General features: G+C 41.3%; 1 protein-coding gene across 1 annotated transcript; it reads right to left on the minus strand.

Annotated features, from left to right (window-relative positions):
* Nucleotides 1–8,283: 8,283 nt before the first annotated feature.
* On the minus strand, nucleotides 8,284–44,813 carry TRHR (thyrotropin releasing hormone receptor). The gene is made up of 2 exons (XM_045980619.1): nucleotides 44,025–44,813; nucleotides 8,284–8,673 (listed from the first exon to the last, which is right to left on the minus strand). Exons 1-2 carry the CDS (start codon nucleotides 44,811–44,813, stop codon nucleotides 8,284–8,286), a joined length of 1,179 nt encoding a protein of 392 aa, XP_045836575.1.
* Nucleotides 44,814–54,066: the final 9,253 nt, after the last annotated feature.

Here is a 54,066-nt window from a genome sequence, read left to right on the forward strand (position 1 = left end):
GCTTTCGTGACAAACCTCGCAGCAGAGCTCGTCTTTTTGTGGAGCGGGTAGGGTGGCCACATTGAGCCCTGAATGGATTTTCAGGCCAGAAGAAATAGTATTCAATCATGATGCTGAACATATTTTAAGGTTAATGTGAAAAGGTAGATGATGTCTGAGATTTAGGAGGTCTAGGACTTTTCAGTGTCTATATGCAATATACACTCTTAACAGTTCTTATTTGTGGTGTAAGTTCTTTCTTTTCATTACATTCTTTAGTAAACACATTCGTTTACATCCACTAATAGATATTTCTGGAGGATTCATTGTATGCAGGGCACCAAGTTAGTCACTGTGCTTTGCTAACCACAGTGAGTACAAAACGTGTCCTCTTTGATTTTTACAGCATTTTCAGGAGCTCTGGGGAAGAAGAATATGCTACTTGGTGTAATCCCACTAAACTGTTTACCTGGGGGAAATGAGAAAAATTTACATAGTCTGGAAGTGCTATACATCATAATAAAAGAACAAATACTCTGAAATATAGATAGCGTTAGTGGTGGCAAGATTTTTTTATTCTTAACTGAAGAATCCTCTCTTGTTCACTGAATGTTACAGTGCTTCAAGTATATTTTTTATTTTATTTCCCGCATGTTTTTTAAGTGTGAAAGAATGAGGTCATTCAAGCTAAGCTTGAGATTTATTTAAGCAAGCATTTCCTTTTCCATGCCGAAATGAACTTTATCAAACGGAGTCTGTTTACTAGAGTGGTGACCCCAGGGACTAATTAACCCCACTTTCACACAGAGCCAGGCCTTATAGTCTGTATATTTTTGCCTGTCTATTCCAGGTATGTTGGAGATTACTTGGAATTACAAAGGTAGCAGGGCAATCTGCTTTACAGGAACACACAAGTATTTGAGTTTCTTTGCTATTGTTCAAAAAGGGACAGTTAGAGACATTCGAAAGAATTACTTCAGTCCTGCCCAAACTTCAGCATATTTAACCCTCGTGGCTTTTGTCTTATCTAATGTCAACATTAAGGGAATTAATTAATATCAACGACATCATGAATTTGACTGGATAGTTATATTTTTCCATCCAGTACACATTAAATTTATTATTAAAAAGGGAAATGTCCATCTGTGTATTAGTTATAATCATTTCAGCCAACCAATAAACCAACGCACAGTGGATCATGTTAGGTGTCACTGGATTAAAAAGAAGTCTTCTAGGTAAGTGGTTTAGGGTTAAATTACACCAAAAATTAAATAATTGAAAAGAAAAGGAAAACTGAAGAGCCAGATCTTTCAGTTTGATTCTTTATTGCTCACAGTACACGTATTGCAACAGACACATCGTTTCCCACAGCAGCGCCCGTAATACTGCACTTTCTTGTAGAAGAGTCTTTGTCCCACAAGGACACAACAGTTAATTCCCAAGTGATGAAGCAAGTCAGCATACGACTCTCTAAACCTGACAGAAGGAAGCCAATGCATTCAGAAGCACATCAGAAGCAACATGCAAGTCTATGATGTTGTCAGAAGTAATCTAAAGCTGAGCACTAACATGCTTTTCAATTTTCTATTTAATCTTGAAGCTTAACTTCAAGGGGCCTAGGTCCCTGAGCTAGCTCTGATTTCTATGGTTCGCATAATTTGCTAAGTCCAGAGTTGGTAAGGACCCCTGAACAATATACACGGGTATAAATACTTTTAAATATATGGTGACAATATAATATAGAAACAAAGATATATATATTTATATATATGTATACAAATATATTTTTTCACTTGGAAAATCAAAACTATAAGAACACTTTTAGAATTATAACATCTATAAGACCAATCATGTGGTATCTTTTCTATAGATAATAAATGAAATTCATGAAGTTTAGAAAACAAACATGCTGACCCAGAAATTTTTTTTCCCTTCATATTTACACTCAGAGTGTATGGGTGGAATATTTTCTCACCAACTATAAGTTGACTTCATTCCCTTTCCCCTTACTTGGGGGCTTTATTGGTGGTGGCAAATATTAAAGGACTAGCCGCCTTCCTTAATTAATCCTCATGAAATGGACATGCTTTGGATATCTACCTTTAATGTCCAGAGACCTTCTCTAAGATCTGTTGTGTCTCTCTGTCCCCACTCATCTTATTTCTCTCGCATATGTTCTTTTTCCTTTAAATATATAAACCAAATGTACCGTTGAAAGAAGTTCTACTTTTCTTCAAAGTCCTCCTTAATTACTCCAGTCCCACTAATGCCCCTTTTCCTCTGAAGCACTCAGCTATTTGTAGTCTGAAATCATACAGCTTGGCTCCCAATTATGTACTCTAATTATGTATTTTGTATTTCTCACATGTTTCTCAGTTAATATGTTGTCACTGAATTATAATCTCCTGAGGGCAGAAACAATGTGTCAGTCTTCTTTATTTTTTGTTATTAAATTAGGAGAATTATTAATTTAGGACGTGGAAGTGTTACTGAAATTTCAAGCACTGTGTTTATACAAGGGATAGTTCTGACCATGATCCAGTATACTTACTGCAGTGCTTTTCACTGAGCTGAAAACTATTAAAAAAAAAATACCCAAATAGAACTATTATCTTATTATGAGGATAGATCTACAGGCAAATTGGGCATCACCAGAAAACTTTAAAATCTATTCCTTAATCTGGGATTGATTTTTTTCATTAATTTAACAGATACTTAGGGAAGTTGTTCAAGTTTAAATAATTTGTGGACTACAAAGATGAAATAAGTTTACCCACAAGAGGTTCTCTTGTGGCTGCTTATCAAGAATTGGGCAATTGGGGCGCCTGGGTGGCTCAGTCATTGGGCGTCTGCCTTCGGCTCGGATCATGATCCTGGGGTGCTGGAATCGAGCCCCGCATGGGGCTACCTACTCATTGGAAAGCCTGCTTCTCCCGCTCCCATTCCCTCTGCTTGTGTTCCCTCTCTGACTATCTCTCTCTGTCAAATAAATAAATAAAATCTTAAAAAAAAAAAAAGAATTGGGCCATAAACAAGAGCCTTAAAGGCTCTACAGCAGGGACTAGGACTCAGTAGTTTTCAAGGTGCGGTCAGGGGACTACAGGCATCGAAATCATCCAAACAGGGAGAATCTCTTGGGGGCAGGGCCACATTAAGTGCCTTTTCAGTTAAGTTTCCAGGTCATTCTTATGTGTACCAAGAGGGGAGTGGTTTATTATTGCTGGCTTAGAAGGGAACACTCGGCCTCTTTACAGGAACATTTGATGACATTCCAGGAATCCAAAAACTGTTCTTACTGACTGCTGAATTCGGACATCTGGTTAGGTGGATTCTTATTCTGATTCCATGTTGTATCTGTTTTCCTTTTTTGGAGAGTCTCCATCTTTATCAGCATCAGTCCACAACACTCCAGCTTTCTCTTTGTTACAAGTCAAAGAATAGTCTCGTGCACAAAAGTTAAGTCCATTACTCCGAGAGGAACCAAATAATCACTTAAGAGTGTTGCTCTGGGGCTCAAATAAGTTGCAGGAGCTCCAGCCAACTCTGCTGCTTATCCCATTCTTCTAATTTTCAAAGTGCTTTCATTTCCATTATTCTACTGGAAAGCCTGCTGTAGGGACTTGACCCAGTGATCGTTATGTGAATTTGTTTTTTATTGGCCACAAAACTGTCTTTTGTTTTCTTGCTGAATCCAGATTTGACAGTTCCAACAATGTGTTATCCCAGCTGTACCATTTCACTGAGCCCCTTTATTTTTCTAGACCGGATTTCTACAGCATCAATCAATCACCCCAGGTTGGCTTTTTCCACGCATGTGTTTGGTGTAGAAGAATGTAAACAGGCCTCACAACATTGTATACAAACATTCATGGCAACTCTTTTCAAGAGAGATTATTTGAATATCAAAATTAGAACCACCAAGATTTAGTTAATGCCAGCATAGCTCATTTGGTGCTAACCGTCTCAGCAACAAAACTATTCTCTAGGGTGCAACTTTGTAAATGAGACTTTCTGCTGAGTGATTTGAGATTATACTTACATACAATAAAAATATCATAGGACCTTATCTGACCTTTTTTCCTCAGTGTAATCAATGAAGTTAATGATTAAATCAATTGTTATTCCTAATTATAGTTCATAAAATAGAATCATAATACATAAGTTATCTTAACGATTGTTCCTTTAAAACATTTCTGACACCTCTAATTTGTATTCTAAATATTGCCAACAGTTATATCTTGAAATGGTATCACATTGGTTTTTGGTTTTCCTCATTGGACCTACTGAGATCCTAAAGAATGGGAAGAGCCTTTTGTTCCCTTAAATACATTTCTGCAGTAGTTTTTCACATATGAAGTTTTCTTCCCTTGGCTTCTCACTGAGGTTCTGAGATGCAAAACCTCTGCCTGGTTCTGTGAGGACAAAGCCACATCGAGTGGCTCAACTCTACAGCCGAGCCCCACCATGAAAATGGGGACTTAAGTTAAATAGAAATATCAGAAGCATCCATTTTTTCACACTTGAAACATGATTTTATGAAAACGTGAAAGTGTTCAGAACAACAAATATTTTCTTACATATAAATACATTTGAAAGAATATTTACATTTTCTCTTAGGATAGTTCATGTCCAGGTTTAGTCTTGAATGAAGTCAGATGAAATGGCCTGCTTTAAGGAAAGCCATGTTTTAGGAGGGATAAGAGTTTGATTAAGGAGGAGGTGTGGTGGAGGAGAGGGGAGGAGGAGAGAAAAATGTATTTGTTATTACACAGCTCTGTAAGACTTCTTTATGAGTATTTTTCTAAACACTTACAGTCCCTCAGCCAAATCTTGGTATTGATGGCTACTTACTGTAGACAACTGAAGATAAACAGAAAACAAATTGCCAGAGATTTTCATCCTTTCCTTCTTCTAAGAGAAATGAGTGATTCCAAACACTTGAAAAAAATTTTCTTTGGACCTGGGACCGACCGGTTGTTTCTGGAGGCTCTTTCACATTTAGTTTCCTTACTCCATGGATGAATATTCCAACCCTTTGTGAGTTGTTGATTGACTTTCCAGAAAAGGAAAACAGATACAACATGGTATCAAAAATAATGTTGACTATAGTATTTATAGAACTCACAGAATCAGGGGTAGACTGATGGAAGAAGTTTTAAGGGTAATTTACATTTGCTTGTTTTATTTGTGATCCATGACCTTTACCTAATTACCTCAGGTGCAAGGTCTAGCCAAAGATACTCAGCAATTAATGAAATTGGAAGTAATAAAGTAACCCAAGGGATTTTCTTAAGGGAGGCCTTTAATAATATTGCTCTACTCCATCGGCAATTTTTTTCAAGTTCTTTATTTTTCATCTGATGGTGTATTAAGTTTTGATGATTTAAGGAAATACTTTGTAATTTAGTACACTGTGGAAAAGAATACTTTAGAAAATCATATCTCTTGTGTGTAAATCCAACTATCTATTGGACATTGTATGGGAACATTTAATTTCAAAATGGCATTTGCTTTAGAGTTGAAACATTATGAACTATGTTCTCTTGAATTTCCCATGTGGTCTAAAACTAACAAGTTATTAGCAAATAACTCTTTCAACGTGGAAATGTAAAAACTGAGCCCCTAAATTAAATTTCCAACAGTGAGAAGAGTACATTGTGTTCATGCAGCATAACATGTAAAATTAATTGCAATTTTTTTCAACATCTAATATTACCACTCAGCAAAATGTTTATGTTCCTTTAGTTATGTAGCCCATGAGGTCACAAGCCGTCTTCAGGATGCTGGCTTAAAAAAAAGAGAAAAAAAAAAAAAGAAAGACATATTTTCTCTCTTCAGTATCTACACAATTTAGAGACACTGCATTGATCCCTGATCTCTGATCCCCGATTTTATCATCAGAGAAATCACAGCTGTAGTGAGGCCGTGATGAAGATAATGGGGTTTAAGTACCTACCCGCAAGCCTGAGACATAGCTTGATATATAATATCAGCTCCTCTCCCTAACAACAAAGCTAATATATGCTAATTGCCTCTGTTAAACAGTTGATGCTTTTGTGTGTGTTTGTATGCGGCTGCACACATGCCTGTGGGATTTGGGGTGCGGTCCCTCTAGTGCTCCTATCCATGTGATTCCAAGATTAATATTTAATCCAGGATGAAAAATCAGTTAGAAGAGATTTCTTGGTGTCATGCAGATAGACTCTTAGTGTCTTTCCCCTAAACATTTACTTGCATTTGTTGACTGATGCAGTGACAGAATAAGAATGTCTTCCTGGAGGAGACGAGGCCAGTTTCTCAAACGCATATTCTGGTCTGATGTTCTGGATGGCAGAGCCTTCAACATAGCAGCATTTCAAAACTGACGTTTCCAAGATAGAAATGATGTAGTCTTCATAAAGAAGATGGGGAGGGGTAATTATCATTAGTGATTAGGTTCCCCCCAAAATCCATGAAACAGAAATATAGACTGGAGAAGGCAAATGCCAGCACCCAATACTTTCTGACCCCATCATTAAAAACGATGGATTAAATTAGACCTGGACCTATGTCTTGCAGAGATTCGCATTCACAACCCTCTCATAATCACTGCAATAGAAGAGCAGGTAGAAGTCATACATAATAAAGATAATAATGATGAGATGAAATCAGCTTTAGCTCTATTGAAAGTAGAGCCAACAGAATTCTTCATTGCTTTGACTTAGAATCTGTAAACAAACCACCACTAGTATTAAAAACAAAACAACCAAATCAAAACAAAAACAAACCCTAAACCTACAAATGACAAGCAGGCAGGAAGGAAAGGCAATTGCAGACAAGTGAAAAATCCATAGACAGCAATGCTCCACGGGGAGTCTTCATCTGGAAGTTTAATAGTCAAACTCTTGCTGACTTAGAATAGCAACGAAGCTTCTGAGAATGTTTCAGAATTTCTCTCTCTCTCTCTCTCTCTCTTTTTAATGTGTTATGTTAGTCACCATACAGTACGTCATTCGTTTTTGATGTAGTGTTCCATGATTCACTGTTTGCGTATATACCCAGTGCTCCATGAAATCCGTGTCCTCCGTAATACTAACCACCAGGCTCAGTCATCCCCCCACCCACCTTCTCCTCTGAAACCCTCAGTTTGTTTCTTGGAGTCCGTAGTCTCCCATGTTTCAGACTTGTAGAGCTAGATTTGCTAGGTGGATTCACTTGACATGGCTCAGTAGTTTTTACACAAGAATGCTCGTAAAGGATTTTCTTCCTTAAAAATCTTACAGAAGAAGTAAAGCCTTATTCTAAATACGGGATCTTGTCTTGACTCTACTTTTCAATAATGACTTACATTGTTGGTGTGTATCTTCATAGTTATTGAATCTGTTATTTCTCCTGTCTCAGCCATCAGATAGGAGGCTTGAAGAGTTAAGAGATGGAGTCATCTAAAAAATCATATCTACATGTCTTCTCAAGTTGTAATTCTGGGTATTTTGAGGTTTATCTTACATTAGAGTTGAATGATGACGTCCACTTTGTCGTAAAAATTGTCTCAGGGGATGAAAGGAGCAGCTGAGGGAATGTGGTCGCTGATATTGTAACAGTGTGACACGGTGACAGATGGCAGCCTCTACTTGCGGTGAGCACAGCAGACTGTGTAGAGCTGTCAATCACTATGTTGTAACACTGTGTGCCAACCACCCTTGAATTTAAAAAATCATCTCTGAATTTTATAAGGATTATGACATTTGTTTTGTTTTTCACTTAGTGAATATATTTGGAATCTCATGTTTACTCAATACATAAAATCTTTTTCTATTTTTTTTCCCTGTAGTTTCAGAGAGTCATGAACTAGCACTTATTCTGGGTTAAAATGAAATGCTAAATGCAAACATTTAAACATTTCCACGTGGCCAAATTACCAAATGTACGAATAATTTGAGGGAGTTTGAGAAATCACACTTATTATGCATGATGTTTAATCAATGTCTAGATTATATCTACGCTTCACAGTCCCAGAAAATAGAGCGAATTTCTCAGATGAAACGGAAAGAGCCACACTTCTGTTTCTATCATTTGGTTCTTTCACAGTCTGCTCCTTTTGGGGGAGGGGGGACACATTTTTGTGATACTACAAAGAAAATATGAAGCGTACTTATGGGTTAAAGTATCTTGGACCAGGATTTATTAGAGCATTGGCAAAGATTTTATCTGCGCTGTCTTCAGGTATAAGCACTGGCTGTTTCCTCTTGGGCAGATGACGGCACAGATTCTCATTTACTCTGTGGTCCATTTTCTTCTCATTCATGAATCAGCTTTGGCTAAAGGTTATTTCCGAAGCCAAGCAGGTTCATCAAAAGATACTTTGGTGGCCGATAAATAAGTGTCCGTGACAGTGATATCATCCAGCTCTGTGCTGAAATGATCTGACTCCTTGATGACACTGTAATTCAGGGCCACGCTGTAGTTAGCGGGTTTCTCCACCGGCTTCTGCTTGCAGTTGCAGAGGTTTCTGAAGGCGGCACGGAATTTCTGGGACATGAGATTGTAAATCACTGGGTTGATGGCACTGTTGAGATAAATGCAAATTCTGCAAAAGAGCAAGAACCAATTTTCTTGGAAAGGGCTAGAGAGAAATGAGTTGACAACCACAAGAGTCCTGTAGGGCATCCATAAAAGGGCAAACAGAATTACAACCACCGCCAGCATCTTGGTGACCTATGGAGAAATCAAGAGAAATGCAGTGCAAACACAAACGAAAACAAAACAAAGAAACCAATGAAAGTAAAACAGCTTCCCCCCCCCACCCCTGCTCGCTGAACCCCCAATCATTAGCTCCCAATTGTAGTCTGACACAAGGATTTCAATGCAGGCAGTTAATTTGTGAGATCATCCCAGGAAGCAGTATTAGGGTAAGAGAAAGAGTGTGATAGAAGAAAAGCTAAAATAGGGCTTATTACTGCAGTGGTTCCCCCTGTAGGCAACTGTGGATCAAGTCACTCATTTCAGGATTATCTGTCCTGGGAAAGAGAGGCGGGGCATTGATCCCCTGGCAGCCAATCTCCCCTTTGTTGAGGAGTGTCCTTAGGGGCCTTAATGGTCCATACTTCCATGATTCTCCTGCATGGAATTACATGGGGGTTTTAGAGAGAAACTTGAGGCAGAGAAGATAGACAGGAGACAATGGATACCAGAAGCAGGATGTTTTCTGCAAACAGGAATGAACCATCCACTGTAGCAATGGCTGAAATCAGAGGCCAGCTACGAGATTGTGATATGGGCCACCAAAGATGTCTGTGACAAGTGTTAGGAGACCTAGGGTCTGATCCCGTCTCTACTTACCTTATATGTGGCCCTGAGAAATGATCTTAAGCTTATAGTTTATCTGTAAAATGGAGCCAATATTGCTCCCTTCAATCACATGAGGTAACGTAATAGTTTGAAAAGGATAAAATGTCTTTTAAAAAAGCCGATGGTTATTGGATGTCTACTATGCTCCAGACACTACTACACTAGCTGTTTTACATAGTTATCATATTTAAAAGGCCAAAAATCCTCCAAAATAGTATTGCATCTTCCATTTTTCAAATTAGAAAATGAAGCGTAGGTGTTGGTAAGTCCTTTGGCAGACGCGGTAGAGTCTTAGAGCCAGGACTGGAAGCCAAGTCAGCCTAGATCCCAAGTTTTGCCCTTCCCATCATCCAGCTTTCCTTCAGGGTAAAGGGAGATGCAAGACAGAAAACCAACTTGGAAATTTTACATAGAGCTGACCCTGCTCCTAAGAACAAGTAATGCATGGGAACCAGGACAATAGGTAGGATGAAATTAATATCCAAGATTGCCCAGGCACAAGATTATCAAAGAGCACAATTTAGCAGATTCTGGAGATTGTCCTGGACTCAGAGTTACATCATTTGGTTTTGTCTATGTTAAGTGGTTTTAAGACCTTAATACTTCCATTTCTATATCTGAAAAATGCCTGATTATATTTTCATTCATTTACTTCATATTCATATTTCATTCATTTACTTCACAGAGATATTGAGAAAATAAAATTTAAAAATAATGAACATGATGGGGCGCCTGTGTGGCTCAGTGGGTTAAAGCCTCTGCCTTCGGCTCAGGTCATGATCCCAGGGTCCTGGGATTGAGCCCCGCATCAGGCTCTCTGCTCAGCAGGGATCCTGCTTCCTCCTCTCTCTCTGCCTACTTGTGATCTCTGTCTGTCAAATAAATAAATAAAATCTTAAAAAAAATAATGAACATGATAAGGGCTTTGAAACTCTAAAGCACTACGGAAATATTACCCTTTGATTAGTGACTATATAAAGAGACCATAATATTTTAATTCTGTGAAGGACATATTAAAATTATAGCTGTGGTTATCTTTGGTTAGAGCAGATAATAATTGATTGCTTTTCTTCAAAAACAACACTCTACATATCTTGAAATAAGTTTTCAGGGGCAGCTGGCTGGCTCAGTCAATGGAGCATGCGATTCGATCTTGGGTCATAAGTTCAAGTTCCATGTCGAGTGTAGAGATTACTTAAAAATAAAAGTAAAAAAAATCTTTAAAAATAAATTAAAAAACAAAATAAATTTTCAGTTACTTTAGTCTCTCACAGATTTTGAGAAATTTCAGCTTCCTTGGCCCAAACGTTCTAGATGTTCTGAACTTGAAAACTACCCAAAATGAAAGGAACAGATTCTTTCCCCTCATCCCTTTTGAACTTTCTGGCTGTTTTTTTTTTTTTTTTTTAAGATTTTATTTATTTATTTGACAGAGAGAGAGATCACAAGTAGGCAGAGAGAGAGAGGGAGAGAAGAAAGCAGGTTCCCTGCTGAGCAGAAAGCCCGATGCGGGGCCCGATCCCAGGAATCTGGGATCATGACCTGAGCTGAACACAGAAGCGTTAACCCACTGAGCCACCCAGGCGCCCCAACCTTCTGGCTGTTTTACCAAAGCTGGTGCTAACAGCCTCTATCTAGTTCTGGCCGTGAGGGGGATCCCGTTTTGAGAGAGGGCTATTTAAAGGTCTTCAGTGTAGAAATAAAGATTCTCTCTCTAGACACATACTCCGTCATCAGTATCTAGTATAAATTCATCGCCCAACCTTGTTCCTAATCCTGGTGATAGAATCAATCTTGGTTTTCTGTGTTGTAAAACCTCCCTTTTCTCCCTGGCACTTTTCGTCACCTGATCCTGGGGCTCTGTCTTACTCTTAGCCATATCTCTTCTGCCTCAGCTAGGAATTCCCCTTGTAGCCTACATTGTGGGAGTAATGCTACTCTCTTACTGTTATTCTTCCCGGATCTATAGTAACTACCTTTTTCCTTGGCTCTCCAAATATTAGCTGTAAGACTTTGCATCCAAGGGCACAAATAGCCTTTGTCTTTTTTTTTTTTAACCATTACTATCTCCTTTTGAATAACTCTTACTACTTCCTTGCAGTGCCATCTATGATCTATCTGCCTACTCTCAAGTTACTGCTTCCCTTTGTTCTAGGGCCATTTGATCACTTTCCTGAAGCTCCCCCTGCCCTCCAAGAATGTGCCCAAGTCCCCTGTTCTGCCTCACTCACTGTTCCCGGAGCTTCTCTTTGGACTCAGGGCATGGAGGGTAGTTATACTTCATATTATGCTCACTGGGGGTAAGAAGTTGTTCTGTGGGAGAAGGTGTAATTTTCACATAGGTTCATAAAATACAAGGTAAAGTATTATTCCAGAGATTCTGACTTCTTTCAGATATAAGAAGGATTTACTCAGTCCAGAGGTTGACTGAAGCCTAATTTTCTTCTGAGCAGACTTTTTTTTTTAATATTTTATTTATTTATTTGACAGAGAGAGAGATCACAAGTAGGCAGAGAGGCAGGCAGAGAGAGAGGAGGAAGCAGGCTCCCTGTGAAGCAGGAGCCCAATGCGGGGCTCGATCCCAGGACCCTGAGATCATGACCTGAGCCGAAGGCAGAGGCTTAAACCACTGAGCCACCCAGGCGCCCCCTGAGCAGACTTTTAAGATTATGAGTAAATATTTTAACCGCTGCTAGGAAATCAAAGACTTAATTTAGTGATAAATATTCTGAGCTTTGGAAGGAGCTACAGTAATATCATCTTTATCGTCATCATCACTTACGTCCCTGTCTTTGTCTCGTGTCTAGTACTCCAGGTTCTCTGACATCCAGTCACTGCTTCAGACCTGCCAACATCCTCCCACTCTTCACCAAGGACTAAGCATCCTATTGTTGAATCTCTGCTTGCTACACGATGACATTGCTACTATCACATCTGAGTTCTTTATGATGACTCGTAAGATATGTAAATATTATCTTATTTAACGCTTATAATAACTCCATGTGTAAGCTAATATTAGCTCCATTTTGCATATAGGGAAATGGGGATTTAGAGAATATATGTGATTTGTCTAAAGATACATGAGTAGTAAGTGACAGAGCTGTAATTCATCCCAAGTCACTTAAGCCAAAGCCCACGCTCTTTCCTTTATACTTTGCTCTTTCTCCCTATGAAAGTCTTTTGCCTTTCCAATGATGAGATTTCTATTGTGTTATCCTGTTGTGGTCACTTAAACATTTAACTTCTTCTAAGCATAAACTCAACATACATATTGCTGCTAAATTTCCAAACTTAAAGTTGGAATTTCATCTGTCTTTGTGCTTTTCTCTACAATTGTCAGGTGCAGCACTGAATCCACATTTAATATCTACTGACCTCTTTTCACTTAATGTCAGTGAGGAAGCACTGTCTTTAAGAAAAGCCACATGTTTCAAGGTTAATATCTCTGCCATGGGCTTCCATAGTCCCCCAGGCAAACTTTGCCATCACTACTAAAACTTTTTATTATGATGATCTATATTTGTCCATCTCTCTAATACATGGTAAGCTTCTTCAGGGGATGGTAAGTTTATTAATTTCTTTGTCCTCCAGGGATGTAGTACAGTGTGTAATATAAGATACCCCCCGGTAAATGTTGAATAAATTCAGGCATGGAAAGAATTACTTCAAAATACGTAGCCATGATCCTTTTCTAGTTTTTAATACTGCAAAATTTTGTTAGGAGATTTTTGCAAACATTTTACTCTTTAATATTAAGAAATGTCTTTTAAGTGGAGATTGGTTAATTAACAAAATGAGTCTCCAATACATTTCAGCTTTTTGTTGAAATAAATATATTTTTAAAAAATTAACAAAGCGTGGAGTAAAACAAATATAATGATGTTTCTAAAATTAATCAAGTGGAAATACATCTCCAGTGGGATAATAGAGAATATATTTAATCCCACTTGTAATTATTTTTAGTTACCTCCCAATATCTTAGGTTGAGTTTAATCACTTTCTAAACTATTCACAAGTTTTTAGTGTATCCATAGCTTGGATTTTAACAGCTGTTATTTGGTACAGAAGCAAACATATAGAAAAAAAATGTTCTGGAGATCATCTTTCATACACCGTTGCTAAAGTTTTATTTCTTTTTCTTTTTTTAAAGAGTTATTTATTTACTTGACAGACAGAGATCACAAGCAGGCAGAGAGGCAGGCAGAGAGAGAGGAGGAAGCAGGCCTCCTGCTGAGCAGAGAGCCCAGGACCCTGGGATCATGACCTGAGCCGAAGGCAGAGGCTTTAACCCACTGAGCCACCCAGGCACCCCTAAAGTTTTATTTCTGTTGCTATTCCTTATCCCAAGTAAAGTGACAAAGAGGCAAATCTGATAATATCTCTGGGCCATTGTTTTTAAGCCTTGACAATTTTGCTAAGGCAATGCATGAGATATGAGATGAGATGAAGATTACTTCTTTACAAGCCTCTGTACCAGGACGTAAAGTTCCTTGAGAAAGAGTATGACACAATCTTTGGGGGAAAGTGATTTTACAATATGTTTTGATTGGGAAGGAATTTATCCATTCACTTAGGTCATTCATTTGCATCCCTCCTATGTACCAGTCAATGTCCTGGCCCTTGAGAATTCAACAATGATCCAGAGAGACATTGCCAGTGGCATCATGTACCTTATAATCTGATAGGTAATCATAACACATTATGCTGACTCAGAAGACAGAGAAAAGTTTTGGTTCTATGAGAGCCTCTGATCTGGAGTGAGGGCTTTCTGGTCTCAGTGACATCTAAGCCCAAATCTGGAGGTAAAGACAGACAGGAAGAATGTTCCTGCAGATGCATGAGGCCTTCTGGCGGCATGAGATAGTGAGACCTATCATGGGGGACCAGAGGTAATTTAGTATGCAAGTTCTGGGGTGCCTGGGTGGTGCTGTCTGTTGAGCATCTGACTCTTGGTATCAGCTTGGGTCTGATCTCAGGGTCATGAGATGGAGCCCCATGTTGGGCTCCAGGCACTGAGTCTACTTCAGATTCTCTCTCCCTCTGCTCCTCCTGCTCATGCTCTCTGTCTCTCTCAACTAAATAAATAAATCCTTTAAAAAAATTTAGTATGCAAGCTCCAGTTGTCGATCATGTGACTAAGTGGAGCTCTATCTCCTTCTCTAGGAAGCTGGTGGAAACCATTACAAAAGTCATCATTTCTATCTGATGAGGTGATGTCACAGTCTGTGGTGTGCTTGGCCTCCCATTGCTGAGACAGAAGGAGAGATACGGCTGTCAAAGGAGATACAGCGTCGCATCCTGAAAACATCAGGTCCATGAGGCCATTTTTGTAATGAGGAGGTAGGCAGTCACTTTTGCACAGTATAGTGAGGGTAAGAAAGGAGACGGATTAAATTGATAAAATTTAATCAATGAATTAAAACATAGTGTTGAGAGAGAGAGATTGCATACAGAGATGGTTGAGAAGAGCAAGGTGGGAACCGGAGGTGCTAAGCCACGGTCTCTGTCCTTGGCCACCATGGGGAAGGGTAATCTCTCTCATGAGGATCCACTTGAAAATGTTAAATGAAGCCATAGTATAGATCTTCTACTTTTCATTATATTTAATTATGCAGAATAGTACTATATAGTTATCATAAAAGAGTTTGGATTCAGTCCTTCTCAACGCATCCTTTTGTAATCATTATAAAGCCTCTAGATGAAGACCCTACTAGGGATTTATTTTCTCCCTCCCTCCTCCTTTTTTTAAATGTGAACTGGACAGATTTCTGTCTTCTGATTGTTGAAGTTTATGGTTCCTCCAGGAGGCACTAGTTCGACTTGGCATATAAGTGCTGCATGTGAAGAACCAGGATAATTAAGTTCCCTTGTTCAGCCTGCTAAGGATCCTTGTATTACTAACTACTATCCTATTACTAGTACTATGACTTTAATACAAGCTTTAGAACTATTAGCTAGTGTTTGTATATTGCTTTTTTAAAAAAGTGTTAGGTTTATGGGAAATTTGCAAAGATAATACAGAGTTTCCATACACTTTACATCAAAGTCCTCCTATTATTAACACCTTACCTTAGTGTGGTGAATTTGTCATAACTAACAAACCAACATGGATAGTTTTTCTATGAAGTTAGTTAAAGTCATACTTTATTCAAATTTCCTTAGTTTTTTCCTGGTGCACTTTTTCTGTTCCAGGATCTTACCCAGGATACTGTGTGACACTTAGTCATCACATTTCCTTAGGTGATAGGATGTGACAGTTTCTCTAACTTTCCATAATTTTGATGGCCTTGATAGTTTTGAGGAGTACCAGTTCGATGTTTTATAGAATATCCCTCAATTTGAACTTGACTGATGTTTTTCTCATGCTTTGAATGAAGTTATGGATTTGGGGGAGGAAGGCCACAGAGGTGACCTGCCATTCTTAACACAATCTATCCAAAGTGCATGTTGTCAACTTGACTTATGACTGCTCTTAACCTCATATAGTTCTTTATTGAAATATAATGTATATATAATTAAGTTCGCCCACTTAATGTGTATAATTCAAGAGTTCTTAGTATATTCCCAGAGTTGTGCAACCATTACCACACTCTACTTTTAGAACATCTTCAGTCATCCTGAAAAGAAGCCCCATATGCTTTAGAAGTCACGGCCACCTTCCACAACGCTGGATTGCTCTAGGCAACTGCTAATAGTCATGGCCCCATAGATTTACCTATTCTGAACATCTAACATGAATGAAATTAGTCTTTTGTGGTGTGACTGGCTTCTTTTACTTAGCATAACATTTTAAGACTCATCCATGTCATGTCATGAAGTCCGTATTAGTACTTCCTTTCTTTTATTGCTGAATAATATTCTACTATTTGCTGGAAAAGGGACTGGTAAAATAGAAGGGTTGCCAGAGGGAGATGCAGAGTCAATTTATGTTTTTCAAAAATGGAAGAGGCGCGCCTGGGTGACTCAGTTAGTTAAGCAACTGCTTTCAGTTCAGGTCATGATCCTGGAGTCCTGGGATCGAGTCCCACATCAGGTTCCCTGCTCAGGGGGGAGTCTTCCTCTCCCGCTGACCTCTCTCCTCTCATGCTCTCTCTCTCATTCTCTCTCTCAAATAAATAAATAAAATCTTTGAAAAAAAAGAAAAAGAAAAATGGAAGATATCATATCTTTGTTAGCCAGGGAGGAATCCCACAGAGGGGAAAATTTGTGATCCAGGAGAGAAAGAAAGACAATTGGAAGAACTATGTTCTTGAATAGGGAATAGTATGGGGTGCACACGTGGTAAGGTTGGCCTCTTCTGGGTCTTATACACAAAAACCACTTCTTCAATATCATCCCCTTTTTCTTAGCCACACTTGATCTAAGATATCAAGATAATGCAGGAGAAAATTCTACCATTCTTGTCAATACCCTGGATCCTGAATGGAGTCCTAATACCAGCTAATTGTTTTTATATCCTTGGTATTAACAAAGTACTTGCATTGTCACCAAGTCACTTTGTGTTCATATCCCTATGAAATCTGTAGGACAGGTGTTATTGTTCCCATTTCATCGATGAGAGATGTACACTGAGCTCAGAGAAGCAGAGAAACAAGGTCATACAACTCATATATACATATAAACAGCATATAAACAGCAAAGGTAGTTATTGGATTAAGTTCTTTTGATACTACATCTAGTTTTCTTTCTAGATAATTACAGAAATCAACATATATGCTGACTTGAAGACTTCTAGTTGTTGTAAAGAATGTTTATGAAATACTTGGAAAGGCTAATATTGTTGGTAGGAATCATCGTAGCCCTGGGATTACTTGTGGGGTTTTTTGCCCCAAATCAGAGTGCTCCATTTAGAAAGTACTGACTAGGGAGAAGAAAGTTGTCATAACAAGGCAGATAGGGATGCTGCATACCTATCTACTTCCTAGGGGAAAAAATAAACAATAAAATTTAAAATGCAAAAGTAATAAAATGGAATAAAAGATAAAATGGAAACGTCTATCTTGGGGGTCACAGTTCAATTAGTAGCATGTCATTTGTGAGGATCTGGTTACATGGGTTTGGGGACATTTTGATTAATCATCAGAGATTAGTTTATTAGTCTGCCCAGGAAGTCATATAGGGAGTTGATTGATTCCTCAGTTCTCTGAAAGATTTTTAGAATTCTTTCTTCCTCTTGATTCAGAAAAAAATTCTGACTTTTGATTTCATGTATAATTCAGAAGAGATTCTGAGCATGGTCATGGGTCGTGCTATTGTCTAGATATTCTTCCTTGGGGGAGAAAGCCCGTGGCATACCCCTGTCTATCAGTGAGTGGCAAAGTCTAGTGAGTATGGAAGAAAGAGTTGGAACTGGCGTGTGGCATTGTTTCACAATCCCTCTCTGACTCTAAGAGATTGGGCAGATCACATGACTTATGCTTAAAATTCATTTTCCAGAGTCAGTAAATGTACAATCTATATTCTCCCCAAAGCGTCTCCAGTTCTAACATTCTAATAAAATCTAACTTATAGGTTACTCATGGTAACAGAATATTCAGATATGCCTGTGATCATTTTCACATAATTGGGTTTTGTTATTTGGGGGTTGTAAGGCCAGTCATAGGGGAAAGAGTACCTGGAGCCTACATATCCCTCAATGTGCTGATAAGCTATAGGAATAGATCCAATTCCTAATAACAGTGATTGTCAGTAATCATCTTAATTGCTGTGTTCACAGGGATGATACAGTTTCCTGAGGTGCTGAAGAAATTACTAGGATTCATTTTAACTTCCTGTAGCTAATTAGAACATGGTGCATCTCTAGACCCAGAAGGCTGGCTTCCTAACCTTTTATTATTTTCTCCTTTAAAGTTTATTATAACTGAAATATTGTTGAAGAAATTGAGTCATTGGAATGTATTAGAGAATCACCTTGAGAAGAAAGCAAACAACTGAATCCTCTTTTAAGAGTCCAGTCAATTTAAAGACTGAAATCTGTTGATTCAGAAGTTTTAAAGGAATGCCGAAATAAAAATTATTTAATACCAGGTCCATTAAAACATTTGGCTGGAATTCAGTGGCACAATATAAAGATTTCAGGGCAATCTTAAATACTGTGGAAAAGCTTTCTTTAAATTAAAAGGACAAAGCCATGTAACAGGAGATGACAGCCATGTCAATAATTTGTGTTGGAAGACTATTACCATTTTTATAATGAATGATCTTCAACAGCGTCAAAGCAGTAGCTTTAATTGGTGCATCATAGGCTCTTTATTTGTTTTGGATCCCACATTGTATAATACCAAAGTTCTGTTTTTGGCTTCATGACCAGAGTAAATCAACAGAGTTTTATTGGCTCTCTAGTACACAAAAGTTGGGAGAAGTCCTTAGTAAATATACCTGCCACACAAAAGCACTCGACGCACGGTTGAATTATTAGTGAGTAAAAATTTATTTTTCACAAACGTTAAAATATAACTGTGGAAGAATGTGTAAGTTTAGACTCTTTAAATTAGCAAAGTGTTCAAGTTCTTGTACTTCTGACCGAAATTTTTTTGAAAAAAAATTTCAAAAGTGCACTTCCTTCTGGAAACATTCTCTTGGTTAATGAACAGAAAACAGCTTTAATTGTCTAATGCCATTCTTTGAAGAGTAACAGTACGTTCTGTGTTGGGCTCCTCTCCATGTTTTCCTGCACTGCTGCATTTTAACAGAGTGTTCTGTTCCTGGGAATATTTTGCTCTCAGATGGCCTTCAACAAAGTGATCAATGACCCTTTGCATTTTGTTACATTGATTAAGCCAGTTGAAGAATACACTTGAAGAGACCGTTATATAAATCTGAATGTAGGTAAGCTTCTACACTGATTGGAGCTCCGGGATTTTCCTCTTCCAGGGGTGTTCTGCTTTGTTTTGACTTAGAGTCTGGCAATGCAGTTTTTATTTTTTTATTTTTATTTTTTTAAAGATTTTATTTATTTATTTGACAGAGAGAGATCACAAGTAGACAGAGGCAGGCAGAGAGAGAGAGAGGGACGCAGGCTCGCTGCTGAGCAGAGAGCCCGACGTGGGACTCGATCCCAGGACCCTGAGATCATGACCTGAGCCGAATGCAGCAGCTTAACCCACTGAGCCACCCAGGCGCCCCAGTTTTTAAAACACAGTTATAATCAATGTGGGGGCTTTGTTCTATGGAGTGAGATCATTGGTGGGGTTTAAAAATTGAATGATGGGGCCACCAAAGGGCTTGGAATCAACTGAAAGTCAGTTTAAGAATACTAGAAGTGAATAAGGTCTGAGTGGTGATTCATGGTGGGGAGATCATGGACTGTCAAATTCTGCCTTGTGGATTTCTTATACATTCCTTGGCAAAAAGCCACCTAGGAATGCTAATGCATGGGTTCTTGGCTCCACCTGTTAAGTACAATATCTAAATATCAAGTACTATAACTAAATCTAAAAATTAAGAACTTAGAGCCATTCTGGCTAGAATTACAGAGTATTTTCTGGACTCTATTCTGATTAAAAATGTCCATGAAAATAGTAGCTGAGATTCACAATAGAGAAGTTTTGGTGGTATTGGCGATGCTTGGGGAAGAAGTAGGGATTAAGGAAATAGTGATAAAGATTTTTAAGTGTAAATTTGTAAGTGGGGTGCATCTGGTGAAATTTGAAAAAAAAAAAGTCTCCACAATTGTAGGGGTGCTGGGAAAGCAGACTTGTCAAGCAGAGGTGTTTCCTGAGTGAGACATTTGTTGGGACTGGAAATTGGGCTCCTTATCCCGGGGGGGGGGGGGGGGGGGGGGCACATGCACCAGGGCAGTCACGAGATGGCGCTGCTCTTGGTAGGACGCATGAGCACAGCTGAGACATGGAGTTGTAGAAGGATGTACTTCCATATTGAACACCATGTGACCCGTCCTCCATGACACCCCCAGATACTTAACCAGCATCGCCAAAAACCAAGTGTGAGGACACTCATGGGAACCAGAGAGAGTTCTGCACTCAAGTCTGATGTGGGATGAACCTTCAAAGCCATACTTTCTTTCAAGAGCAAAGATAGAGAGAGGTACAAACACATGAAGAGTGGAAAAAGGGATGCGACACTGAGCTATTCTGGTTTATCAATTAGCATACGACAGGGAGTCAGAGTGTTCAGAGAGATGCAATGCCTCCTGTGTGCCCAGCCGTGCGCTTAGCATTTTCTTCACATCAGCCCTACTTTACCTGCGTTTTACAGAGGATAAGACTGATGCTGGGAGGGGCGCCTGGGTGGTTCAGTGGGTTAAAGCCTCTGCCTTCGGCTCAGGTCATGGTCTCAGGGTCCTGGGATCCAGCCCCGCAGCAGGCTCTCTGCTCAGCAGGGAGCCTGCTTCCCCCCCTCTCTCTACTTTCTGCTCTGCCTACTTGTGATCTCTGTCTCTGTCAAATAAATACAGTCTTAAAAAAAATACTGATGCTGAGAAAGTCCTATGCTGATGAACGGAAGCCACATTTTAAAGGTATATATATTTGATTTCCCTCTTCTCTTCACTACAATACCTTAACTATGGGGCAAAAAATTTTTTTTGAAGTTTACAAAAACCAAAAGACAAAGGTGGGTTGAAAGTTTAAAGTGGTGAAGACTGTCAGAGTGGAACAGGGCAAATGAAAGATGAATTCCTAGTCCCATCCAAAGGTAATGCCTTGGCACCTACCAGAACTATCCTGTTCTCTCCACTAAGCTCTGAAGGAACATGGTTTTTCAAAGTTTCCATTTTGTGGGCTCTCCAGTGGAAAACAGCCTAGGGCTAGGTAAAGTTGACAGCTAGACTTGAGGTTTTGCTACAAAATTTCCCCCAACACTAGCAGCTATTGCAATGTGGAGGTTTCGGTATTGGTTATAGTCTGGTAGTTAGGGAGGATGAAAGCCTGTCTCCTCTCTTGTTGTTTTGATATTTTCTTGTTCACAGGAGGCGGATGTTTGGAACCAAGCTGGGAAGGAGACAACTCAGCTGTCAGAGTTGGGATTCAAATTACAATAACATCTCCATTGTAGAAAATAAAATGTCATTCCAATTTCTTTCATGAGCCATCCTAGAACAATGCTACAGTGTATCTGCTGTGGGATGTGTGCTACTTCACCTTTTCTAAATGTTCTATTCTAGGTAAATTACTGGTGAATGACTAAGCACCTGGAAAAGCCTGTCCTACCACCTTGAGTGGGTTTTCTTTCCTTTGCTCTCAAGGATGTGTTTACTTCTGACCATTTTTCTCTTTGGACCCAGACAGAAAAAATTGAATGAGGCGTCTTGGCTGGCTGTGAGCGAGGCATTCAGTTGCTGGGTCTAACACTTCTATGAAGATATCCATCCTTTCTCAGGGAGATATTTCCCGGTCTCATCTCTCCCCTGTGCTTCTCTGGCCCTGCAGCCTGGTGAGGGTAACACTGTAGACAGTGATCCAGACACACAATCCCTCAGCTCACGCAGCAGGGGATGGGAAATCAATGAGAATGTTTTAAAATGTAAAATGTCAGTGATGGAGGGGAAGAGAGGTAATCTCTAGACAGAAGTAAAGCTCTCAGGGCTGCCAGAGTTTTAGTGGGCATTTAGTGGTCTTGCTCCTAAAGATCTTGTACAAAATACCTTATCATGGGACTAAGAGCGCCTGGAAGGCAGCCAACTCCTTCTCTATCCGCGTCACCCCCGTGAGAGACCAACTATAACACGTTTCAGTCTATCTGGAGTTACAGAGTGAATTTTCTAGCTGTCCCAAAAGAACTCACAGCAACAGCCAAATGGGGAAAATATGTTTCTTTCCGTCAGCAAGTCATAAACTCAGCACTTTTCACTGATTTTTAGCTCTCTGATGACTAACCATGGGACTCAGAATCAGAAGACTTGGTTTGAAATGTCAGCTTTGCCAGTCATTACCCCTCAAAGCTTTCTGAGCCTTGATGTCTCAGTGAACATAGTATGTGAATATAATGTATTTAAGGATTAATTCTAAGGAGGATGTGAAAACACACTATCACATATACTATAGCTTCCTAATATGAGATGCTCTTATATTCCTGATCCTATCTTGAAGTTGGCCTCCTTGGTGAGGGGTGCTGCCTCTATCACGCCTTATTCACCTAACAGACTGAATGGAGTTACTTTGCATTTACCTGCTTTTAGCGGTTTGACTAAAAAACCTGCAAGAGTCTACAAGGTATAAGATGCAAACCACAGCAAGCTGGGCCTGTGCTATGAAGTCCAAGCTTTTAGCACAGATTATTAAGTCATTAGAGTTTCTTTTCAATGGTATTATCCAGGCCGTATTAGTAGTGGTTGAGGGAACAGGCTGGATTCTAATTCTAGGTCTGCCTCTCTCTAGCAGTATACAATTGGGTAATATATCTCATGCCTGTAAGCCTCAGTGTACTCATCTGTGAAATGGGAGTAAGCGTAAAGAATACATGATGTACATCGGGCTCTCTGCTCAGCGGGGAACCTGCTTCCCCCCATCTCTCTCTGCCTTCCTCTCTGCCTACTTGTCATCTCTGTCTGTCAAACAAATAAACACAATTAAAAAAAAAGTTATATTTAAGGGTCACCTGGGTGGCTCTGTAGGTTAAAGCCTCTGCCTTCAGCTTAGGTCATGCTCTCAGGGTCCTGGGATCGAGCCCCTCATCAGGCTCTCTGCTCAGCAGGGAGCCTGCTTCCCTCTCTCTCTCTCTGCCTGCCTCTCTGCCTACTTGTGATCTCTGTCTGTTAAATAAATAAATTAAATTAAAAAAAAATACACGATGTGATTTATGTAAAGCATCTGCATAGAGTCTGGGCTTCCATAAGCAACACATCATTTCAATTATCTCTGGGAAAATGTGGAGATTTAACTAAATAGCAGAGAAGACTGAAAACCACCACCACCACCACAATAATAATTCCTTACTATACTCAATATGTCTTAAACATAACACCAGAGACTTTATGGAATTATTCAAGCATTGCAGTATTATGAAGTAGGTATTCTTTTCATTTTATAGATGAAGAGAAAGATCCAGAGAATAGAATATTAACTTTCTAGAGACAGTGGCAGGTACTAACGTTTTCCAGGGTTGCTTTCTCTCTCATCTCCCTGTTTATTTCTGTGAACTAAGAGATCCCTTCTGAGAGGATCCTGTTGTCTCATTTGTTCATTTCTTTCTTGTCTCTTTTTCATCTCTAGAATGATGGCTTCTACCTATCCCTGCACACAAGGGACAACACGAAGGTGTGGTACTTAGTAAGTGCCAAAAATAGCCAGGAAATGAATGAATGAAAAAATGAATGAATGAACAATTCACTAATGGTACTCTATTGTTTCTTTTGTGGAGTTCCAGATGTTTTTTTGGAACTTCCAGTTCTAATCACAAATGTCATCATTGTTTGGAGTCTGATTTCTTTTCTGATATGTAAGATCTTGATGGCAAGAATAGGGTGGACTGCTTATTTTTATCTCTAGCCCTTCAATCATGGGTTGGCATTAAAAAAAATGCTTGGAATTAACAATTAAAATCAATGTGTAAAGATTCAGTCTCCAAAACGGGGCATGATAGATCAGACTGGAATTACGGTGAAGAAGATTTTTGGGAACAGCCTGTTATTCTGTAGAAATAAACAACTGTTGGATATAATGTTATGAAGAACATAGGAAATGTGAACTAATGAGATGCTAAGTCAATAGGATGTGTGTTTAGGTCACTTCCCCTTACTGATGTTGATTGATACTGTATTAATACATACCTGAGTGGGTTTGGCCTTCAAAGATACAAACCCACTTTGACAGTCATTCTTGTGCTGTCTTCTCTTTCTGCTGTCACATCGAATCATCTGTGGTTTCTCTGTCCCTCACGAAGCTGTAGAAAACTATCTCTCTGGAAGTCACTCGGCACCTTAAATTTGTACTTTAAGAGCCCAGTGAAATCAAGGATTTCCCACACAATGGGCAAAGCATTTTCTTCAGGGGATATGAGTCAAGATGCTGGTTGGGGCCACACAAGTTGTTAACTCAGGCTGCTCATGATAAGCTTGAACTTTCTTGTTTTGTTAATTTTTGTTTTGATAATATTTGTTTAAAGTCTATAATTTATTTCTTGAGCACCTATCATGGACCTGCACTAAGTATATAATATTTTCACAAATAAACTTTTAAATAGGAATAGTTCAAGGGTCAGAAAACCTTTATTATAGGGATCCAGACAGTATTTTAGACTTTCTGGGCCCTTAGAGTCTCATAACTATTCAACTCTGTCATAACTATTCAACTCTGCTGCTGTGAGAGCAGCCACGAAAGACACACAGGCAAACAGGCATGGGTATGAATGTTACTTTGAAAAACAAGCCACAGAGCTGGATTTGGCCCATGACCATAGTCTACCAACAAATGAACTAGCCCAATACTTCCTGTAAAGAAGATAAATGGCATATAACTTATTTCAAACTAGTCTTGTGATTTACGGCTAACTTTTTCAAATTATCCATCTAATTATCAACAGATCCTATGAGAAATACAAACCGAATAAGCCTGGCTCTGGGCGTGGGGACCAGAGTTTTGATTGAAAATTTGATCCTTCTTAGGAAAGAATCATCATGAGCATTACCACTCTAAACAAATGCCACCTAAAAAATATCCTGCTGATACAGTACTTTTAATAATCCTGGGACCTACTTTTCCAGAAGATGTGCGCTCCTACAGATGTTGGATTCAGGGAGGGGTGCAGAAGCCAGTATTGGAGCCCGCTGGAGCGGACACACTTCTGGACTGATGGCAGCGGGCCCTGCTGGCCCCGAGCAAGCCAGTCCCTTGGTTCTGCTATCAGACTCTCCTAATCTGTGCTGGAATCCAGCTGTTGGACTTGGGGCCCATTTCTATTTGCGTGTCTCCATTTTCTCTTCAGTAGAGGTGGTGAAAGACATTTTACCTGCCTCCCGGAGTGGTTTTGTGGGTAAATGCAATGATGTCGATCAAGGGCTTATGTAGTGTTTGGAATGCAGTAAATGCGAGAAAAGCAAAGCTAATTTTAAAACCTATAATAAAAATCACTCATTACTTACCGTGCATCAGACCCTGTTCTGAGTGTTCACTTGCATATCAACTCTTCAACTCTTCAAATCTCTACAATAAAATCTCAAGAAAGTGCTACCAGCAAGGGAACCCGTCTACACTTACAAGTGGCAAAGCTGGGATTTCATCCAGTTTGCCCCTGTCTGTGCTTGAATCACTCTGGCTGCCACTGAGTAGAAGCCACTTGTCCTATCTGTTCCTAAAAAGGCAACTGTTTCTTATCGTCCAGATGGAACTAGGTAGATGTCATGTTTTCTCTTACAAAAATGAAGAGAACCAGTATTGTGTGTAGGTAAAGGAACATTGACCACAAACCTCTCTCAATCTCTGACCTACTTAGAGATCTCCATCCCTGCCAGTAGAAAATGTTTCAGTTCTGAATTAGAATGGAGAATGCCTTTTCTTCTAGAATGAGTGTTATAAATGCTTATGAAAGGGACGCCTGGGTGGCTCGGTTGGTTGGGCATCTCAGGTCATAATCCTGGGTTTGTGGGATTGAGTCCCGCATCAGGCTCTCTGCTGAGAGAGAGGGAGAAGCAGAGAGCCTGCTTTTCCCTCTGCCTGGCTCACCCTCTGCATGTGCTCTCTTTCTCTCTCTGGCAAATAAATAAAAATCTTTTAAAAGATAAAAAAAAATTTTGAAAAATAAGTTTATGAACGATAACTGAATAGTATCACTGCTACAATTATTATGCATAAAAGGTAAATTACTTATGTAGACTGGCCTGGTGTTTTAACATATCATTAATGGGAAAAATCCCGTTGTTTCAGGCATTGGTTTATAAATGACATTTGCTGGGTGCCTGGGTGGCTCAGTCATTAAGTATCTGTCTTTGGCTCAGGTAATGATCCCAGGGTCCTGGGATCGAGCCCCACATCAGGCTCCCTGCTTCGTGGGAAGCCTGCTTCTCCCTCTCCCATCCCAGCTGCTTGTGTTCCCTCTCTTTCTGTCTCTCTCTCTGTCAAATAAATAAATAAAATCTTAAAAAAAGATAAATGACATTAACTCATGTTTACATATAGAGTCAAAATATCAGCGCCCTCTGCAAATGAGCTGTTTATTTTATATCTCTGAAAATCGTCTCCCTCCTACTACGGCAGCTTCCTCATCTGCTTCATTTTTCTCCAACATCTGATATACTACGTGTATATGTTTATATACTGTGCATATGTTTCTATACTGTTTCCCCTTCCTCCTTAGAATATAAGTGTCACGGGACAAGGGTTTTTGTCTCATTTGTCCGCTACTGTGTTCCTAAGGTCTCACACAGTGCCAGGAGCACTCAAGGAGGTGTTCAGCACAGTTTGTAGAACACATAAATCAGTGCAATTGTCAGCTATACAAGAAGTGCCCTTTTTCTTAGGCAGATATAGCCCAAGATATGTACCTCATCTCTGAGATGCTAGTACTGTGGGCAAGTGTGTAAGGAAGTAGAGTATAAGGCTATAATCAGAGGCTTTGGATTCTACGCTAGGATTCGATCCCTGGTTCTTCCATCTCTTATGGGATGACTTTGAGGTTCATGTTGCTGAATCTCAGACTGCTCATCTTGAAAACTGAGATGATAAGTTAGACCCACGTCCTAGGTAGAAACGTGATGCTGTACAAACATCCCCGAGCGCCACACCTAGCACACGCTCCGAGCCCAGGAGTCCTGGTCACCTGAAAGGCGAATAAACGACTGACAGCCATGTAGGTGGGCCGCACTCTTTTCTGGGTTACGTCGGGTGGGAGGGAGAGGACACCCATAACCTGGGGCATGACATTCACTGCAGAATGTAAGATAGAATATTTAGGCAGCGACTCAAACTGGGATGCAGAGGTTTGGAAGATCCCTTCGGGGAAATTTTCAAAGCTCTCCATGTTCCCCGGGGAGTTGGTAACATTGACTCTCTTTATAATTTGTGTGGCGATGTGCTTCTGGACTGAAGGGAACATGTCCTATTCCTCAGGGTTTTGGAGTAAAATAAAAGTTGATAACAAATTTAAAGTACATAACTAAGGTGTAATATGTTCAAATCTTTCTGATGACTGCAAACGCGGCGTATGCATCAAACAGTGGCTGGTTAGCACACAAGGGAGGGAATCAGTGTTCACCATCGAGGCTTTCCTGCACAGAATTTCCCTAGCATGACTGTGTAACAGTTTACCCAGATGTTTTCCTTCTGAATGAGGATGTTTCTATGGCTCTTTAGGGAAAAATGCTTTCATGAATTTCATGAATTTTATCATTGCTAATTACCATGATTCAAGTCATCTTTATGATTAATCTTTGTTTTTCAAAGAATTCTTTATATTCCTCAGCGTGACTAAAGAACTTGACTCCATCCTTAATACTGAGATCATATTGGGTGGGTTTAGCTGAGGCAGAAAGGTAACCTTGAATAAATAGAATTTTAATTATGACAGTTTCACTTTCTTCTTTATGAAAGATAGCAGAATTATCCAAAAGTGCACTTAAATTTCTGTAAGAATTAGAGTACCTTCCTTCAATGCTACCAAGAACTTCTTAATGACCATTAAAAATTATTTGACAAGTTAATTCACACTGTCACAGCCCAAAATTTTCTGTCTTTTGACTCACTGGGCCTCATGGGAACAGGAGTTTTCTTTGAGTACCTCAATGTTCGTGGTTAAAAAAATAAATCCAAGACGGCCTTTTCTACCTGTGGTATATGCATGGATAACTGTCTCTAGCAAAACATGCTTAGGCTGAGTACAATGAGCCTGATGTAATTTAATAACCATTCTTAATTATTCTGAGGAAATAAGCAGAGTTGGGAAGCAGCCAGTAACAGAAACCGTTCATTAGCTTAAAAAACCACAGCCCACAACGGCAGTTTTCTACCGGTCTGAGTTTGGGTCTGTACTGGATTTTGAATGGCTGGCCCCGACTCCTTGAGTTGGGAGAGCTCCCTCAGAAATAAGCAAAGGGCACGTGTGGTACAGAAAGGGTCAGTACGTGGAACCTCTCTCTACTTTTGCCTTTCCTGTCTCAGGGCTGTGGCAAGGCACAGAGGCTCAGTGGGCTCACTCGCACACGGGAAGGGACAAGCATCCTTGATTCTACCCATCTCTGTTTATTAAGAGTATTTGTGCTTCACAATGCCCCCTTCCTAGAGATAAAGTCCGCGGCAATGTCAAGGCAAGAAGTGCCTGCAGAATGGAGCGGTGTTCCTTTTATCAAAAGGCTAATTGCTTTTAAGTGTGTTCCCGGCAAGCTCCACTGATGAATTGGAAAGAGCCAGGATGTTTGAGGGGAAGACAAAGGACTGCGAACCCCAGACGTGCCCGCTGAGGACGCCAGTGAAGCAGAGACCCAGCTTGAGATTGCGAGGAAGGAGGTATAGCCCCTGAACTGGTCCTGTTCATGACATTTTTGTGGAAGGGATTTATTGAGGCACCTGGCTTCTGTCGATTTGGAGGCAGGGCTTTGTATGGAACTTTCTGGCAAATGTAGGAATCTCTGCCCTTGGTAATGCATCAAATCCTATCTATCTTTATCTTGAGATCCTTGCCACAGTGTAAGGGAATGACGTGCTAAGTATCTATTGTACTGGTTGTAGGGGTGTCATTCTTTGTCACAGAAAAGGAGACAACCTTGAGGACAATGAAATGGCTCATCACACCCCTAAAGACCTTCAGGATTAGTGCCTTTGCTTGTCCGAACAGAGGGATGGATTTTCCTAATTTGCTTAAGATGTTTATTGGGAATGAGTCCCAGAAGAGGCTCAATGCAAAGTATTTAGATGTCATTAAAAAAATTCAGATCACCTGTCATTTACTAGCACATCAGCTCCTTGTTTCTAAACATGAGTGGGACTTCTTCCTGTCATCATTCCCCCCATCATAGATCTCTCACTTCCCACAACGAACCGCCATGCTTCTGCTCATGACCCCTCCCTCCACCAGGCTCTGCATGCTTAGTCCTTGCTTTCCCATCCTGTGTCACCAAGAAAAGAGAGACCAGACTGTGAGAAGGAGCCGTCTCTTACCCCATAACCTAAAAATAATCTGCAACCAGGATCACCCTGATCTCTTTTCCTGTATCGTTCATTCTCATTAAATCACTCATTACCCATTTATTTGACATTCATTGATAACGTCTGCCTGCCAGACATGGGGCTAGGGGCTGCAAACGAGTAGGGGAGTTAGATGCAATCCCTGCTGAAGAAAAGGAAGGAGCCATTATCTTCCCCTCTCCAAGGTAATGGCTTTGTCTGTGCTCTTGCTGGCACCCCTTTGTGCCTCCCCGGGAATGCAGCCCTAGCAGCGAGAGTCTGGCTCTTGTCTCTGCAAGTGATTCCTCTCACTCTGCTTCACTCGTTCCCATCAGGAGTTAAAGGCTTCAGGTTGGGGCGCCTGGGCATCTCAATTGGTTAAGCGTTTGCCTTCTGCTCAGGTCATTATCCTGGATGGAGTCCAGAGATAGAGTCCCACAGTGGCTCCCTGCTCAGCAGGGAGCCTGCTTTTCCCTCTGCCCTTCCCCCTGCTCATGCTTTCCCTCTCTCTCTCTCTCAAGTAAATAAATAAAATCTTTAAAAATGAATAATAAAGGCTTTAGGTTTCTCCTGTCTTAAGCAGGAAACAGAGTAAAATAGACAAAAATACTCTGCCTTTTTTCTCCCTGCCATTACTGTGCATTCCCCCACCCGCCCCCTTCTCTCACAATCAGATTTGTTAAAAGTTGTCTCTCTTACTCTCTGTTGCGTTTCCTGGTGCTCCATTCCCCCCCCTGCTCCCCCCACCAAGCCATTCATTCACTACTTCATGGAAGCTAGTGTAGTCCCCGAGCACTCTATGGGAACTGTACTCACAGAGGCTGCCAATGACTGCTCGGGGTGCTTTTTCGGTTATCTTTACCTCTTTCTATTGCCCTCCATGGAAAGTCTCCTCCTTTGGCCTTTGTGACTTTACTTCCTCCTGGCTTTCTTCCGACCTCTCTGGCAATTCCTTTCATTTATTTTATTATTTTATTTATTTCCTATGTTTGTTTATTTTATGGGCTCTTCATCCCATTCTCCCCAGAATTCTGGCTATTCCAGGGTTTCTTGTCTATTCCATAAAATCTCCCCCAATAATCATGTCTACCCCAGAGTCCCCAATCAACCGTCTGGACTCTAATTGCTCCAAATCTGTATCTCCAGGCCAGGTGTCTTTCTGAGCTCGTGTGTATTTCAAACTGTGCCCTTGTATTCTCTAGACATTTCGAATGCAACATGGGCAAGACCGAACTTAATATGCTCACTGCCCTGAAAAGTAGTGACATCTACTAATTGTCCTCATGCAGGCAAATTACACTACCCAATTAATAATAATAGTACCTACATTTGTCATTTCCTTGTTTCAGGCACCGTGCACAATGCTTTGTATGGATTTTTGCACCAAAACGTAATAATTACCTTGAGAAATAGGTCCACTGTTAGCATCGTTCTTACAGATGAGCAAAGCGAGACAAATTTACAGGCTTGTGTCACATCGTCAGTGGCCAACCCTGGCTCTGCAGTGGGACATGAGATTCCAGAATGCAGATTCTCAATGGTCACACCACTTTCCCAGCGGCTCAAGTGACTTACCCTTGATTCCCTTCTCTCCGCCTTTCTGCACATCTACTCAGACCACGTCAATTGATTAAATTCCAAATGTATCTATTTCTTTCTATTCTTACTGCTGTTTATCTTATCACGGGAGACCTTTGCCGAATCAAGCAGTTATTCTGTCCCTATTGTTGTGGACCCCTCCTAGTTAATGCTCTTACTTTGGTCCAGCCTTTCGCCTACATGAAGGCAGTAATCTTCCTCAAGCACCGATCTGAGCACAATATACTTCCCTTGCGATCTTTCTGTGACTTTACATAGCCCTTAGAAAATTGTCCAAATACCTCTGTATCCTAGCTGAAGTCTTCGTTTACTGGTCCCTGCCTGTCCCATCGGTCTCAGCTTTTCTTGTCTAGTCTTAATGAGCTATGGGACCTTCTCCAGACTGACCGTGCTCTTTTTGGACTGCTGGGCTTCCCAGTAGAGTTCCCCTTGCATAAGCCATCTTCCTTCCCTTCTTCACCTACAAATTTCTACTAAGTTGCAAGGTGCAGCTTGGGAGTCCTCTTCCAGAAAGCCTTTCTGATGTCCATCTGACCCTGAGCCATCTAGGTCAGTAGAACTATAACAACACCACTCTGAGCTTCTTCTGATAGATAACATTTAGTCCTTTATGGCTGTAAGTATCAGTTTACTTTCCTGTATTTCCTATTAGACTGTGAACTTTTTGTACGCGGGAGTTCCAACTTACTCATGTTTGTATCCTTGTACCTAACATCGTGCCTGATACATAGTAGGTCTTCAATTAAACCATAGACGAGTAGGTGCAAATTTGTCCTTACCTGCTCTATTTTTCCATTCCATATAATAACACCCTGGAAGGGACTGGAATAATTGAGCAAGGATAATACTGTCACTGTGTGCTACAGTTGGTTTATACAAAAGTATTGACTTGATTGCTCCAGTTGGTTTATACAAAAGTATTGACTTGATTGCTCCCAATTGATTAATAGAGAAATAGCTGGAGATCCACCTAGCCCTTCATAATCTCTAGTTTCTATTTCTCCTGTAAATTCACCTAGAATTGGAGCCTATTCCTATCTTTCTTTGTAGAGCAGAAAATATATCCATGTATATTTTTTTTCCTCCTGCTCTCCCCCACCCTCATTTTCTATATGCGTCATCTTTCAAAGGTTTGCCAAGTAGAATCAGTCACTAAGCAGAACTCCTGTCAAAGGAAACGTGGCAGAGTATCAGTACCAGCCATTGCTGGAGGCTCCCGTTACTTGACTTTACAAATGATCTTTAAAAATTCATGAGGTACTCGGCATTTACCCTGCCTCTGTTCTCTCTCACCCTCACGATGGGGCCCCCTCTCTGAGCCATAGCCTCCTTCTCTAAGCTAAGAGCGGCTGGCTTGCAGAAAATCTGCTGAGTTCTCCCAGAGCCATAAATCCCGTTTAAAACTCAAAATGATGAAGGCACAGGATGGAGAGGCACAGGACGCTTTACCTACTTGCAATTACTGGATAATTCTGCTCAGGCCAGCTATCCTAGGGGGACAGCCCAAAGTCACCAGGGCTGTCCACGAAAGGTTGCAGGATTCTCTTTTCCAAGACGATTTTTTTTTTGCAATGAAAGTACTTTTATTGCAATGAAATAGGGCTGTCAGGTGTTTTGCATTATCCATTCTATTTTGCGTGCACTTTTAGCCTTGTTTAATTTTCAGAGCAAATTTAATTTGTAGTTCAAGTTCTTCTCGTGCACCTCACACACAGCTATGGAGAGCCGCATTCGACTCTGGGTCTCGAGGCCGTGACTTCCCAGTTTTAGAAAAATCCACTTATTCTTTTCACTGAAACTTGTCTCTCCCTGAACCTTCTCTCTCTCCTCAGCTTATTCTTCCTTTTTTATTTTACCTCCCACCTGGAGGAAAAGCAGCCACTAAGACTCCGTCTTTGGCCATCTGGCCGTGTTCCAAGAGGGGAAAATAGGTCTTTCTGTCTCCAGCAAAGACCCCGGGGCTCTTCCAGCCTCCGAATCAGAGATTCCTCCAGAGCGCGATTTTTGTCCACCTCTCCTTCCCTCTCTTTACATTTAATCCTAATTATACCTTCTTTCCATTATCTTAATGATCCCCAAAGGCCCATATCTGATCTGATCCAGCTTACAATGTAAGTTTTTCCCAATGCTGAAGACTTACAATCTACAATGTCCAAATATTCTCCTTAACCTGAAGGTTTCTGATGGTGCTTTCGACATCTGTCCCTCCAGGTTTCCCTCAAGAATCCCACCCCTTGCGGGTCTCCTGGAGGAAACTGCGGGAGTCACACTGGACCCTCCTGTCTTCTTCATTCCTCACACCCGGTGTCTTCCTCGTTACGTATCAGTGTGTCCCTAGCATCACGGCTGGCGCTTGGACACAGAAACGAATGGGATGATGTCGCTGGGGCTGGGGGAGGCACGAGCCGGTGGGAGAGACCCTTGAACAAAGTACTTCGGCAACAGGGCGTGCCGTACGGATGTGGGAACAAAGTGCTGATGAGGAGGGAGAAGCTCCGGCGCCCGGGGCCAGGGGGGCTCAGGGAAGCCTGCGCTGAGCGGTGAGTCAGGACGCGTAGGTAGGTTGGTGCAGTTCCAGGTCCAAGGGTGGCTGCAGGGCGCAGGCAGCTGGGGGCGTATGCACCCCAGTTTGGACGCAGAGTAAAGTGGGGCCAGTTTAGGAAACTCTCCGTGGGACGGGGTGCTGGGGACAGGGAGAAGATGGGTTTGGGAAACCAAAAGTAAATGTAGAAGAGCTGGGACTTAGGTTTTTCGGACTCTAGAGCTCGTGCACCCCTGCCTTCCAATACATGTCCAGTGTATGGGACCTCCTGATCCAGCTGCTGCCTGGGCTGGGGACTTTTCCCAGATAGGTGTGGAAGCATCAAGATGGGGAGGGCTTTACAGGTGGGAAAAATTACATGAGCAATGGTGCAAAATGTACATGAGCCTGGTAGGTGTGGGGAAATGTGGTTTGACGGGCCTGACTCTATGGGGAAGGAATAAATACAGGTAAGCCCCCTCTTCCTCTCTGCTAGGTGCTGTGCTTACTAAGGCTGCGACCTGTCCAGTCACTCCATCGGAGGATCTGGGACGCCACTCAGGAACTTCTCTCTTCTTCATTGGTCAAATTAGTTGTTAAATCCTACTGATTTTTCCTTCTAAATATTTCTCATACATGCCCCTTCCTACCCATCCCTGCTGTTACCCCTTGACTGAAGCCTTTTTGGCTTCTTGTCTGGATAGCAAAAGCTTCAACTCCATCTCCCTCGTTCTTGGCTGGCTCAGTTGTACAATTTTATGAGCAAAGTTCTCAAGGTCAAGGCCTTCGGTGGTTCCCCAGTGCCACAGAATCAAGGTCAGACACCTTCGGATGACACAGGGACTTCTGTGGTCTCGCCCTGGGCTCAGCTTGGTTACATAAATGACTACTTCTGCTGGTCTGAAGGTTTTCTCATTCTTCATGTTGGGCTGCTGAAAGCCCACTCATCGTTGCAGAGTAGAAGCGACTCTTACTCTGTTGGGGGCTTTAAGTACAGTGTTTGCCCCTCCCCGTTGCCTCTTCTGCACACTGTACAGCCCAACCTTTTTTTCATTTTTTTAAAAGATTTTATTTATTTGAGAGAGAGAGAGAGCTTGCATAAGTAGGGGGAGGGGCAGAGGGAGGAGAAGCAGACTCCCCACTGAACAGAGAGACTGACGTAGGCCTCGATCCCAGGACCCCAAGGTCATGACCCAAGTGAAGGCAGACATTTAACCCACGGAGCCACCGAGGTGCCCTCTGATTGTTTTTAACAGCAGTCTTTTATATTGCACTGAAAGACAGTGGCTCTCACTGGTTTTCCAGAGCAACGCCTGGCTTGAAATTGGCACTCAATAAATGTTTATTGAATTAAAGAAATAATGGATAAACAAAGCCAAGATAATGATGAAAGGGTCAGAGGTTAGACAGTTTTAAAAGCTAGTTAGAGGAGATTGGGGATATTCCTTTTGAAAGAAGATGATGTGTGCAAATTGTTTTAGGACAATGAGTCACATGGGGGTACTCAGATAGATTTATTCTCATTTTTATATTTTTTAAAAGGACTTTATTTATTTATTTGAGGGAGGGTCAGAGGGAGAAACAGATTCCTTGCCAAGCAGGAAGTCTGATGCTGGACTCGAGCCCGGGACTCCAGGATCATGACCTGAGCCAAAGGCAGTCACTTAACCAACTGAGCTACTCAGGCGCCCTCATTTTTATACTTCTGCTCACGTTGTTTGCCTTCTCTGAGTTGCTATCGCTCTGCCTCTCTCTCCATCCTGTCCAGTGCAGCTCTCTCATTACAGACAGCTATTTTAAAGGCTCATTGGAAAGCCAACAGGATTTTGTATAAAAAGTGAATTATTATTTGAGTCTGCCATATTTCTAAGTTAGCTTGTCTTGTCCATAAAAAGTCTTTCCTACTCACATAGTCACTGTTATATTGGGTAGTTGCTCATTTTGGCTACTTTGGCATTAAAAAAGGGATTCAATAGGGACACCTGACTGGCTCAGTCAGTGGAGCATGGGGGAGGCTGTGGGTTCAAGCCCCATGTTAGGTGCGGAGATTACTTAAAATAAAATGAAATAAAATCTTTTTTTAAAAAAGGGGATTAAAAGAGAGATTTAATAAAGGACAAGAGAATTTTGTTTAAAATCAGAGAAGTATATGTCATAAATCAACAGCAGTATTTCCACAGAGCAAAATAGTACTAGAATTGACTGAGCCCCAAAGGAAGCAGGCATGTACTCTCTTATACCTTCATTTATCATATGAGTAAAATTCCCTCCTTCTCTCTCTCTCACACACACACACACACACACACACACACACACACACACACACACGAGCGTGCTGATAAATATTTAACCACTGGCTCTCCACAAAAAAGAGAAAGGCACTGAATTGTCATATTTGCTGACTTCCATAGATTACAAAACTCCACCCAAGGTCAATTGCAAGCAACTAATGTGACATCACTGACCGCAGAGTTAGGAAGAGATGCTAACAACCGCTCTTCCAAAGCCTGTGCCTTCTGGCTGCAACACGCGACTGTGTGTACCCACATTTGGAAGCCTGCTATGTGCTAGACACCGTGCTGAGCTCACTGAGGACACAAGGCCCTGCTCTTAAGGATATTAATAGTGGTAGGGAGGTGGACAGACCACCAATTATGATACTTAAGGATTACTAAACTAGCAGTATATGCAAAGCATTATGGAAACATAGGTAGAACACCTAACATTGATAGTTAAAGCTAGGCATTTAGTTATATAAGTTTGCCTGAGAAATTCGGGGAAGGCTTGTGGGGTGCATGGGGCATCATCTGACCAGAGACTCAGAAGATCACTGGGAGTTGGCCAGAGGAAGGGCATTCTGGCTGAGAGAACACAACAAGTTCAGAGAACTACAGATAATTCAGGATCACTGCAGCATGAAGTGTAAGCGAGGAGAGCCACAGCGGGGTATGCTGAACACACAGGAAGGAGGCAAGATCCCATTTGCTAATGCTAAGATGTTTCAACTGTAGGCCTCAGAGAACCATACGAATCACTTGGATAACATATCTCTGGGAGAGGGAGCCCCTAGTGAACAATGTACAGAATGATTTGGGGAGATTGGAATTGGAGCCCAAGAGGCTGGTGAGGTGTGTGCTGGATGGGAGCGGGGGAGAAGTGGGGCGTGAGGCCCACGGCGGTGTGAGTGGGGTAAACGAACAGGACGGTTATGAGCTAGAATCCCTCGGACTTGGCTATATAAGGTGGAAAGCACCTTAGAGAGACTCCCAGAGTTTTGACTTGGGACTATCAGATAAGAAAGAGGAAAGACAGGATTTATGAAGAAAAATAATGGGTTTAGTTTTAGACACATTGGGTTTGATGCGCTTACGTGATGTCCAAAAAGCAGTGAAGTGTTTGCTAGAGCTCCGTGCTAGAGACTCGTGAGTGGGTCTGGACACAGAGCCGGTGGGTGACAAAGGGCGCGGCTGGAGAAGCCAGACAGGAGTCGGATGCAGTAGGCGTAGATGGCCTTCACCGGACTGTTGCCTTCTGTGGGCCCGCTGTGAGGAGACTAGACTGTTCTGTCCCCGAACCTGCCCGGTCGTCTCCCAGCCTCTCTTCTTTGGAGCTCTGCTCCCCATTCTCCCCGTGTCCTCTCAGTGCTGCTTTGACATGTTCTGTCGATTTTTACTGGCTCAACTCAATGAATCCCTCCCAAAGCCCTGTCCTCTATCCAGAACACAGTGGGCGGCTCAGGATTATTTGTGCACTTCGCCAACGGTGAGCTCCTCGGAAGATGAAGAGTTCGTCTCTCCCTGTCCCTGCGGCCCCCACACTTACGGCAGTGCTAGGTGCTTTTTTGGGGTTGTGAGTGGACGTTTCATTAAGTTGAGGAGGATATTGAATAGAAAATGCCTATTGCCCAATTTTGCTTAACGTTGACCTCACTCTAGCTTCATATCTCTCACCCTTCCCCCAGCTCATGAAGGAGCCTAAAGACAGGGAGCCCGCCGAGCCTTCCTCTGTCTGGAACCCGGGATAGCTGCTCGCTATTTGAAGAATGCGCAAAAAGCTAAGTAAAAAAATATGGTTTGTCATTTTCAAGGTTAGCTGATTTTTAAAAAAACTTTTCTTAAAGATTTTTATTTCTTTATTTAACGAGAGAGAGATCACAAGTAGGCAGAGGCAGGCAGAGAGAGGGGGAAACAGACTCCCTGCTGAGCAGAGGGTCGGATGCGGGGCTTGATCCCAGGACCCTGAGATCATGTCCTGAGCCGAAGGCAGAGGCTTAACCTGCTGAGCCACCCAGGCACCCCTGGGTTAGCTGATTTATTTAAAAAGCTTTATTTGTTTATTTGAGAGAAAGCTTGAGCAGGGGGATGGGCAGAGGGAGACAGGAGAGAATCTCAAGCAGACTCCCTCCTGAGTGTGGGGCCTGACAAAAGGCTCGAACTCACAACCCTGACCAAGAGGTTACGACCAAGAGCCGATGCTTAGCTGACTGAGCCACCCAGGTGCACCTCAAGGTTAGCTGATTTTAAGGTGTGTGTGTGTCCAAATTAAGAATGCTACAGGAGTACAGACTTCTCCTTTTTTGTAAGCATGTAGGAAAATGTATCTTTCTGTACTGGTGAAATTATGCCTCAAAGCTACAAATATAAAACTGGGAATAAACAATGTTCATCTAATCAAGGGACACAAGGCTCATAACTCCAGGGGGTTTTTGCTGAGTCAGTTTATGGGTATGTGCAGAGTCTTTCCTTACACAGGATGGGAAAGGGAACATGGAAAGCTGTTCTTTGACGATAAAGATAAGATGGCTCACTTAGATACCTGTGTGCTAAGTGAAAAAAAAAATCACATTTTTTTCCATCTTGTGACCTATTTTACTATGAAGGATACAACCCAGACAAATGAAACAAAACCATTAGAAATGAAAAATGGATTTGTGAAAACAGTCCCAGTAAACTCGAGAGATCTCTGATTTAGGCCTATGCGGAAGAGTTTAGTATCATTAATTTGTCGGTAATATGAACCACTGATGAAGCCGCCCATACAACGTAGGGACTTTCTCCCCCCATATCCCAGCCTACTGCCTGATATTACACTGTTATGCCTCCTTTCCCTCCTGTCTCAGAGGGTTTCCTTGTTCACGATTTTGTTGAAAAGCAAGCAGCACTGGAGGCAGGAGCTGGAGGGAGGCAGGGGGAGAAGAGAAAGGACACATTTAAGCCCTTTCTTGATCTGGATTCTTCATTTTCCAGGAGCCTATAGCACCTGTGGAACATGCCTAGGGGGCTGCAGAGGGGGTCACAGATCAGTGAGAAGAACGGGCCAGAGGAAAGGGTAGCGGACGGGGGCAGGAAGGAAGAGAGCAAACACGAATTTGGTTACAGGCATCTCATTGCATTTGAACAAAGAGTCTATAAGTAATTGTTATTCCCCTTTTGTTGATGAGAAAATCAAGGCTAAGGGAAACTGATACAATCTTACCCATCTTCTTTTATATATCTCTATATATCTTAGATATATATTATATATATTTATATATACATATATAATATATATATGTATATATATACATATAATTTATACCCCACCTTTACATAAAATGTTGAAATTAATATTCTCAAGGAAAATAGCATATATATGTGTGTGTATATATATATATATATATATATACATATATATACGACTGTAATCATATTAAAAAGACCAAATGAAACCATAAGAAAAAGAATATAAGCCCATGCTAATAAACTGTGGTTTGGGGAGGTGGGGTAAAGGAGGTCTTTTTTCTTATTCCTGGTTTTCTGTAGTTTTCCATAATACACATGATGGCTTTCATATTGTCATCAGCAGTAACAACAGCAACAGCAGCAAAGGCATGGGTTGCTTTAGAAAGGAAAGTGTTTTTTGTTTCTTGGGCACGCTGTGTTCCTCTGGGAAGGTAGAAGGCTTATAAGAAATTTCTGGAAACAAAGACTGGTATTTTAAAGGCTTCCCCAGTTAAATAAAACCTATAATGAAAAACTTGCCATAAACTCATGGAGTTTGTATTTGGACTCTGTTCCACAGTTCACCCACCAGAGAAAAAAAGGAATGAACTAGGGGACTCGGTGCAAAAGAAAAACAGTAGTCTGCTCCATACGATATTCTGCACACCCCAGGATCCGTGGAAAGCAAATATTTGCACTGACTGTGTGTATCCGTAGTATAGTCCATTACCAAGATTTTTTGTGCCTCCAAAATACCAAAGGACTCAATTGCTTCGAAATAGACAGTCAATAATTTGAATATTTTATCCACCCAACTCTCTGCACTGGAATGGACAAAACCGACAGCTCTTCGGCAACCGTGTGAAGAGAGCTGAAATGGGACAAGTGGGCTCATTTACTCTGGGTCTCCTCGATATCAAAACAACCAATTATAAAGCCAAAGATTTAGTCAATCAGATAAATCCTTTGTCTCCACAGTTCCAAGCCACTATTTTGAGTAATTTCCTTGATTCGATTTACCAGATATTTGGTCAGTTTCCTAAAATATCATTGAATCTCTAAATAATAGGGAAAGAAAAGGCTCTGATCTGGATTTTCTGCATGGGGGATAAAAGTTAAAAACAAACAAAAATGCTCATTTGTCCCTTACATATAAATGCTCTTTTATTTCCTTTTGTTTTTTTTAAAGATTTTATTTATTTATTGGACAGACAGAGATCACAAGTAGGCAGAGAGGCAGGCAGAGAAAGAGGAGGAAGCAGGCTCCCTGCAGAGCAGAGTGCCCGATGCGGGGCTCAATCCCAGGACCCTGGGATCATGACCTGAGCTGAAGACAGAGGCTTTAACCCACTGAGCCATCCAGGTGCCCCTTATTTCCTTTTTTAAATGGAGTTCTCTTAGGCTATGCACATTTGACTTTAATAACTTGGTTGGGAAGACTTGTCCCAGAGAATATTTATTAAAATGTAAATTAAACTTGCCTGGAAGAAAAAAAATTGCAGAGAAAATAGTGAAATAAAAGACCCTCGGTTATAGGAGGTGGAGGTTTGAACCTTTTGAAGATTTGAGAAAAGAACAATTTTAGAAGAGAAAAAGGCCAAGTGAAGGCACATTGATTTTGGACAAAACTGCTTGCCTTGTGTGGCTCTCACTTGCACTCACGAGGCAGGGCGCTTGTGTCTCCCGGGCTCCGAGCCCTGGAGCTGTGCTGTCTCAGCTGGGGTGTCTGTTACGTTCACAACTCACCCTTTCTTTCTTTCAAACAAGTCTCTGGTTCACACCTTCCTTTAAGTCGTCCTGATAGAGACTCTTCCTACCTCATGCCTGAATCACCACCAACAATGTCCAAGGTGGCCTTTCTGCTCCCCGTCTCCTGCCCTCCAGATATGCCTCATCCCCATGTTGATCACCCCCCAAACCAGTTTGCTCACTACTTCCTGCTTACCACCTTATTGTCGGCTGTCCCCACACCAAGTAAAAATTCCTTTCTCTGCCTGATGGTTGGGATCCTTCACAGCCCCTTCTCTGTCTCTCTACACACACACACACTCCTAATTAATCCAGTCTTTCTTTATACTGCTCCCCCAAATACATCACTCATTGTAGTCAACCAAATCACTTGACACCATAAAAATCCCACCCAAGGGCCCTTCCTTGTCTCCTGTCCAAAACTGTGACATTCTCATCCCAGCCAGGTTCTGTCTGTGTGGTGTGCTGTCCCTCTTGACTCTTACTTTCCAAATTAACTCCATCCTTTGAGAGCCTTCTCAAATGCCACCTCTTCCACGAAGCCTTCCCTGATCCCTTTAGCCCCACAGTTTCCTTTCTCTGAACATCTATCCCATCTGTAATCAAGACTGAATTTCATGACATATTACTTCAGTGCATTTCCATTGATTCATACACCACCCCGTGTCTCTCAGGGGGCACGTTATTGGCATGTGTCACAGGGCACTTCTTCAAAGGGCGGGGCTGACTGGCTCATTTCAGGACATTTGGCGCCCCTCCCTCTTGAATGCTGACAGCGATGCTATGGTGACAAACCCAAATGCTCCGAATACATTTCCAAATGCCTTAGTTATTAAAAAGTCCCTTAGAGAAGTTACTATAACATATACACATCTGTTCAACAATGAATCTGTTTAAATGATGAGTGTATATAGTATTTCAAAGAGTGAACCTGTATTTCCCTTACAGTTGCCAACACACTATAAAACTGGGAAGGGAGCTAATTGTCAGGTATCAATCACCACTCCCACTTCATAAGATGTCTCACTGAGCCCTCCTAGTGACCCTGGATGCCGCTATTGATCTTCCTTTCCCAGATTAGGAAACTGAGGCTCAGAGAGTTCTACCTGTTCAAGTTCATACTATGCAACTGGAACCCCTGAATGTAAACCCAGGATTGTCTGGAGCCAAATCTTTGACTTTTTCCTTCTACCACCAACCTCTCTAAAGGCAGCCTGTCTGTAACAGCTTTGAAACAGGAATGTGAACATGTAACCTAATTACCAATTTAAAGTACGTTATTAATGCTGATAGGTACTAATGATGATAATTGAGAGGAAGGACATTAGACCGGACCAACAAATTTTTTTAGAATTTATAACAAGAATATAAATTGGAGTCTAATGAACAAATTTACTCACTGACCTTCTTTGCTGCAGACATTAACCCATGTTTGATCTCCAACTGAGATGTACATATTCTTTACTTTCTTACTGTATTTGTTAATGTTTGTCTTGGCAGATGGTCAACAGCTCTCTCTAAATTTCCCTTAATCAAGTTTTGAGTAATGGATGCCCAAACGTGCCTTGTATTAGGTAGCACTGCTAGACCCAAAGTGATAGGAATCTAAGAGGTGGCAATGGTTCTCAGGTCTTCCCTGTCTAGTACTGAGATATTGTTCATAAAAAATGTTCTATTACATCAGATCTCACAGTGTCATTTAAACGGCTCTATATACTCCCTTTAAGTTACAGTTTCTCATTCATTTCATGCATATCTGCAACACCCACATTCATTAGTAGCTCATTTCAGTGTGTGCCCATATGTCCAGTTAAGATTCTTTTTTAAAAATTTTTATTTAATGATATATTTTCAACATTATAAATAAAATTTAGACTTTTTTGGTATTCAGAAAAAAAAAAGAAGAAGAAATATTATCGGGGCACCTGGGTGGCTCAGTGGCTTAAGCCTTTGCCTTTGGCTCAGGTCATGATCTCAGGGTCCTGGGATCGAGCCCCACATCAGGCTCTCTGCTCAGCAGGGAGCCTGTTCCCCCCTCTCTCTCTGCCTGCCTCTCTGCCCACTTGTGATCTCTGTCTGTCAAATAAATAAAATCTTAAAAAAAATAAAAAATAAAATAAAATAAAATTTTATCTAATTTTTTTTCAGTGTTCCCAAATTCATTGTTTATGCACCATACCCAGTGCAGTTAAGATTCTTCATATAACAGCTAATCTAGAGTTCAGGAAGTAATAACATGTATATAATCCACATGCGTAATTTAAAAAAGTATGCTCAGTTTCTATCTATGCACGCAAGAAGAGCTGTATTCTCTGCAGTGGAAAAAAAGAGAAAAAGCCAGTTTTGCTGATTTCAAGTTTTCTTTCTCAGCCGTGAGACTAATTGTTTGCTATGTGTTTATTCTGTTTTGCAAAGAAGAAAAAGGAACTGGAAACTAAGTCCATTAAAGAACTTGGGACAATTCGTGTCAATATAGCTGAAAATGTATATGATGTAGAAGTATTTTATTCCTATATTGTCTTATAAACTGCGTCTACTGTGACAAAGTTACACCTTCACCCACTAGTAAAACCACTGTCTAGCTGTAACCACATCCACATTTGGCCATCTGAAAGCGTAAAGGGATTTTCGGTTGTGGCTGCCAGGAGAAACACATTTTTAAAAAATGTAACCATTCTTTGTGACAAAAGAATTGAGCTTGGTATTAGGCTTTTTATCAGAATACTTCCGGAACAGAGCGCATTTGCAGTTTCTGCATGCTGGGACACTTCGTGGGGAGCTGGGAAAGAGGGTGATAGACTCGTTCCCCACGAAAACTACTAAGTCCAGGACCGGGAACCCCTCTCAGGTATCTATCTCAGTGAGCAGCTGTAGAATGGTAGAAAAGTTTCATTACGGCTCTGACTCATCTTTTCTCCAACTATCTTATCAAATCTTTGTCATGCCACAGAATACTTAAAGCTATCCAGCTGCTCCCCAGAGAAGACACAAATAGTGCACGTACTTCCAGAACATTTCCCAGAGAGCCACACACATTTAAAAAGTGGATTTCTAGAGTTTCTGTTTATATTTCCTTGTATCATCCCGGCACCTACACTGAGAACTGCTGGTGTGCTATCACATTTTCTCCACCTATTTTTAGAACTTTGGTTACTTTAGAGATGGATTTAATATGTAAAGCAGAAGTTTACACTGTGAAACCTTGGCATGATTGTATTTTGGTTTTGCCAACAGCTAAGTAGGGCAAAGTTGATCCCATCCTGCAAGGAACTCTATCCCACGTTTTCCCCCTGGACTTGGTGCCTCAGATTTGCTTACCTGCTTCCTTGAAGAGACTGTGCTGTTGAAACATCTATTAGAGGTCTTTGCATTTAAATTCTTGTTCTGATGGGTTGAGTCATTTTTCCATGTCTTAGAGTTTTCTTTAGGATCTGAAGGAAGAGGATTTAAGAAGAGGATCCTAGCTATGAATCCATAGAGGACGGTGGCCAGTATCATCGGCACAACATAAAAGACACCGAAGTCCATTAGGTAAATGGGTGAGTAGTAATTCCTGGAGATCTTGTAGCCACAGGACACCACGATAGCATTTTTGTAGGTGCTAATATTGAGATCCAGCAAGAAGAACCAGAGCATACAGTAAATGGATGTGAAAGCCCAGACGAAGATGATGATCTTTTTGGCTCTGGAAAATGTGCAGAGAAACTGGGCTTTGATGGGGTGACAGATGGCTATATACCTCTCGATGGTAAAGGCTGTGATTGAACAAGAGGATGCGTTAATGCCCAAATACTGGAGGTAAGTGATGCAGAGGCAGCCAACATAGCCGTACACCCAGGAGCCATAGAGACTGTCTGTGATGTTGGGGAGGCCGGCCGCCACCAAGACCATGAGATCGGCCACTGCCAGACTCACCAGGTAGCAGTTTGTGGGGGTCCTCATGTGCTTGGTTCTCATGACCACCAGCACTACCATGATGTTGCCCACGATGCCCAGACCACAGATAACGAGCACAAGTAAGATGGTGACCACTTGGTACTCGAGGGCCACCGCCGCTCTTGGCTGAAGCTGTGTTTGGTTCAGTTCACTCACTGTCTCGTTTTCCATCTTCGCCGGCTTGATGTTTCTCGGAAGCGCTTCTCAAAACATCCTCTTCCTAGTGGCGTGCCTTTATCTCCGTGCTTTCTCCCCCTGTGAAGAGTTACAGTCCAAATTCATTCACAGCCTCCCCGTTTCAAAGGGAGCCAGTCCTGGACGGGCAGCTCTCTCTTCCTCTGCGTTCACCTCCCGTGTTTCTCCAGTAACTGGGCTCACGGGCACTTCTGAAAACTCCTTATTGCAACTCTACCGTAGGCTGGAGGTACCTTTTTTGACCAGCTTAATAAGAGGCACCTGTTTCCTCTTAATGGTGAAAAACGCAGAAGAGAAACAGAGGAAGCTCTCTACTTTGAGAGGGTGTCCAGTAGGAAAAACTAAGTGATATCTGCTAGCTGAAAAAGAAATACAGAAACCTCTCAGATGCTTGGGAAAAGCGGAAAGAAGAAAAAGGGATGGGGAGGGGCGCGGGGGGAGCGGGGATGCTCCATGATGAAGCTTGGTAGGAATTTAGCGTTTGCCTCCTTTGCTCTCAGAGGGTGGGATCGCCGGGCTACAAACCCACAAGTCTTTGAGCCCCCATTGCCCTCTGCCCCCTGCCCTCCCTTCCCCATAGATACCAATTTCTTCTCTTACCTTTTCTTCTGTGGCGCTGCCTGCTTTTTCCCGGGTGGATGAAGCAGTAATAAGTGCAAGTTTCCAGTCCCGCAGAAGGGTCTCGTCTACTTTGTGGATGGGGAGACCACTTAGCCCCGCAGCTCCTCGGAACCCTCTCGGCCCTTTGCAAGTGCTGGGGGACCGCACAGCCGCAGCCGGGAGCTGAGCCGCGCTGGAGCAGCAGCGCAGCGAGGCTGTCAAATCACAGAGCGTCCCCTAATGAGCACACTCGCTCTCTCCTTCTCTCCCTCTCTCTCTCCCTCCATCACCGCCCCCCGCCCGTCCCCACTGACAACTGCCTGTCCCTTCTCACTGATTCATTCATTATCTTCTCCCCTCGGAGGATTTCCTTTTGATTGTGCTGAAGACACCGTCCTCAGTCCGGAAGGTTGAAATTCTAAGCAAGGGGTCCAGAGCAGTGGGGGACGGCACTTGCTTCTAGTCTAAGTCCTAGAGGAACTCCAGGACCTGAGCGGCCCTGAAATAAGTATTTACACACCCTGTGTGATAGGACTTTGGGGAAAGCAAATCCTTCTCAGTCCAGACACAGCCTTGAAGCTTGAAATATCTGTCTGAACTGAAATCAACTTCTTCCTCTACTATGGAAACCCTTAAACCCATGTCTCCAGGGAGCCACGGACACTGGCTCCTTCCTCTCATGGTATATGAATGGAAAATGAGTTAAAATTGATTTTAAACCATTTCAGCTGCACTCTTCTGAGGCTTATAAAATTATTTTTCTAAAGACTCTTTGAGCTAGGAATACTGACTTAAATCTACATATTATCTGTTCAGTTTGTTTTTCAATTCTGGCTCTGCATCACTTACTAGAATCTCTCTACCTGTTCTGAATGCCTCTCCACTCTTTCCCCACGGTCTGGTATACGAGCCATGGGTCTAACCCAGCAACGTTTTGTGTGTATTTATCTTTAGGTGAAAACATCCCGTGGAAATCTAGGCCAGGGCCACTCTGGTACCATATATCTGAAGGGAAACTTCATGGATGTTTCTTTTTTAGAAAAGATTTAAAAATCTTAAATCTTAAAAAAAAAAAAAAGATTTAAAAATCAGCTTGATTTTTATTACTCTAAAGTAGCTCATGGGCAAATCTGTTTTATAGAGGCTCAGAAAACCTGTTTCCCTTCCACAGGCACCAAACAAATGAATGCTAATGTTTTTCTACTTTTATATTATGAACTGATGCCAAAATGCAGCCCAGAACCCAATTCTCTGTATGGTGAATAGTTTGATTCTCTGTTTTAAGAAGTTCAGACGTTCTCCTTCTAGACGCTGATGGAAGTGTAGATTTTGAGTACCTAAAATCATGGGGATATTGAAACCACGTGCAAGGCTAGGTACCAACAAGATGAAGGTGAATTCTGGATCACACTGAGTAATTCCACACTCTGAACCCCCGGAGGGCTCTTTGACTATGTACTCTTTTCAAAGCATCATATTACAAATGAATGACCCAGGACCCAGATTCAGCTCTGAGACATTTGTTCTCTGGTGTGTACGATGTTGGCTCAAGTGTGATCTAAAATAACTTGAAGGTTGTCTGCTTTACAAAAACTGGGAGATTTTATACTAACTATGAATTTCTGTCTCTCTTAAAAATTAGAGAGATGGGGCAACCCTGGGTCTCTATTCCTGAATAGAAACAAGCACCGGAGTTGAGTTGTGGTTGTGGGCAGCAGTGCGTGGAGGTCCTTCACACAGGATGTGCCCTCTTCCGTTTCCCTCACCCTCCTCTTCCTCTCTTTTGTCTCTCACGCTTGCCAGCTTCACCCCGTCATCACACGGTCCTGGGCTCTGTAACCATCTGAGTCTCGGTTCCTTACCACGTGCAAGTTCCTCAGAGACAGTAGACAGCGGCTGTCACCCCGAGTAGGATTTCTGCTGGAGTTCTTCTAGCTTCCTCCCCACCTGGCTTAGCACACTGGATGGCGGATGCCCTTCCTGCCTCTCTCTGGGCTGGAGGACAGAGATTACTCTGAACACCCCTTTTCTTGATAAATTAACCCTTTACATTTTGGAATAAAAAAATGCTTCCCAGGAGAGACACTGCCTCCCTTCTCCACCCCAACCCTATCACCTCCAACCCAGAATATCTCTTGAAAAGTCATACTTTGAAAGTACACCCCCCCCCCCCACTCCGGATTTTAGCTTTCAGGACTCCTGAGAAGGCTTTACTGCAAGTCTTACTCTGAGGTGGTGAAGGTGAGGGAGAGAACAGTCATAATGCTCTCCACTCTGGCAATTCCAACTCCACGCCAGATCTTCTCACGTTCCTCACTGTTTCTGTGAAGTCATCATTCTGCATCTCCATTTTGTATCTCTATTCATTTTTTTAAAGATTTTATTTATTTATCTGAGAGAGAGAGAGAGAGTGACCGAGCGAGAGAGAGAGAGAACACAAGTGGGGCAGAGGGAGAGGAAGAAGGAGGCTCTCTGCTGAGCAGGGAGCCTGATGTGGGGCTTGATCCTAAACCTTGGGATCATGATCTGAGCCAAAGGCAGACGCATAACCTTAACCGGCTGAGCCACCCAGGCTGCCTTCGATTTTGGGATGTAATTGTTACCTTCCAACTATGTTCCAGACACCTAGTATGTGAAATTCTGTTTTTATCTTCAAGTAGGTCATGGTCTGTTGGGTCTGTAAACAGTTACAGGGAGAAACGCACTAATAGCTTATGTTGAAAGGGTTCAGGTGTGAAGGGAAAGGCGTCTGTCGGTGGTGGGGGCCTAGACTGAGGGACCCGGAGGACATTCCTGAAGAAAAGAACAGGTACTTTTTGATAAGTGGAAGAATGGAAGATATTCTGCCTGGAGTTGACAGGGTATATAAGGCGCAGCTATGTGAAATGGCAGACTGAGGAGGGAGGGGGCAATTTTATGATCCGGCTCTGGCCATGAGGAGTTAGAGCTGGTGATGAGACAGCCACTGAGGCCGACAGGCAGGCTTTCTAGAAAGGAGCCCTCTCCACTGTTCTCAGACCATTCTTCCCCATCCCACCCCCACCCCCGGCCCCTGATCTTGTTGTTTTCAATTTGGGAGAGTCCAAACTTCTGACTTCACCATCCCAGACTTGCCTACTCATTGTGGCTCTGTCTGTTTTCAGTCCACTTCATGCTCTGTGCAAAATTACATTTTCAAAGTAGCTGTGATTTCATAAACTAGGCTTTTTAGTTGTACACCTCAATCTGATCATATCAAAGAAATGTTCTTTGTGGTAAAGAACTGCACAAAAATGGGGTTCAGTTAAAATAAACCTTACATTTTTCGTGAGTGCTGTGAAATGTGTAAACCTGGCGATTCACAGACCTGTACCCCTGGGGATAAAAATACATGTTTATAAAAAAAAAAATTGGAGGGGGAGGCAAACCATAAGAGACTATGGACTCTGAAAAACAACCTGAGGGTTTTGAAGGGGCGGGGGTGGGAGGTTGGGGGAACAGGTGGTGGGTAATAGGGAGGGCACGTTTTGCATGGAGCACTGGGTGTTGTGCAAAAACAATGAGTACTGTTACGCTGAAAAAATAAATAAATTAAAAATAAACCTTACATTTTGATTTTTTTCTCATAATAGCATCTTACATTATCACCAAGCGCAGTTTTGGTATCTTTTGAGTACTTCTGACTAGAGCGAAGTTTGAAAACAGTCCAGTGGTATCTGTTTGGAAAAGGCTGCTGAGTCTTGAGTACAGCCGTGTAGATAGCAAACCCACACGCCACATGCCACACGCCTTGCTCACGGCCATTTCAGTCCCAGCCTGTTTTCTCTGACCTGATGCCATTAGTCAGGCCTTCTCACTCATGGGCCACTTGGCTAGCATCAATAGAAACAAGCACGAGACTTCCCAGACTCCTTTGCAGGAATGTCCTTGGACTTCTAGCCAGCACGTTCTCTTTGGTCTGGACTCAGACTTGCTCCTTGAGCTTGAGGAAAGATTTGGTACTTCTGCTTCTGACCGCCAGCCTTTCCAGTCACACGGCTTACTCTCAGAATCTGGCTTTCCCTTTCCTGGGTACCCTGGGAAACCATTCGCTTGGTGACTCTCTGTCCTGGGACAAACTGGCTGATGTGATATCACGCCTGCTGGGCCTGCCTGCCTCTACGCGGAAGGAATTAGGGCAAGTCCCACCGTTATCTCTGGAGGTGAGCTCAGCTCTCTGGGGAGGAGATGACTGTCCACGGGTTGTCACGAATCCATGAGTAGATGGATGACTATTAATACAATCAGTCTTTGTCACACTTGAGCATGCATCTGCATCTCCTGGAGAGCTTATTAAAATCTAGATTCGGGGTTCCATCCCCGAACTGCTGCTTAAGTAGCTCAAGGATAGGACCTGAGCATTTCTTATAAACATTTCTTACAAACTTCCAGGTGATGCTGATGTTGTTGGTCTGTAATCCACACTTGGAGCAGCACTGACCTAACTCAATGGTGCTTCTGTGGGAGGGGGTGAGCGATGATAGATCAGACTTCCCTAGACAGAATCTTAAAAATGTACACACTAGCTTTGTCCCCTAAAATCAGACTTAGGTTTGAGAAAGAGACTGGGACTTTGGACAAAAACAATTGACTTGTTCTTCAATTGTATAATGTATACCACATGCAATATCTATGTTATATATGTTTCTCTGTCTTTTATTGTCATAACTGGAGCTTGGCTTGGCAGGGGGGAAATTGTTGGTAAGGGAATATCTGTGGTCACTACATTCAGCTGGCCCTGGGGTCAGAGATGACGCAGAGCATGTGATTAGGTAAGTGGTTTGTAGGACACACCAGTGTAAGCAGAAGGCAACACTTCAAGGAGCACCCAAAACCTCAGTAATTAATAGAATCGATGATTTCATGGACTATTTTTAAAATTAGTATAAATGCCAACAAGTCAATGGTGAATAACATATCAAAATTTTAAATAAAGACACTGTCAGTATTACAAGTCTTTCCCTTCCATCTCAGGCTCTGAGTACTGAGCCTTTTTTTAAATTTTAAAATTTGGATACTTTGCATATTATGGATTACTTTGCATTTCCTTTTTAAAAAGATTTTATTTATTTGTTTATTTATTTGAGAGCGAGAGAGAGTGCAAGCAAGGGGAAGAGCAGAGGAAGAAGGACAGGAAGACTCTGTGGAGGTTGGAGCAGACGGGGGCTCAGTCTCATGACCCCATGATCCTGACCTGAGCCAAAATCAAGAGTTGGGTGCTTAAGCAACTGAGCTACCCAGGCACTCCTCCTTTTGATTTTTAAGATTAATTTAATTTAATACATTAAGTAATTAAATATAATTATTTATAAATAAAGTATTTATAAATAAAAGTTTAAACAATTAATTTGATTTAATACATTAATCTTAAATTAATCGATTCCTGTTTTCTTGGAGTCCCTTAAGTTTGGCATTCTCCCTTGCCTCAGACCATTCTCAGCCTTCTCTTCCATGTCTGAATTTCAGAATCCTCTAGGGTTTTTAAAAATGAGAGACTTAGGTCTCTTTCCCAGATATTCTTATTTAATCGGTCAGGGAGCAAAGCCTAAGCTTGGTTGGTGCAACAATGGTCAAGAATCACTGAGCTAGACCAATGGACGTTGGTCTCTAGGAATGAAGGACTGGTGGTCCTTGGTGGTCCAGGCTGTGGGAGGATGAGATAAACTGGAGGAAAAGAATGTGCAATGATTCAGATAGGTGATGACATCAGAACATTTTGGCAACAGGACACTGGCTCAGGACTTGGGTTCCTGAGTGAAACTGTACAATTCTGTGGGTTTCTAGGTTTAGAGTTGCTGGACCTGGTAGAATCTATCAAGTTAAGATTCAGACACAAAACCAAGGCAAAGATTAGTCACTGGAACTGAGATATAAGGTCTGGGTTCTGGAAGCAGGAAACAAAGTCAAAACAGGATTTGGTGCTGAGTTAACCTAAGTACTGTACTAAGGATCCCCTGGGTTCCTGTGCGCAGGTATGAGCCTCCGCCTGGAGCCTCGAGTAGGAGAAGGCATTTGGCAAACTCCAGAAAATGTCAAATTCATTTTTCCTGTAATTTAAATATTAGCTAGGGAAAATTATTGGCTGTTGATCAACAAAAGGAAATACTTTAAGTAATGGGTTTATGAAGTTGTGTTTGTGCTAATTGGAAAAGACATGAAATCTTTGTGCCCTAAATGGTAAAGCAGGTTGGGATTGTAATGGGTCTTTTGGGCACAAACTGACCTTCCTTTTTTTTCCTCTATCATATATACTTTTATACTACCTAATGTCCAAATTTGGGGAGAAAATAGGACCTTAGATTTAAAGACAAAGCACAGTAGAACTCAACCTGAAAATATCTAAAAATGAAAAGTGTAAACACAAACACATATCTCCTTCTCCATAGTCTGTGCCATTTGTAATCTGGTCAGATGAAACATGTCTAAGAAGAGTTAACACTCTTCATAAGGTTCCCCAAAGTGTCACTTGGAAGCATGACCTAAACAAAAGGCTTAAGAGTAAGAATTTTAACATCTGAGCTTGTGTTTAATCTTGATTTATTGCAAGTTTTATGAAACACTAAGCTTATTTTTAAACATTTGCATACTTCAAAAATGTTCTGCAATTAAGTTATTATAAAATTCCAACTGTAGCTGGTCATGTTCTATTCTTTCTTTCTGGCTGCTAGAGATCTCAATTCCAAATACATATCCTTACATGAACAGTTGTATAGGAACACACCAATAAATTTTTCTTTTGCCTACTAAATCTATGAACTTACTGTTTGACCTTCAGTTCCTCTTGTTCTTATCTCCTTACGATGTCATATACACAAATGCAGACACAAAACAATGTTTCCCAGATGCGTATATATCATTTAAAAAAATCAGTTTTATTGAGGTACAATTTATATAAACTAGAGATCACTTTAGGTATACAGTTTTATAAATTTTAACAAATACCATCACAATTAAGATACAGAAAACTTCCATCATCTTAAAATGTTCCCTGTTTTCTCCCAGCCAGATCTGTATCCCCTGAACAATTCTGTGTTCAGGTCAATGTCCTTTAGCTTTCTATGTCAAGATTATATTTATCATTTAAAGAATTTCATGCAAGTGAGATTATACAATATGTACTCTTTTGTGTTAGCTTCTTTAATCAGCATAATTTTTTAATAAATATCCATTTGTTGCATGAGTCAGTAGTTTGTTCCCTTTTATTGATGCATCCTATTTCATTGTAAGAATAAATGGAGATATATTTTGTTTATACATTCACCTATTTGTGGATAATTTGATTATCTTTGGGCTTTTGTTATTATGAATAAAACTTTTATTAATATCTACACAAATACAACATTTGTGGACATATTTTGTCATTTCTCTTGGATAAGCATAAACAAATTCCCCAAGAGTGAAATTGTTGAGACATAAATTTAGTATATGTTTCTATTTTTTTAAGAAACTGCTAAAATGTTTTCCAAAGATGATTGCACCATTTTCATACAAAGCTATGTAATATTTTGTTTTCATACAAATCGATGTAATGGCTGGATGTAAAAACTTCAAAGCAGAGGGTAACCGTACGCGTTAAGGGTGAACTCTGTTTTAGGCACTTGTGTGCAACAGACAGAACATACAGAACTCCGGGAAAAGGCAATTTGTGTGGAACAAAAATGGGTGTATACATGAGTGGGTTAATTTCCTCAAAGTATTTTTCTTTAAAGATTTTATTTATTTATTTGACAGACAACGATCACAAGTAGGCAGAGAAGCAGGCAGACAGAGAGGAGGAAACAGGCTCCCTGCTGAGCAGAGAGCCTGATGTAGGGCTTGATCCCAGGACCCTGGGATCATGACCTGAGCCGAAGGCAGAGGTTTTAACCCACTGAGCCACCCAGGTGCCCCAATTTCCTCAAATTATTGACTTAAAATGTAATTCATAGAATAGAGGTGATTGAGGAAATGACATAATACATCAAACATTCAGTCTAGTCCTTAGCACAGAGTAAAAGATTAGTCTATTTATTACTCTGTAAACACAATGTTTTTGTGGAATATAAAGCTAGTATTATTAAACTTGACAAAAACACCACATAGCGCCTTTAAAATATCTAAGTGGTAAAGGGTATCTTGCTGCATCCAATGGAGATGTTTAGGGGTTTGACTAAGTTATGTCTCCATGGAGATCCTAGTGCCATATCACTTCTAGTCTTTAAAACCGAGTTAATGTAAAATATAACATTGAATTTTTTATGCCTCAGTAATTGTATTAACTCATCAACAAAAATGCAAACATTTGTTCATCCATCATAATTATGTTCATAGCAATTTAGGGAATTTGGGGAGTTGAAATTCTTACTGATGCCTTTGAAATTAGGATCGTGATACAGAAAACTTTGGAAAAGTAATTTGTTTTCATTGTTAGGAATTGCTGGCTTAAAGAGTATTCCAAGACAGAAAGAAGAGTACAGATTATTGAAGTTGTATATAATAATTATTATTTAATGATTGGGTCACTTAATTATCAGGTTGTTAGTTGCAGTGGGATATTTGGTGTCACTGACAAGATCATCCCAGCACTGAGGTGCAGAAGGGATCACGTCTCCATGAGGAAAAGTTTTGTGAC

Source organism: Meles meles, chromosome 1, assembly GCF_922984935.1.
Source record: "Meles meles chromosome 1, mMelMel3.1 paternal haplotype, whole genome shotgun sequence".
Lineage (NCBI taxonomy): Eukaryota > Metazoa > Chordata > Mammalia > Carnivora > Mustelidae > Meles > Meles meles.

Bases quoted from the DNA above. Each gene is read 5' to 3' on its own strand.
- TRHR (XM_045980619.1), bottom strand. From the start codon at position 44,813: ATGGAAAACGAGACAGTGAGTGAACTGAACCAAACACAGCTTCAGCCA. The intron at 8,674-44,024 runs GTAAGCAAATCT...ATTTCTCCATAG, and splicing joins CAGTCTCTTCAAGGAAGCAG to GTCACCAAGATGCTGGCGGT.